This window comes from Vicia villosa, linkage group LG1 (assembly GCF_029867415.1).
Source record: "Vicia villosa cultivar HV-30 ecotype Madison, WI linkage group LG1, Vvil1.0, whole genome shotgun sequence".
NCBI classification, from domain to species: Eukaryota; Viridiplantae; Streptophyta; class Magnoliopsida; order Fabales; family Fabaceae; genus Vicia; species Vicia villosa.
The window spans coordinates 60427745-60499833 of NC_081180.1; the positions used below are offsets into that span (position 1 = coordinate 60427745).

Here is a 72089-nt window from a genome sequence, read left to right on the forward strand (position 1 = left end):
ATCGATTCTAGACTAATATGGAAGATCAAAGAACACCAATCTCTTTTTCCAAATATTTATCTCAAATGGCCCTTTTTTATTCTTTCTAAAGACAACAGTAATGTGTTTTTGTCGTTTATATACTTCATCTCCGATTAAAGGTTTAGGAGCGATATCAAACTTCTGCTCTCCGTCAAAAGCCTACCATAATCTACGATATGGATGATTGGGTTTTAGAGATGTCTGATGCCTAAGGTAAACGATCTTTTTTCCAAACTGAGGTTGGTGAAAAAAGGTATTAGATTCACATATATGACAAACTTTGTGTCCATTGACACTGTATCTACCCAAATTACCATATACAAGAAAGTCGTTGATTGTGCAAAATAATACGACACACATTTTAAATTTTTCACTTGAATACACATCATCAAAGTCAACACCTACCTCCTACAAAAGTCTCAAATCTTCAATTAATGGACTTAGATAAACATCTATGTCGTTTCTAGGTTGTTTTAGTCCCGAAATTATCATAGATAACAACACATATTTGCGCTTCATGCACAACCAATGAGATAGGTTGTAAATTGTGAGAACAACAAGCCACAAAGTATGTTTAGTACTCAGATTACCAAAGGACCGGTTAAAATCAAATGGATTGGTTTGGATTGGATTTCCAAATTTTTGCAATAAAGCCCAAACCAAACTGAGCCGTGAAACAACGGGTTCGCTTGGATTGGATTGATCGAGTAGATAAAAAATGCAAAAAAATTTGAAAAAAATAACTTATTTACGGAAATTAATTTTATATAATAATATAAAAATATATGGTATTAATAGTGCTCAATTGTAAATATTAGACTAGCAATTTTTCCCTAATAGATTCAAAAATATCTTACAAGAAAAATATCTAACATAAAGGCTTTCGAATCTATAACTAGTCACTTGAGTTAGTATAATGATGAATGTGTTTCATAGCTCTATTTTCAGTTATCACATTACACTAACAATTTTCTAATAATGAATTAAATTAGCATACCTTGTCCACATACGACATTTTACTTTTTTCTTCTTGAATTTGAATGTTTGGTAGTAATTTTCATGATAATTAATTATGGTGGTTTGGGTTGGGATTGCGGGTAGAAAATTGAAAATCTGATGTTCGAACCAATTGTCATTGGATTTCAGTAGTTTGGTTCGGTTCTTGCCCGAACTCAAAAAATGCTAACCCAAGTACTATGGTTTGGTTTAGATTCTAGTTTGGTTCAGATTTATCTGAACCAATGAACACCCCTAGTTCATTCCATCTATGCCAAGCCCAAGCCTAAGTTTTTTTTGCTCAAGACCAAAATCCAGAAATAACAAATCAATTTTCTTCCATTGCAAAGAATAAGCTACACGGCAAATTTTCCATCACATTTTCTTTCATTTGCATGCCATCTAACATTATTTGCGTCATTCGCATTAGCAAGCAGTCTCTTGAACCTTGATATTATCGGCAAGTACCATAACACTTTAGTAGGATGACGCTTCTTTCTAACATCGTCATAGTCATCACCATTGTTTTTTTTCACCTTGTAGCATGACTCACCATATTCTGGATATTGATCCAATTTTTCATACTCTTTCAAGTATAATATGCAATCATTATGACATGCATGTACTTTGATATACTCCAAACCCATTGGACACAATATCTTCTTGGCCTCACGACAATGATCTGACAAATTGTTATCTTCTTGTAGCATTTGTTTAAGCAACTCAAACAATTTTGTGAGACTTTTATCCATCCCCCACTTTTTACCTTCAGATTAAATAATTTTAACACCGCAGACAATCATGTAAAACTTGTGCACCCCTTATATAGCAACACATCCTTATAAAGTATCTTAAATATGGGCTTTCCTAAAAGAAGATTCTCCAACATCATGAATCATATCTTCTGGTCGATCATACATATCTTCATCAATTTCATTTCTTTGGGGCGTTGCAGTTTATTTTTTATTTAGTTCATCATGCTGCATCCTTATTGTATAATTTTGACAAATTTCATCACAATATAAGTGATATAATATTTCTTTCTTTGAAATATTTTTGATATTCTTGCATATAACACAAGGACAATAAAAGAGTCCATTATTGTCAAGAAGATTTTGTTTCGCGTATTCAAGGAATTCAAGAACTCATTTTTCATACACTGAACCTAATCTATCAACTTTCATCCAACTAAGATCCATAATACATTCTAAAATTTATATCAAAAGCTTGTAAAATCATTTAACAATACAACATTTAACAATCCAACAACAGAATAAGAATGAAACAATTACAATAATATATAACATTATAAACAACAGGAAAAACAATCTCAATATCACTCAATCACAACAACATATAACATTTTAAAACACTAAAACCTAAAACTCAACATGAATGGTGATGAAGTTGATGAAATATATAACACACTGTAACTATGAAGAAGAGAAAGAGGCCGAGAAATGATTTTAATGTACACTTCTTGAAGTTTTGACGTTCCACTCCTTGATTATAAGAAATGATGGAGTTTGCTATCGCTTTCACCTATTATTTCGCCATCTCTTTCGTCTGTTCATTCGCTAGGGCACTTGTGTTATGAAGGAAATAAACTAAAACCTGTTATGTTTTAATTTTAAAGAAACACATTTTATCATGGCTGAGAAGAACAACCATAGTGAAACCTATTAATTTTACAGTAACATATTACCACGATTGACAATTACAACCGTGGTGAAACCATTACAGATTTTACTGTAAAACTGAACAAGCGAGCCATTCACATTTTATTAAACCCAAGTCATTCCATTTTCAACCAGCATATTACATTCTAAGTTAATACTGTATATTGAAAAACTTGATTTAAAGATTAATTTTAAGATTCACTTTATCAAGTAAACAATAAGTTTGAATCTTAAGATTGTTCTATAATGCCAAAATTTTCAAGATATAAGATAAATGAATGAATATATTGCACACAAAGCTTATATAAGATTGTAAAAACTATGTCTTTCTTTAAAAACTTAACTCTATGAAAAATAAACTTTCTTTGAGTTTGTGAATGCCATTTTTTATTACATTTATTAGAAATGACCGTGGTGAAAAGTATTTTAATTTTAATATAACTATAGAAATTAAGGGACACACCCTTTTGTATCGAAAAAATGGAAAATATTGGTGATGGGATTTGAAGCCTGTAAGCCTTAAAATATCCCAGCGGTTAATAGTATGGACCTTAGTAAACATTCTTTTGTAAAATAATGCAGACGCCTAAATAAGAGATATTACTTCAGTTGATTCACTAGTTAAGGTAATAACATGTTAAGATTGATGTATTTTGTAGTAGTGAAGTAAGCGTCGTTGTCCATGTTTTCCTTTAGGGTGAAAGCTATTTTTAGTTAGGGATAAGCCTGTAAAATCTCAATATCATAGTGTATTAAGATTTGTGGGCATAACCTGTAAAAGCTTAAAGTTTATAGTCAAAATCTCAATAAGGTTTATTAGGGATAGGAGTAAGCCAACAGTCGGCCGAACCTGGATAAATACCGGGGTGTAATCTCTCTAACCCTTATTCTTTTTATTTTCTAGTATTTACTGTCTTTATTTCCACTTCTATTTACTCTTAAAAAATTACTAACACAATTTTAAGTATATTTGAGAAAACCACCAAAGTAATTGTGAATTTTAAATAGCACAATTCACCCTCTCTCTTGTGCTTGAAGTCACTTTTCTAACAGTTAATATGCTCATATATCTAGGGTAAATGCTACAAGTTTATAGTAATCATGCACGATAAACATAATATTACTTCATCTAGATAGACCTTTATCTTTAAGTGGTTGGTATAGTGATGTCGGTGATGATGAAACCCTTCTTGACGAATATCTTTTTATTGAATATGGAAGTGAGGGGTATAACTACGAATATTTGGATGATCAAGTTAGTACATAATTTGGGTGTGAGGTTTAGGGTTTAGAATTATGTGTACTTGGTTCGGACCCATAAGTTAGGATTTATAGTAGTAGGCTAGGACTTAAAGTCCGTAGAACATTCCTTAATGGCACCTATCTCAAAGGACAACTGACAGAGGATCTCACAGGTCTTTTCATCAAATGATCTTCTTCTTCTTTATCAGCCCTAAGAAGAGGTGTTTTAGGGCTTGATCATTTCCTACTTAAGTAGCACTACAACCTTCTAAAGTGATTCCCTTAGACATCGAATGATCTTACAAACTTCATTATCTAACGTTTCTCATGCGTTAGTTAACCCTAATCGAAAATATTATTAAGGTATGTGCACTTTTTGAATCTATTTGACTTTTGAGACTAACTGGTCAATTATCAAGTGTGACACTATTTTTAATGATTGTTCTTGTGTTTCTTCCTTTTGAGTTATGTAACCATTTCTTTTTTATATTATTTTTAAAATTGTTTTAAAATATATAACCCTTGATAAGTGAGTGTACTTGGAGTTAATACCTCAATTTTATATTAGTTATGCTTAAAAACCTAATATTACTTATTCCTTTTATAAATATATAGCTTCCTTTTAGAGGGTGACAACGAAACATGTTCGCTCCTTTTAGGACTCTAATATTTCTTTTGTGTAACTGTTTTTTCTTTCTATGTATAAAAATGTAATGTTTCCTTTTAAATGTTGTAGTTGTTGATATGTGTGCATATTCGAAAGCAATGTCACAATTTTATATAAATATGGCACAAGAATTTTAATACGACTTTTAGAACTACTTTTATAAATAGATTGTTTTGTTGTGTAATAGTATTTTTCTCTAAAATAAAAAATATATTATTTTCCTTTTAAATCATATAGAAGTCTATATGTAGGTGGATTAAAAATTAATACTATAATAACTCTAATATTAATTTTACCAATAACAGTTTGGGGTGTGCAAATATATTTTATCTTTAATTAAAATGATTGAAGCGGTATAATAGAAGACATATGTGCAAGAATAAAAAAATACATGTGTGAAAATTAACAAAATAAAAACTCCTTCATAAAAAAAAATTCCAACACAAAATAACGCTTAAATGACCTATGAAATATTGAATATTGAGTCATCTGATTTGATTGATTAATTAGTACGAGATTTGAAATCTAAAAAGCCTTAATCGATAAACTTTTAGGTTTAATCGATTAAGAGGCTAAAAATTCATCTCCTTGATCATTTTTAGGGTCTATATTGCTTTTGGGACCCCCCCCCCCTTTGGTTTATGACCCATTTTTTTCTTAAACCTTCATTTTTTTTAATAACCGATTAGTAGAAAAACAAATATAATGAAAATGAGATATTTTAGCACTTGTTAGAATAACATTAGGAGTTTTCTAAGATCACTCTCTACCTAATGACTTTTCTCTTACCAAGCAAAACATAAAATTGCAGAGCACTTTCTTCCCTTTTGTTCAATCAAGAATCAAACTCAATTTCTTTTTTTTTCATCTCTCTAAATCTTTTGATATGTGAGGCCAGTTTATAATCCATTTCTTCTTTGCCGAAATTCCTTTCAAAGAATCTTCCAAACACAAGATCATTTCTCCTTAAAAAATATTTGGACATATGCTTTGGACAACTTTTTTTGATTTGACAATTCGTGTTTGATACTGTAAAGTATCCTTGCAAAACAAAATTAAGTTTTTATTTTTGGTCCCTGGATCTTTTTGGATTCTTTAGTGTTAGTAGATTTAAGGCGAGTTTACTCATCAAAGTTGGATCTTTTTGACCATTCTATATCATGCATTTTGCTGAAACAAGATTCAAAGTGCCTAGCTTTATGACAATAATTACGTTTATAAATTGAGCGATTCTTTTTCTCTTTATCAAAAAATATACTCATAAAAGACTTGGCGTTACTATCTTGTTCACAACCTAGAACAACTTTTGTATATGAAGCTAATTGATTAGATAAGAACATATTAAGGTTATCTCTATCCTTATTGAACTTACTTAGCGTTTCATTGAGATCTTCAATTTGAGTTCTCAAATGATCACATGTTTTCAATTAAAAAAATTCATAGCAGATTTTTTAAGTTGAATTAATTCGTCTATAATTATTTCATTTTCATCTTCTAGAAATTTCACATGAATTATATAAGTCACAATGCATTTTTCTAATTTATAATTTTCTTTACACATTTTTACACTTAAATCATACGCTTGTTTGTAAGAAAGTATGGTTACCTCATCATCATCATCTTCAAAAGTAGTTTTAAAACGAACATTCACCTCTTCATCTGATTCTCTAGATGATGCTTCTAATTATTCTTCAAATGAAACTTTAGATGATGCTCAGGAAGATGCTTTAGATGATTCCTCAATTGGTTCTTCTGATGATACCTCATATGATTCTTTAGATAATTCTTCATCTGATTCTTCTGATGATACTTCAAATGATTCTTCAGAAAGTTATTTATTTGATTCTTCAGATGATACCTTAAATGATTCTTTGGATAACTCTTTATTTTATTTTTGGATGATATTTCAAATGATTCTTCATATTTTATTTACTTCAAATGATGCTTCAGAGTTCAGATACATTTGAATTTTCCTCTTTGATATTTTTCTCATCTTGAAGTAATTGTATTAACTCTTTAAGTTTCTTGACGATCTTTGGCTTATTCAACCTACCCTGTAAATCGTCAACAATATTTGTACCTCCAAATTCTAATACTGGATTAGGTTTTCAATACTAGTTCTTGAATTTTCGATACTCGTTAGAAACAAAATTTTTAAAATCACTTCCGAGACTTTTAATACCAGAGAACCATCTTTGAATACTTTCTTTATTTTTATTTGGTGTCTCAAATTTTTAGTCTAGTATGTTCATATATATTTTCAAGGATGTCCCACGCTTCTTTAGTAGTGCCTTTATTAGAAATATAATTGTACTCTCTAGTGCTAAACACACTTATCACCGAGTAATCTGCTTTACAATTTTGTTTCATTTTTTTCTTTTTCTTCAATGGTCCATAAATTTATGGGTTTATTTACTACTTCGTTATAAATAAAATGAGTAAGAACAAATAAATCGTTTTGAACATAATCCCACAAATCAAAATCAATAGCATCTAAAAGCATTTTCATTTTTGTTTTCCATATGGTTAACCATTCAACATCAAACGATAGGGGTTTGTTCATAAAAATCCTCTTGTTCAAAGAAGTATTTGTAGTCATCATACTACCTCTTGAGTCGATCAGTCTTATAAATAAAGTTAGGTTATAATGTCACTTGTTGACCAAGTGATTCCAAATACAAGAGGGGCGAATTGTAATATTCATATTTTCAAAACATTGATTTATAAAAATGCTTTGATTTAAATAGTTTATGTTAGAAGATAGAAATAAGTAATGGAGTAGAAGAATAAAATAGAAGAGAAGAAGCAAAGAAATAACCAATAAAAAAAGACAAATACCATAAATAAAAGAGAAAAAAGATAAAAGGATCGCACTAGATAATTATCTTGGTTTGAACTAAACCATTTAGCCAACTTTAGTCCTCAAGATTTTTCTTTTGAGATTTCCACTAAAATAATCTTGATCTTTTATAAAGGATCAACCCAACAACCTTATAAACAATTTGAGCTAAGGAAACTCTAATGAAAAAGATATTTATAAAAGAATAAGAGAAAGAAAGATAATAGAAAGTTTCTATTTAGCAAACTTGTGTATTTTGAAATGGGAAGAAGCCTTCTTTATATAGGAAAAAATCTGGCTAAAAAAGGAACAATCTATAGGCCTTTTCACATTGTGGATCAATTAAAAGCATAAGTTAATTGATTAACTTAACCAATAAATGAAACTTTGAATTTTAACGTCACTTAATCGATTAAAATCCCTCTTATTTAATTAGGAGGTGTTTCACTTTGTTTTAATTTATTTGAAGCAATGCTTAATCGATTAACTAGTGTAATTTGTCTTCCTAATTGATAAATCAAGCTTCTTAGTCTCTTAAGTACTTATCTAGATTGATTTTAATAATTTTTATAAAAAAAATATATGATTGGTATAAAAATATTTGTGTGTGTATGAGTGTTTTGCCTTAGTACCTCAAGTCTTACTCGTTTCGTTTATAATAAACTAACCAAAACTAGATAGAACACTAAGCATAAGACCAGTCGAGCTTTCACACTTTCACATCTTCAATTTCATAACTTCAATATCTCAACTTCATTTCTTCAAGTCTCTTTTCTTTATTAACCTTTGTCCAACACTTTCAACTTAAACTTGAAACACTTGTCTAATGATACTTGAGACATCTCTTTCTTTGATCATGTGTCATCATCACAAACTATTTGAAGAATTGTCATCATCAAAATTATTTGATGATATTACATGCACATCACATAAAACCACGATATGAATATTAACTAGTGTAGCTTGTGGAATGTATTTGTGGCCTCCTCAAGTCGTTTTTAGCTCGACTATGGTGACTTTGAAGTCCTAAGTATATTGTTTTCGTTGGTAAAGAATGACCATGTCTAAATTATAAATTTATTTTAATCAAAATAAATTGAATTTAAATATAAAGTGGATATGAAAGTTGATAAATAGACTACATACTAAAAGCCACAACTATAGAAGAAATCATACATATCACCTTTGATCAAACTAATCATATTTTGTAATAGAGACGCAAGTTTTTGTTTGTGTAGTTATTCTAAGAAGAAACTCTTAAAAAATTAAGACAAAAATGAAGAAGAACAAATTCAAAAAATGGACAAGCTCAAGATCATGATCTTGACGAATAACATTTGAAATATCTCAAAACGGAAAAACATCCTTAGAGTGCGTTTGATTTGCTAAAAAACGAGGTACTGAACAAGACAATTTTTTTGTACTCTGTTTGATGCAGAAACTAATCATGACACTAGACAAAAAATATGGCAAGGTACTCGACAAAACCATAATTTCTTGTCCCCCACTAAACTATGGGACAACTTTTTGTCCCAAACACTAATTATCAAAAAATATCAAAAAATTATTTTTTACTCTCTTTTTTATTATTTAATATTTTAATTCATAAATATAATATTAATATTTTGTAAATAAAAAATATTATAATAAAAATTATATTGTTTTTATTCGGTTCATTGACATATCAAATAAAATAGATAAAAAATCTCAATTTATTATTTTTCTTCTCTTCTCATTATTTAATATTTTGATTCAAAAATATTAAATAAGAAATTATATTATTTTGTCTCCTGCATAAATATATTAAACAAAGTAGAGTAAAAAATCTATTTCTTCATTTTTTTTCCTCCTTATTATTTAATATTTTGATTCATAAATATTATATTTTATATATCAATAAATAATATTATATTAAAAATTATATTATTTTGTCTGGTGCATAGACATGTCAAGCAAAATCGAGAAAACAGTTGTCCAATCCAGTAATCATCAAATACAATACAATACAAGAAGTTGTTTTGTACTATCTAGTACTATTCTGTCCAATACTTTATATTTTGCAAATCAAACGCACCCTTAAACATAACAATATATTGAAAAAATATGAAATGAAAAAAAAATTATACATCAATAATAATTCAACACCATACTTTTTTATTTTTTACACTCCACATCATCATCTCTTTCTTCCACATAATAATTCAACACTCATTTAATTTTTACTCACTACAATGATTTTGTTTAATAAAATTCAACACCCAATCCCACCATTTTAAACAATCACAACAACCAATAAAATTTTGCAAAGTAATATATGTGGGCCCACAATTTCTCATTCAACATGTTGAATGTTTTCAACACATATTAATCCACATCACTTTCAACTCTTTATTCAACACCTCGTTGCACCTATTCAACTATTGAATATTTTTTTCAACACCTCCGCTATAAATGGCCTTATAAGAAGTACTCCTATAGCGTGTCAATTTTTTATCAACTTTGAATCTTAAAACTAAATTGCTATTGTTTTTTTTCTTTTGATTTATGTAACCATTTTTTTATTTTAAAAAATTATTTAAAATATATAACACATGATAAATGTACTAGGAGTCATTACCTCAATTTTATATTAGTTGTGCATTAAAAATCTAACATTACTCATTACTTTTATAAATATATAATTTTTGTTAGGATCACAAAAAACATGTCCGTATAAACACATTTCTCTTTTATGTAATTATGTTTTCTTTCTATATATAAAAATCTCATAGTGTGAAAACATTTGCTAGAATAAAAAAAAGACATGTGTAAAAATTAAAAAACAAAAACTCCTTCATAAAAAAAAATCAAAAATTCCAACAGAAAAATAACTCTCAAAAACTGCCTATTAAATACTGAATATTGATTCTTCAATCTGTCCGAATAATCGCTGGTTTCTCGAACAGCGTGTCGTTTTCCGTTCCCGCCCACTTCACACTCTCTCTCTCTTTCCACCATGGGAAATTCCTCCAAGGACAATTCCACTAACTCCGGCGACGCTCCTCCTGCCGACGCTCCTCCCTCCGATTCAAGCACTTACTCCGAGGGCGAGAAAGTCCTCGCTTACCACGGTCCCCGCATCTACGAAGCAAAGGTACTTCTCATTTTCCCCTTGTACTCAATTTTTTCTCCAATTATCATTTTCAATACTTTCTCCTCTCAGTTTTTCTCTCATTGTTTATACTTGTTTCGAATTCGCCAATTCCGTGTTTGTAAAGAAATTTAACTTTGCAGTCACTAACTGTCAGGAACCGTTCCAAACTTTGCTTTTTCTGTGTTGGGGATTAGGGATTCGGTTCAGTGTTTTAGAGTTTACATTTTTATTTGTTTCATAAAATTGTTAAAATTATTTATTTCAGAAAATTGTTAAAATTTGTTGATTCTACTTGCTTTGACTGAAATTGTTAAAGTTTCTTAAAATTGTTACAAATTTTTTCTAATGTGTGATTGATTGAATGTTTGATCATAGGATTTGTATATTTACTAGAAAAGGGTGGATAATAGTAAGATGTTGAATTGAGAGTGTTTTTAAGGCTATTTTGATGAAGTTCTTATTCGATGTATGTAAACCTAATGTACATCAGAGACAAAGTGTATATCTTGTTCTGACCTTGTGATTTTATAAGTTATTGTATGGTTTATTCATCAGGTGCAAAAGGCGGAGATCAGAAAGAATGAATGGAGATACTTTGTTCACTACCTTGTAAGTTTAACCATAGTATTTCCTTCTTGGTAGATATTGTTTCACGGACTCAAGTTATTGTTCGGTTTTAGTTTGGAACATTTGAATCCAGTTTTTGCCTAAAAAGTCAATTTGAAATGGAAGTAAGGGGAGGATTTTTTGCAAGCAGAGTCTGTTTACTTTGTTTCCTATTTTCATTTTCACTCTCAAACTATCTTCACTTACAATTTTTGAGAACAGATCTAGAATTTTCAAAATATTTGAAAATGCCAAAATATTGCTTTCATTATTTTTGAAAATACCTTCGCAGTCTGCTTTCTATTTTCTCTCTATCACAAGTATTCACTACATGAGCCTTGCATCTCCTTGTTGGCAATCTAAAACGAACATAAAATTTAGATAATCAGTATTTAAAATGTTTTTAGAAAGTAAACGGGGTTGCAAAATGAAGTTTTTTTCAAACTTAAGTATGTAAACTTTAATTAGATATAAAGTCATTTTTACCGTTGCCTCTGTTTAATTTAATTTTTTAAACTACTAATATTTATCTTGCCAAATTTGACAAAGTGATTCACTTGATAAGTTAATCCGAAACTCTAAGTGTTCACAGGATATAGTATTGATTATGGGTTGCTTTACGCTTTTGTTTTGCAGGGCTGGAATAAAAAGTGAGTTTCTTGTCATTTCCATTAGTTTATTTCATCAAGTAATAAAGGTACAAATGACCAGTCTTAAATGATCATGCTCCAAACTATCAGTTTACAATTTTCTGAAAATACTTTAGTCGTTCTTGTGCATGCGACTCAAAATTGATGTAAGCTTTACCATTAAGTAAGCAGCAGAGTTAATACTTGACAAATTTCCAAAGTCAAATTCTAATGTTAAATGTCAATGGAAGTGGTACGCAAGGGTCTTATTGGAACTTGTTTGACAATTTGTTTACATGGCCTTTGTAATGCTGATCTATAACTTTCTAGAGAGAATTGCCTTTATTGTGGCTTATGTTGCCATAAATGTTTTGCATCAACTACATGTAAAAGGTTAAATTGTATTTCTTCCCGTTTTTATTAATGAATTCATGTTCCTTATCTCTAATTCAATGACCAATTAAATGTTTGCATGATCTTTTAATATTATCATTGGTCTGATATATTTCCAACAGTTGGGATGAATGGGTAGGTGAGAGCCGTTTAATGAAACATACTGAAGCGAATGTTGTGAAACAGCATGCCTTAGACAAAAAGCAAGGTGTAGACAAGAATGTTAAATCTGGGCGTTCAAATCAAGGAAAGGCCAAAAGTTCTACTGGTGAGAAATGTTCTCTTTCAAGTGGAGATATTGTATTATTACAGTTTGTTGTAGCTTTTGAATAACAAACTTCTATTCTGGCAAGGGGGTTCCAAAGACTCCTAGTATGTGTTTGTAAATGTAAAAGGTTTCTCTGTTAGTGCTTCTCTCCAGAATATTTGGGATGTGCATTGAATTATCAAACACCTCTATACTAAGTGTCTTTCTTGTATCTGATATGTATATGAGTCACAGATGTGGACATTTCTATTCCTTACCAGTCAATTGCACCTACACATTTTTAATCACTTAACAATATGTAGGTGCAATTGCCCGGGCACAAAATCCTTATTATGATATGTGTCCTTATTCTGCTTTGCTAGCTTCGTAATTTAACATTTTCTTATTTAACATTTTCTTTGGATTCTGTAGATGCCAAAGTGGATAAAGAAGACATCAAGAACACTGGTATTCAGTAAATTTCATCTTCCCAATTTCCTTTAAATTTCATCTTTTCAGTTTCCTTTAAATTTCATTAAATTATGTATTTTAATATTTAGTTTGACTATTTTCTTCACGCTCAATAGGACCAAATTTCTATCGCAAAATTTTGAACCATTTGATTAGAAGAGGCTTGAATTTTTTCTTTCTTTTTTCTTCTTCTTGGTTTTCCTTTTTTTGGATTTAATATCCCACTGAAAAAATTACCCACTTTGCTGGTTACCTGATTGCTGTGCCAAATAGTCTAATATACGACCCATAACAATTCTTACCCATATATCCCTGAAAAGGCCAATAACCTCCATCTAATAAGTGGGCTATGACACTATGTTAAGGAGACAAATCTAATTAGTCAAGAAAGCCTTTTTGTTTTGTTTAGCATTGTTTATAATTAATTTTTGTTGCCTTAAGCAAATTGTTGATGGCACATTTTATTCTTTTTAAGATGTCCCGTGATAACTTTCTTAAGCTTCAACTTTTGTGATTGCAAGTATTAGTTTTTTTTGGATTAGGTATTCAATCCTACATAATTGGATTTTAAGATGAAGATGCTCTTCTTTTTTGGCCAGGATGAAATAATCCATTCCAGCTAACCTGTTTATAATTAATCATTTTGATTTGTTGAATATAAATATTAATTATGAATTTTCCTTCTAAATAAATTAAGTTCATCTAGCTTCTAAACCGTATAAAATTTTCTTTCAGTTTTTTATACTTATGTTTAAGCCATGGGCTATTTCATCGATATTTATGCCTGACAATCATTTTTCATGATCCCTCCATTTAAACACACTAGTTATTAATCAATAAGGTGGACCTCAATTCTTCTGTTTGAATGCAATGTCTTCATTGATTTGTTGATGTGAAAATAACTGTGTTTATATCAGCTTGGCTTCACTAATAAGTTTAACATGTCAAACTGTGCAGTGTCAAAAGGAAAAAAACGAAAGAATGATTCAGGAATTGAGGTTTGGTTTATACGATGTTTTAATTGTATTGTCTGCATGTTCCTTATTTTAAGATCCAGAAGGTTTACAATTTTCATTGAATTTCTCTTCATATCATATAGTAATTGTACCTATTTTCATTTCACATTTCCTTAAAAATGCAAATACCTTCATTTTGCCACAATCCTTTTGACTGGAAACGTTCTACTAAGTGTGATTTTCTAATTATTAGAAGGGCAGCGGGAATGTTGAAAAGCTTTTTAAAATTCAAATCCCTGCATCGTTAAAGAAACAACTTGTTGATGACTGGGACTTTGTTAATCAGCAAGATAAGGTAAATGGAGATAATTAAGTTTACTCTATCCAGTTATTATTTTCTCGCATATTAGGGTTAGAGTTTGATGTATGTTTCTTGTATGAAGGTTACAGATGACCGTGAGTTAAGTTGTTTCTTTTGATGTATGTTTCATATATTATATAGTAGCTGAATTATTCGACAATGATCTTACAGACACCAGCGGCGCTGGTTCTTCTCTTTTGGATATCTAGAGAATTGTCTTCTCAAATTGCTTTCATCTCTTTAGGCTTCCTTGACCAAAATGCACAAATGCTCAATTTTTGGGTTGTAATTTATATTAAAATGAAAATACATGTTTTATTAGTTTTCTGTACAAATTGTAGACCTATTGCATACAATTTCCTTTGTTCTTTAACAATGTGTCATTGTTGCCTCTCAAATATCTGACTATTTAAACCTATCCTTTTTAGCTTACAAATATTTATGCGATGACATTATTTTCATTCTGATGCAATGCATGATTGTTTAACATTTTATCATTTGATTACTACTTTATAAAGTGATAACCTATTTTAGTGAGTTAATAATCTCATCACATGTTTATTTTTATTTTTTACGTTTCTCCCTGCAGCTTGTGAAACTTCCTCGTTCACCCACTGTTGATGAAATTCTGACAAAGTACCTTGAATACAAGTCAAAGAAAGACAGCGCGTAAGAAATTATTTCTAAATAAAAATTCTTATGCTTCATCCCATACATCTAGTTTTTGGACTAATGATGAAGGCATCTATCTACAATGTGTTTCTATAATACAGGGCGGCTGATTCAACAGGGGAAGTTTTGAAAGGAATAAGGTGTTATTTTGATAAAGCATTGCCTATGATGCTCTTATATAAAAAAGAACGCAAGCAATGTAATGAAGCAGTTGTGGACAGTGTGTCTCCATCAACCATATATGGGGCTGAACATTTATTACGCCTCTTTGGTATGTTCTGTACTTTTTTCTGCTTTTACGTGTGTGCTCTGAAGGAGGATACCCTATGCGGGCACATGTACTTTCATTTTGTCTTGGGAAATATTTTTTGTGATCCTTGTTTCTTGTGGATCTTGTTTCTGGCATCTCAAGTTTGAAAATTTCAAGAGTCATGGCTAGGAGTTTTGGTTTTGACCCTCCCTTTTTACTATTTGCTAAACCATCATAATTTTCTCCGGTGATTGCTGAATCTTCAATGATTTTTGGCTAGTTGCTAGAATTTTTAGTGATTCTCTGCAGTGTTATTTTTATTTCAGCCATTGAAACAATGGAGTATTCTTAGAGACAATATATTTCTATTAAGGGTGTAGCATTTGAACATACCTGAAAGAAGTTTCTTAAATGTATCCGTAAAACAATCAGATTTTTTCCTGTGCTTGCAGTTAAGTTACCTGAGCTTTTGGCATATGTGAACATTGAAGAGGAAACATTAAACCGCTTGCAGCTGAAACTGCTTGACTTTCTCAAGTAAACGTTTATACTCATCTCATTATATTTGATATTAGATTCTATTGTACTGGATCCTTACTGAAATGTGATAACTTTTTAAGAGTCCTGATAAATACTGCACTATGCTCCTAGCTGAATTAATGTCAAAAGCTGTCAAATAAATATTGATGTACTTGCTTTAATAGCCAATAAAATTTTGGCTTCATAAGCTTGTGTACAAATTGATAATTGCAATAAATTCCAAGGAGTTGGACTATTAGATTTGTCGGCGAAATGGTAATAACCACTGTAAACTCACAACTGTGAGAGCTCGCGTTTGAACCCTGTTGTTGGCTTCAATCTAGTAATATCGATTTTTGTCAGTTGAGCTAGGATTTGCAACTATTATGATAGATATTAATATTACAAAAAAAATGCATGTTACTTTCTCTAGAATTTTGTTGCTATTGGTTTGATGAAAAAAACTGATTGCAGGTTCTTGCAGAAAAATCAAAGCACTTATTTTCTCTCAGCATATGATGGGACAAAAGGAAAAGGGAAGGGAAGGGATGAATGAGAGTCACTCTTGATTCCTAGTCTTCCTCATCTGTTGTATTCTTAATGATTGCCATATATATCTCTCCCTTGGAAATCTGTTGTTGTAATAATAATATTGCCTAATTCATTCTTTAATTTTTAAAGTTTACAGAATACTTGTGAATCAAAACATCTGATGACTCCATATAGATATTTTCCCACCACTACATTTTCAAAAGAACTACTGCATATAGCTAGACAGTGTTCTTTTGGATTACACGACTTGAAGTGTACATTTGAATAGTACAAAAATTGTGTTTATTTTAAATTTATACATCCAAAGTTAATTTAGGAGCTGTTGGTGAAATATAGTTAGGCTGGGCCCTGTTTGGGGTCTCTAAATCACTATTTTTAGAGCATTAATTTCCACTCTGCCCCCTCTTTTGAGAAACTTCATCTTTATAGCAGTGTATACATTCAGACTGCACAAATCATCTGAAGCTTTGCATCTGTATGTGCAAAATTTGATGGCTTATTTGGAGCATTATTTGGATGCGTACTAGTGTTGAAAGGGGTAAAATAGCCTTCTATTTTTCACTAGGTTGCACTCAAGCTAAATTTATACCTGACCAAAGCACATAGTAAAAAAACTTTAAAAACTGTTTTACACTTCTAAAATTCTAGTAAACACAAACTATAACTTGGAAACAACATATTTTGAGATTCTAACACATTTCATGGCTTTTAAGATTTTTTCTTTTACTAAAAATGACATTCATTTGATCAAATTCAAATTTATTCGATCAAATTCGAATTAATAGAATGCATTGAATAATATAAGTTTAAAAGTGCTATAAACTTAAAAGGATAGCTCTGCAAACAAACTCACAACATCCACGTTAATAACATATAATGGTAAAATGTCTGCAAATGTGACCGCCTACAAATATGACGAAATTGAAATGTCTCTGAGTCTGGAGTGTTGATGACGTCAAAGTCATTGATTAAATATGCACTGAGTTGAAAAACAAACACTGCATCAAAATAGAAAAACAAAATAACGTCACAATAAGATGACAACTAACACAACGTCACACTAAAACGATGAAATCACGAAGAAAAAATAAAAATATATGTGAAATCACTTAGTTGAATGAAAAATAAAATAAAATTTATAAGTGATTTTGTATCAAAAATTGATCCTAAAACCATCTTTTTTTCAGTCGATAAAAAAAAAAGAATACAGACAAAAAATTGAAACGTTATTAAGCTTTTAAGAATTATTTACAACAAAAAAATATTTTTCTCATAAATATATTAATTTAAAGCTATTTAATGATGATGTTATAAGTATTCATTTAATTCAAAAAACATTTAATTGATCAAGAGGACCTAGATGAGAACGCGGAAATATCTTTTTATATCAATAGAGTTTAATAAATTTTATTTATATTTTACTTTTTGACTTTTTTTTAATTAATATGAAATTCATTATTTTATTTATATTACTCCCTCGGTTCCTTTTTAAAATGTTGTTTTAGAAGAATTTTTTTTTCCTATTTCAGTGTCGTTTTATAATTTAATGTTATAATTTGTCATTTATACCCTTATTTTCTAAATAACTCCACCTCAAATTTTTCAATTAGTTATTGGAAAAAGAGAATGTATGATTGAATTTATTTGGAAAGAGAAAAATAAATAAGAGTATAAAAAAAAAATCTATGGTCTTAAATATAAGCAAAAAAAATCAATATTTATTACATTTAATGTCACTATTCCAAATATACCCCTACAATGTTTTACATTTTAAATGTTTGCAATAATTTCCAAAGCAAAAAATAGGGGTAGAATTAGAAAGAGAGTAAGAATTAAATGCATTGAGACGAGTGAGCTTTTTTGCAAATTTGCTTATATTTGGGACAGGAGGGAGTAGTAATTAGAGGAAATATTATTTATGACATTGTAAAAATCTTAAATACTATAGTTAGTATATGAATTAAATCATTTGTCTATATGTGAGCAACAGCCAACATGTTGATGTGCGAGTGCATATATAATCTATTACACCATTAAATACATTTAAAGGTTGCATTACTATTAATCCCCTAATAATAGTTTGGATAGTAATAATAGACTTCATGAATATTTTAACCATTCTCTATTTTAGAGTGAGTAATGTTTTAATAAATGAAATTGTTTTGAAGCAAATATTTTAATTGAAATAATTGTTATATTTTTAATTGTATTATTTAATTATTATTATTATATACATTATTTTTAACTATAAATAAAATTATTTTTTATATTTTTTTTGGTAAAAAAAGTCTAAATTCAAAAGAAACAACTATAACAAAAATAAATCTAGGAAAAGAGTTTCCCTTTACATCAGTCTCAAGTAAACTCTTAATGGAATTTGGCACATCATAAAAAATAAAAAACACTATCTACATCACTATATATTTCAGCATTAGGTAGCGCATTCACGCACTTGTTTGCTTCTATGTAAGAATGGACCACTTGCATCTCATCATGTTTCTCGATTAAATTATGAATTTTCTTAATCAAAGAAGAACCATCTATGTTAGATGGTGTTCCATGTTCTAGCATTTTAACAATAACCATGGAATCTCCATTTAACTACACCCTTCTCAATCCTCCCGATCTCTTAGTAAGTTTTAACCCTTCATAAACTCCACATGATTATGCTTTGAGAGCAATACAGATTCCAAAATATTTGAAGAAACAACCCTTGCATTGCCCTCGATAATCTTTTATAATACCACCACAATCCTCTATGTTATTAATCTTACACACCCCGTTTGTATTTTATTTAAACCAATTTTCTTTAGGAGGATTCCACCCTATCGTGTGAGTTGTTTGATCCCTTTCCATCACCACTCTATTCTTGATTGTGGTCTCTTCATACTCCTTTAAATTTTGAAACTCATATATCTTCGGGTTTGGCGGTCTCTGATAATTCTCATCATGATTCTCTTTGTTTTGACACATCCAGATACAATGGCCCCCCCAACGCCCAACATTACTCCAATTATGTCTCTTCCTTCCATGCGTATATATATTCAAAATAAGCCAATCTTCAAGCTTTATGGTAAAGAAATCAATGTCTATAGTATTAAGGACCATGTTCTTCCACATTTCCATGGCTTTAGGGACAATCTCTCATAACCTGTATGGTGGATTCACACACATTACCACAAAGATTACAACTTGGGCACCCAGGCCTCTTACTTTTGAGAAGATTGGTTAGCAACCTTTCATGCACAAGCAGCCACACCAAATGTTTAACTCTTTCATGCATCTTAAGCTTTCAAACGTTCCTCCATACATTTTCCTTTTCATCTTTTTATGGCTATCCAGACTTTTGTACATCTCATTGATAGAAAAACCATTTAGACTAGTGCCTGCTATTATGAATTCATCTTTCTTGTATTATATCCTAGAAGGTAAGAAAGTTTTAATTTTTTGGATCATTGAATCAGGCATCCAAGGCATAAGCGTCGTCCAATTCCAGTATCCGCTTTGGCTAACCCGGTTGCAAAGCTTAGCTTCCATTAATTCTTTTGGAGTCAGCAAGTTTAAATATTTAATTTTTAAATCTGTTAGTACCATCTCTTATGCTCCAGCTTTATGTCTCCAAAACTTAAGGCATGGTATTAAAAATCGTTTTCCAAAGGTTTTAGTCTGGACTTCAATGTGAGCACTAAAGCAAATTCGTGCACTTATACTTATTCCTTATAACTTCACACCACAAGTCTTTAGATCGCTTATAAAGCTTCCAAACTAACTTCATGATGCAAGTGTTATTCATAGAGCCAAGCTTCATCAACTCTAATCCTTCATCCATTTTATGTTTGGTTACGGTACCCTAGTTTATTGCATGATACTTCCTATTCTCTTTTGTGTCTCCCCGTATGAATGTTATTTGCATTTCATGGATCTCCTCAATACAAGATTTAGGCATCATATTCGTCATCGTCAGATAAATCGGGAATGCTTTCATTACGCTTTTCGCCAACTTCACTCGACCTACAAAAGAAAGATGGTTAAATTTTCAGCTGGCCAGCTTTGAAGAAAACTGCTCCGTCACATACTAGTAGTAAAATCTTCTAAAACTTCTTCCACTAAGAGGGACTCCAAGGTAATTTCCAAACTGATTAGTTTCTAGAAAGTTGGAAATTTGACACAGTTTCACCTTAATGCTTTTAGTTACATTTTTGGATAACATTACACTTATTATGTTTGTATCAACTTCTTCTCCTGATATTTCATAAAAATTATGAAGAACTTATCTAATGCACGCCATTGGGCTCTCCTTCACTTCACCGAACAATAAGAAGTCATCCGCAAACATTAAGTGAGAGATCCAAGAGCCATGTTTCTCCATCTGTATATTTTTCCAATTATTGTCATTATGCATCTGCAATATTAGATGTGAAAGCTTCTCAATGCATAACACAAACTGGTAAAGAGAGATATGATCTCTTGTCTAATTCCATAATGTTGGCTAAAGAATTCCTTCCTTAATTCCCCTTCTCAGGTGTCATGCAAGTGGTCCTGATTCAACGTCCTGCTTGGGTTGAAACCTTCTCCATTATCCATTAGTTCTCTTCCCGTGATAGATGTCTCCCCCAATCAAATATGATTTCTTTAACTTCAAAAGTGTTTTGTCCCATTTTAGCAGTCTTCTCTCCCTTATCCCAACTACTTTGTTTTGATTGGTGGATTTCTAAAGTATTTCTATTTTTCACTTTTCCCACTAAATATTCCTTTCCCTTTTTCCTGTCCCAATTACTTTTCTTGTGAATAGCATAATGTTGCCACGTGTTGCTAGCATGCTACACTTATTTCCTTTGTCTTGTATGCTCACTTATTTTAACTTCCCATTAATACCTTTTAACTACTTTAATGTGGTTACCCTAGCTTTACGTTCTACATGAATGCTCCTTAATCCTAAAATCTCTTCTTTTGTGTGAGTTTTTGTCCCATAATTATTCCTTTTAACGTTCATCTGATCATCGTTATCTGTTGTTTTGGTTTTCGTTATAACCTTAATGCGCTTATCATTCTCATTGATTATGTCATTTATTGGACTTCTTCATATCGAACCCTTCAATGATTGCTCACCATTAATGGTTATCGGAGTTTGGTTTCTCCAACCATCCACCACCTTCTTACCTCTCTTCTGCTTATTAACTATTCTCTATGGACCCTCTTCTGCCTCCATATTCCTAGCCCTGTCATTTTACATTCTTACTTAAGTCTGTCTCTTATCATTCACCCATGTTCTATTACTCTCCATGTTCTTCATATTACTTACCAGACATCCCTCTTTAAAGTGTCCAAATCTCCCACACTTGAGACATAACAGATGAAAACCTTCATATTCCACTTTAAACGTTCTCCCCTTAATAGTAAACATGGAAAACAATGGTTTGGCCAAATTGATTTCCACAAATAGTCTTGCATATTTTCCTTGTTCAACTTGTATCACGTTCTTGTCCACTTTCGCTATTTTGCCAATCTAGTCACTGATAAAGGATAGGATCTAGGTGTTTTAATACTAAATTGGAAGCCCTTTTATTCGAATCCAAACTACCACGTCTTCAATAGTATCACTTTCGGGTTGAAAGTTTGGACTCCATTTTTTACTATTAAATAATGATCATATATATGAACCAAGGTCCATCCAAAAATGTTGCATTCTTATCACCTTCACGGAAAAAGGTCACTAGATAGTAGTCATTTCTCAGATTAATAATGTTAATTATGCCATCATGACCTATATTTGTTTCAATCTCGTCTCCAATGCCTTATATCTTATTCTTCTTCCTAACAACTTAACTATCACCCTCTCCTCCAAGGACGATGTGTATGTTTCTCCTTGTAATAATAAATTAATTTAGTATAAATCTACTTTAATAATTTATTACATTTTTTATTCCCTGTGCAGAAAATCTCATACAACATTTATTTTGGAATATATGAGGTTGGATGGAGAATTAAATTTTATATCTTTTCAATTATTTGTACTTAATTTGTGTGAGATTCTTTTATATCATATATAAATTCATAGTTTTTTTTATTATCAATTTTTCAAAATGGAAAATATAATATTAATAAATAGGTTGAAACCACACAGTATAAAAGAGGAGAGAGTCATTTAATACAAGAAGTACTAAAATAATCCAATAAAAAAATATATAACAAGAAAACCAAACAAATAGAAGGTACACTAAAAGAGCTAAACACCCAGATGAATCTAAAAAAACAACCAAGCAGTTAAAATATTACCCATAGAGTTCAGGCTAGATCTTAGATTGTCATAACCACCATAAACAAAATAAAGGTCACCAAGAGAGAATCAATAAACCATACCACTACCAACCTCTGAAGTTAGTCAGACACTCGATACACTATAGGTTAAGACAGAGGATATGATTATGAAGGTAGTAGGAGAAAGTAAATGAAAAAAAATACTCTTCTCCTCCACTTCTTCATAATAGTTTGAACACCGCTAAAAATGTCATCATTAAAAAGCCTCCAAATAGACGAGACAATAACATGCCAAATCATAGTAAAATCACCCTTAGACTTATCCCTACCACCTAAAGAGAGGAAAAGTTCAAACAAAAATCTATGACCACAAGGAATAATCACCTATAATCCCAACCACTAGAATATCCAATACTAAAATGACAAAGCTAAGTCACAAGTAATAGAAAAATGGGAAACCGACTCTAACCCCCCCCCCCCACCCCCCCCCACACACAGGACATGAGATCCCATTAGCATCAATAATCAACTCCCTTTTGAACAAGTTCTCCCTAGAAGGGAGTCTATCTTGTAAAAGCTGTCAAGAAAAGACCACCAATTTTGAAGGGCCATAGTTGATCCAAATTAGGGGAGGATTGGGTTCTCAATCAAATAAGAGATAAGAAGATTCATCTGGACATGATAAGTACATGCAATAGAGAAAATACCATCTTTTGTGTATTTCCAACTCCACTTATCTCTATCTTGAGAAAGAGAGGGAGAGAGAGTAGAACCATGACGCACATAAAGAAAATTATCAACTATAAGTAACACGTAAAGAAAGTGAAAAAAGGTTATCCTCTACTAAGGTCCCAAACTAGGTTCTCATTTTTCATCCAGACAATCTCTCTCACCAACTTGATTGGAGAAAATTTGTAAATAGATTAGAAAACTTAATCTTAAGAGGAATAACTCCTATCCAAGGATCTTCCCAAAAAAAGTCTAGAGGCCTGATCCCATTTTCTTAAGAATTTCATTAGCAAACCAATAAGAAGACTTATCCTCTTTAGACTCAAAAGGAGACACATCTTTCCACCAAGAAGAAGTAGACCATAACCTCAAGTTTCTCCCCGGCAATTAGAGAAAACAACTGAGATATCATATCTATCTACAAGGATATCATACCAAAGACCTGGAGCATCTGTAACCAATCTCCATCTCCTTTTCCATTAAGCCAAAATGGCTAAATTAACCAACTGAAGATCTATAACTCCTAACCTCCTTTATATTTGGATTTGTAGACAATATCACACTTGACCTAAGATATCTTAGATTACGCTTTTCCAATTATACTCCTCCGCAAAAGAATCTTCTTTGCATCTTAACAAGTTTCTTTTAAATTGTTACAAACATCTTGAAAAACGACTCGATGACCTATATTTTATAAAATTTGGAAACTTTCCTTGGTGTGTCTGATGGACAAAGTGTATGTGAATTAAATGTTAGTATATTTAATTAATTCTACTAGATATCTTGAATTTCACTTCAATAATTTACCAGGTGCCCCCACGTACGGTAGCCAAACTATACGAATGAGCACACTATGTGGTGCGATGTCGTAACAACAAACTGAACGGTTCATTTTCACTCCCTCACTAGTGACCCAGAACAAGAAAAAAACAAACAACTACGCCACACCAATCGATCCCATGTCCTAATAACACTCTGAATCTCCAAGTCTTCCATTTTCCATTCTCCTCATCATGGAAGCAGTTTCATATCCCATCCCCTCTCTCAATCTCCACACCCACACCAAAACCACCAAAATTCAATCCCCTAATTTCACTTTCCCTCTTCCTCCATCCCCAATTTCAATCAAACCTCTCTATTCTTCCAAACTCCTCATCCTCCATCACCATAAACTCCGTTGCTCCGCCCAATCCACACACAACCACCACCACCATAATCACAATCACACCGATCACAACCATGACCATAACCACAACCATAACCATAACCATAACCATCACCATCATCATCACCATCATAATCATTCACATGACATCGATGACGCTAATCTCACCGGACCTCAAAGAGCGGTTATCACTTTCGCCAAAGCCACCAAATGGATCGACCTAGCAAATATTCTGAGAGAGCATTTGCATCTATGCTGTTTCTCAACCGCTTTATTTGTAGCCGCTGCTATTTGCCCCCACACTTTACCAAAATCACTCATCAAACCCTTCCAAAACTCTCTCATTCTCGTAGCCTTCCCTTTGGTTGGAGTAAGAAACAATCTCTCACTCAATTCAATTCAGTTTCAATTTCAATTCAGTTACTTACTAATATCTGTGTATCAGGTTTCTGCATCACTTGATGCTTTAATTGAAATAAGTAGTGGAAAAGTGAGCATCCATGTGTTAATGGCAATGGCTGCTTTTGCATCAGTATTCATGGGAAACTCTTTGGAAGGAGGGTTACTACTTGCAATGTTTAATCTTGCACATATAGGTAAGTTTCTGTTATTGTTATTCGGGCGAACACTTTATTAGTTTAATAAATTTGGAGATATGCAATGAGTTTGATTGGCTTAATTTGAATGGTGTTTATATGCAGCTGAAGAGTATTTCACTAGTCGTTCAATGGTTGATGTTAGAGAGTTGAAGGATAATAATCCAGAGTTTGCACTTGTTCTTGATACAAAAGATGATAAACTTCCTAATACATCTGATTTGGCGTACAAGAGGGTTCCCGTGCATGATATAATTGTAGGATCATATGTGCTTGTAGGTGCTGGAGAGGTAAGAAGTTTTGAAATTTTAATTGCTTGGGTATAGTTTATTTGCTTCAAATTCTAGAAAGTAAAAACATGATTGCTGGCTTTTTTAAGGCTTTCAAATGGCTAAGCAATATTCTTTTACTGCAATCATTAGCTGGAAATTGTTTCAATTTTTGTTGGCTTGGATATAGTGAACCAGTGGCTTATGTGGTTTGCAACTTTGCTGGTAAAATCAATAATTACAATCCAAAATCTTTTATACAGCAAAATTGTGTCCAAAGATTTTCTCTTAAATTAGAAATATCATTAGAAGAGATTATAATTCAAACACTTTATGGAGATAAGCTTAAAACAACCCAAAACAGGTTCACAAGTGTTTATGTCAGGAGGTTATCTCTCAAATACCAGTCCATACTGGCCATCAATCTTAGGACATTAGGATCTAAATACAAATAGGCATCTATGAAGGATATTCTTTTGGGATATTAATTCTCTGCAACAGCTTTATGACCCAGCCTGCTATAGAGCCATTAGATTAAGAGAGACAATCCATAAAGCCACTGCAGATGATCTATTTTGTTCTTTTTGGCATCTTATATAGTTAGATTATATTTATCTTATCACTGGATCTGAAAACATTGAAGACCAAAAATTAGAAATTTATTTCAGAAAGATTGCTTTCAAGTCTTCTCAAAGTTCAGTGTTATTTCAGAGACTCAAATGTTTTTATTTTTCTATTGTTACTTTAAAAGCATTATTCCATCTCTTTTTTCTCTCCTGAATCTTTTATTGAATATTCTTTTACAATTTCACGCCTTCCCTCTTAAAGAGCAAAAGAAATTAGAATTTCAAGTTTTCTATAGCAGACTATTGAAGTATAATGGGATGGTGTTGTGATTAGTCTGTGCCTGTAGATTGCAAAGTTTTTCAAGGCGGTGCCACCATTACCATTGAGCACTTGACAGGAGAAGTCAAACCTCTGGAGGCCAAAGTTGGAGATAGAGTTCCTGGCGGTGCAAGGAATTTAGATGGGAGAATAATTGTGAAGGTATATCTGAATGTATATTGATGTTTGGCTATTCCAGTCCTTTATGTACTATATTAAATTTCATAGCTATAGCTTTATTTTTACAGTGGAAAAATGTAATAATGTTAGTGGTATGAAGAAGAGGAACCGAAATATTAATGGCGATAATAGTATTTGCGGCTTGTGTCATGTGGTGACTGGTTATGGTGGTAATGGATGATACAGTTGGGAGGAGAAGGTCTAACTGGTGGTGGTGTTAATAGGTGGGAATATAATCAAACAATATCAATGATGTGTCAATGGCTGACTGCATTAAGATGATTAATCTTTGTTACACTTCTGAATCTTAGTTTTTCAATATATTTTATTTTAGGAGGATTACTGTAATGCTTTTGCGTAAACCCTTAGTTCTGAGGTTGATGGTAGTGGTAGGGATGAGTGGACTTGGTGATAGAGTTATTGGTAAGAATGTTTTGACTGGAAATAAATATCTTCATAACATTTTTTTGGTTATTTATTGCCAAGTTTCACATGACATTGGCTGTACCTAAGTTTGAAAGTTTTGTTTTCATTGATGAAGATTGAAAACTAAGGTGATGAGTGAAGTTCTAAATGTGTGTAAGGATAAGTTGCTAGAGACTGTGACACTAGGTTGCCAGTTCTAGATTGTCAGTGATGGTGCTTTCTTGTTCAACATTTCAACATGTTTCTGATAGGTGCTTATCTTGTTTACAGTGCGATTTTGTTGGGAACTTACTGCAAAGTACAAAATTATTTCATCACAGGTAACAAAGACATGGAAGGAATCAACTCTAAGCAGAATTGTGCAGTTGACTGAAGAAGCTCAGTTGAATAAACCTAAACTTCAAAGGTGGCTGGATGAATTTGGTGAACGTTACAGCAAAGTTGTTGTGGTCTTATCAATTGCTATTGCTGTTCTTGGACCACTTGTATTTAAGTGGCCATTCATCAGTACACCAGGTACTTAAATTCTTTTAACCTAGCAGTGTTGTATAATATGATTTATTAATTTTGAAAATTTTAAACTAATCATTTATGGGATCATATATGTCAATCAATTCCTTCTGTTAATAATCATTTACCGGAAATGTGGAATTAAATTAGAAAAAAATGTATACCGAGCTTTTTACTGGCAGAGATTTCCCTCTGCTAAGATTGTAATCACAAAGGAAATGCAGGAGAAAAAAAAAGAATTACATAGGAAATTCTGTAGAGTGCAGAATATCTCATTGCTACCCAAAACCTCACCATTTCTCAATTCTTTACCATACCTTTCTAACCATTCTCCCCGACAATATCGTCCCACTTTCTTGTGTCCCTGAATCGCTCTACTTATTCCTCCCCCCATTCATATTGCACCAGCTGTTGAGGCTGTCAACAACCCCTCTTGTCCTTTACTTTGCTCGTCTGCTCTGAGGACTGAGGACAGACCCTGCAATTCTCCCCTTATGCCTCCTTGCATGCATGAATGCATACAGTCGTTTCTGCTCCTTCAGGACATTTGGGCATAGCTCTTGTTTCTTCATCCTTGTACTTGGGCAAGGGTTGTTTACGTATGGAGTTCATTAATAATATACTAAAGTCATTATCACTTCCAGTCTTTCATTACCTCCCAGCTGAACTCTGGATTACCACAATTTTTTTCCGGGGAAACTGGAGGGTTAAGACCACGCACAGAAAGTCACTATCACCAACTTTATAAAGTGCTCACTGCCTCTGTCGTATATCTATATATGACTTAAACATTCATATTCCTGCTTATTTAGTCTCCGTTGGTGCAGCTTGCAGAGGTTCAATTTACAGAGCTTTAGGGCTCATGGTTGCAGCATCACCATGTGCCTTGGCTGTGGCTCCGCTGGCATATGCCATAGCAATCAGCTCCTGTGCAAAAAAGGTATTAGTTACCTACTCGGGAGTATCTAAATACACACTAACTGAATATATTTACATTTTTAACATTATATACTAATTGTCTCTTCAAATATTTTTGTGGCCCTTTAGCTAGAAGGAAGTGGTATCCTAGTGTTTCAGTTTTGAAGTATTTTCCCCATAAATACAATTGTGTTCTTCATTTTGTATTCCGCATTATATTTTCAACAATCATAATCCTGCATCTTTTTAAAGTCCTGCTTATATTTAATGGACGCTTCATGGTTTGTTTGAGGAAAGGAAATGAAGAGGAAATAAACAGAACTTGCTCAAAAAGTTTCCCCTTCAAATGTAGGAAGAGAAAAGATAGGGAGGAAGAAAAATATTGCTTTGGGCAAATTCGCCCACACAATCTGCACAAGAGTTTATTTTTATTGAAAAAATAATTAATAATCCTGACAAGATAATCGGCTATTCTTGATCATTTAGTTATATTTGGAGAAAAGACAAAAAATTATGCATTTGTATCTGTGGGGAAGAAACATCAATTAACATGAATAGATTCGTTCTTTTCTCTTACCAGCATCCAAGCATATATTTTCTTCTTCTTTTTCTCTTTCCATTTTATTTTCCTTTCATTTCCATTGCCTCGTTTTCTTTCTGCATCCAAACAAAGTATAAGTAACAGTTTTAACCAAGTGTAAATTTGGAAATTGATCAGGTTTGTGAATGAAGAAAAACCAAGTCATACTATAGATACTAGTATTACAGTATTACACATGCTTGATGCTTCGAATGGGAAAACCAGAATCATCATAAATATGGTGAAACTAATTTTTTACTGATTTACTAAAGATTCCTGATTGGTTCAATCAATAAGCTGAACTGAAGGCTATGATTTGATTATCTTTTTTTTTTTTTACTTCATTCAAGTCTTTCTGAACTTTGTGTTTGTTGGTCTAAAGTGAAGTAGAATTATATTCAAAATTTTCCAATTTTTTAGCATGAATATACCTTTATTTATGGGTGTGACAGTTACCTCAGTTTGCAGGGCATATTACTCAAAGGTGGACATGTTCTGGACGCGCTAGCTTCATGCCATACCATTGCATTTGATAAAACAGGGACATTAACTACTGGTGGACTTATATTCAAGGCAGTTGAGCCCATTTATGGTCATCAAATTAGAAGAAAGGAATCGAACATTTCTTCCTGCTGCATTCCCACCTGTGAAAAGGAAGCTCTTGCTGTTGCTGCAGCTATGGAAAAGGGCACTACTCACCCCATTGGAAGGTATCATTTTGAACAGAATATTTTTGTTGCCTTTGAACCCGCGTTGAACAAGTAACAACTGCAGTTGTCATTGGTTCTTTGCATCATTCATTTATTTCTTGAAGAAGAGTAGAAGTGTATTTATTTTCTTTCATTTGTGTGTTTCTCAATTTGGTTTTGGACTATATTGGGTTAACAATTCATTGTGAGAGTGGCTTGCAAGTATATATATTATGAACTATTCAGTTCAGTCTTGAATGTTCAGTTATGCCATTTCAAATGTATAAATATAGCATGATCTGGAACATAATGATCTCTTCTCAGTCTTTACAGTTTTTTTTTTTTCTGTTAAATGATTTGCAGGGCTGTTGTTGACCATAGTGAAGGGAAAGACCTCCCTTCTGTTTGTGTTGAAAATTTTGAATACTTTCCTGGTAGAGGCCTTACTGCCACTGTTAACAGCATTGAGGTTGGTACCTGGCTATTGCATGCATTGCTCAACCCGTTACTCAAAAATTCATTTTGCTCGACAAATCCGAGCATTATAGTAGGACTACCATGCATTGTCAGTATCTCTAGCTGCTACTATTGCATATATTTCGTTTATGGTGTGTTTGCAAGTTGGTTTTTAGAGGATTTTGGAGGGTCAAGTTTATATTTTGAAAGATATTTGATATTCAGAAAAAGTAAAAGAACAACATGATATTATATGCTCAGATATCATTATCTTTCAAAAAATAATTAAATATCAAATATATATATATTAAAATATAGACTTAGCCATCCAAAGTTTCCACCCCTACAAAATCCAACTCGCTAACACACTCTTGAGATTCCCATTTTTTCATTGTACGCTTTTAAAAACGTGTCATCGTTATTTTGCATTGTTTTGTTTTCTTTATATACTTAAACAAATGCCAGTGCTACCTATATATGTTATGATGGGGCCTGTGAAGTATTCAGCAGTAAGCTTGACTTATATTGTATGCATATTTTATTATCATATAGTTTATTTGGGAATTACAAATAAAATGACTCAAATTGGTTTTTATTTTGTTATAGTCAGCAACTGGAGGTGCTAATCTATTGAAAGCATCCCTTGGGTCTATAGATTTCATCACTTCATTTTGTCAATCTGAAGATGAATCAAAAAAGATCAAGGAAGCTATTAATTCATCTCCTTATGGCAGTGAATTTGTTCATGCTGCCCTTTCAATTAATAAAAAGGTAGTGTACTGTTAGATACTCTTTGGTTTTGTTTGGGAGTTTAGGAGGAAGGGGAAGGGAAGAATTTGAGAAAATGAAAGGCTGAAGTGGAAAGAATTGAGGGTTTTGGGAAGGGAGGGTTTTGAGGGCCATAATATGGGGGAACTCAAAAATTGTATTGGAGAAGGATTTGGAGGGTTTTGGAAAGCTTTGATAAATTATCCAAATTCAATTTATGCTGTTATGATTATCAAAATATTTAAAATATATTAATCACAAGCAAAGCAATGTTTTTCAATTTACTTTGGTCCTTTTTCTCCTCCTCTTCCCAAACAAAACACATTAAATCTCACTAAACATGATTTGCTACCATTTTTTTGTTGTTGTTAATTAACAGTTTCCGCATAGACCTTACTGGACTAACCACTTGATGCAGGTCACTTTGATTCACCTGGAGGATAGGCCTCGTCCAGGGGTTTTTGATGTTATTCAAGAATTGCAAGATGAAGCAAAGCTCCGCGTGATGATGTTAACTGGTGATCATGAATATAGCGCAAGGAGAGTTGCAAGTGCTGTGGGTATCAATGAGTTTCACTGCAACCTAAAGCCTGAAGATAAGCTGAGCCATGTAAAGGATATCTCAAGAGAAATGGGTGAGTTCCTTGATATAAATTAAAGGTTTTTGAAAGCCTGGAGTATTTAATTTACATTAACTTACCCGGACTATAGGTTTTTGAAAATCTCATATTTCATTACTTGTAATAAATACACTATTCGTAGTGACACACTATTGGTTCGTTTCAGTATAGGTTTCATGCAGTGATGCGTACTCACTCCTCCAAAATAGAATTTAGATTGTTCTTCTAACTTGGTTGGCTATGTTGTCTTATTTTTGCGATGAGACTGTTTTCTTAACCAGGCTCCTAAATAATAATGTCTAAATTGAATTATGTCTTTGATAGAAACTTGTATCTATGGTGAATGAATTAAAGAAAAGAAAACAGAAATATAGAACAATTCTCTGCAGAGTTTGTCTAGAACAGCAGTTTATATTATTAATAAAGAATTAATACAGTAGTGCATTAGAGAATGTTTAGAGAGACAATGATAGAATAGATATAAAGCAATTCCTATCCAAGGAATTCGAGAGTCTTGGTCTCTCCCTCCCAAACCATTCAAAAACCACCCATGATCAGTTTCTCCTATCTTTTCCCTATTTATTCCTAAAATTAAATAATATCAGTCATAATAACTTCTCATAAGGGGGAGGCTTAGTCTCTCCCTGCCATTAGAAGAAATCTAACAGTATTTATACAGTTTTGTGCTTGATGCTGTTGTTTTTACTTCTGTGACAGGGGGAGGCTTAATTATGGTTGGTGAAGGCATTAATGATGCCCCAGCACTTGCTGCTGCAACTGTTGGGATTGTGCTTGCTCATCGTGCTAGTGCAACTGCTATAGCTGTTGCAGATGTGCTGTTGCTTCGAGAAAATATTTCTGCAGTACCATTTTGTATTGCCAAATCCCGCCAAACAACTTCACTGGTACAGTAATATCATTTGTTAGGATACATAATTTCTTCACCAATTAGTTGTTGTTTCCTCACATGTCATTGAACATGCAGATTAAGCAAAACGTGGCTCTGGCATTGTCTAGCATATTTGTGGCTTCCCTTCCGTCAGTTTTGGGATTTCTGCCATTGTGGATAACGGTATGAAATTCTATCTGATTTAATGCTCAATCCTGTTGCAATTTGTCAGGCATGTTTTATTGACCTTGTAAACAGAATGAATGTGATATGCTGCAAAACATTTGTTTTCTTTAGAAATTATGGCACCATGTAAGTGAATGGTAAGACACGTTTTCTGGTGATCATTTTAGAAATTGATTCAAGGTTGTCTTTTCCCCCTCTCCTTTTTTCTATTTTCACTCCAAATGAAATTTGAAGATTTTTACATGCCAATTTTCCATAACACGGTAGAAAAATATACAAATTATTTAACTTCTGCCCCTAGTTAAGTATTTTTTTCTTTAGCTTCCTCAATAAAAATCATCAACCTCTGGCTGGTTGCTTCTGTAGGCCTTCTAATTAATATTTAACATGCATGCAGGTTCTCTTACATGAAGGTGGAACCCTGCTTGTTTGTCTAAATTCCATACGTGCTTTAAATGAACCATCCTGGTCCTGGAAGCATGATATTTTACAGCTGATTGGCGAGGTTAAATCTAGACTACTGTCGGCTTAGGACAAATATAACAGGCTCAAGCAGTATTACAACTGCAAATTTGTGATATAGTGTTGTTTGAAAGTAGAAAAAATAGTGTATTGCTGTTGCAATTAATATTGTTTATCGAGAAGAAAATGTCAATACCCCTGTATAGACTCCAGTCTTCTTTTCCTGATGTATAATAGCATGGTATATCTGTAGGCATCTTTTTAGTTCCAAAGAATTGAAGTTTGCCTATTAGTTTAGGCTTGCTTCCCCTTATTTAACCCCTATTTTGCCTTTGAAATGGGATAATGATCGGGGGCCATATATTTTAATATCTATTGTTCACCATTGAGTAAAATATTTAATTTTTATTTTAAATATTCAATTAATAAATAACTTAATTATAGAGTGAATCATTTTTTCTTTATCCATATATTTTCATCCATTCCATGTAGCCATTGGTACATTACAGGTACGGGGCAAAACGAGTTCGGTCCATGCAATTTTTTACTGTGTGGGGCTAAGATTTTAGGTTTGTTACTTTCAATAAATCTGCCTTGTTCTGTTTTTTTTTTCTAAACTTTTGTGAATATGGACATTTACATAAAATTTTACTTTTTTAGACTTAAAAGGTGCAAATTCCGTGGATATTTTCCGCCCACCCTCATTTTTTTGGAAGGCAAACCAAAGTTTTAAGCCTGCGTCCTTAATTATGCCTGTCTCACCCCTCCTCTCTTCCGTTCTTTTTTGGATTTTTGCAGATGGACATGCTTGTTTGTCAACCCTAATTACAAGGAAAGCACATAGCTATTCATATAAGAAGTAAAGGTATTAATGGAACTTATTCATAAAGAAATTTCTCTTCTCACTTTCTTCGTTCAATTATGGAACTCATTCATAAAGAAACTTCTCTTCTCACTTTCATCGCTCAATTGGAGAGAAAAAAGAAAGTGGTAGGGTTCACCATTATTTAATCTCGCTTCCCTATTTCATTGATGTCCCAAACAGAAAAAAAAAAAAAAAAGGAGTATATCTCTTTAAAATTTGAAATATATTTTCAGACGTATTAAAATGTACACACCTCAGAATTTTGTGAAAGAGTCATCATCAATTTGCTAAAAAATTGTTTGAAAGTATATTTCTAGACTATTTTTTATTTTGGACTAAATTTAGAAGTTTACTTCCGACAAAGAGGATGGATGCAAAAGGCAAGTAGAGAGTTTGTTGGCTGAAATGTTTGTTGGAAGACCAATTATGCCTTAAATGTTTATTGGAAGACCAATTTGTCTTTGTTTATTGCTTTTCATTATATAAGTGCAAAAGGTTTGAAAAGAGGGCAACTATCTTAAAGAAGTGCAAGCAATTTTAGCACATCAATGAACCAAAGTGTACTTCTGGAAGTATACATACTTTCAGATTTAGTATGAAAATTTACTTTCAGATTATTATCCCTTTTTTTTTCTTAAATGGAATGATGACTCACTTACAAATTGTTATGGTGTATTTTGAAAGCGTAGGCTTTTGAAAAGATACTCGTGAATTTTTTAAATAGATAACTCTTCGCCATTGAAAATAGGGTCTTGGCGTCTTGATAACGAGTGTCCTCAGAGCATTCTTTAAGCATACTAAATAAAAAAAAAAAAATTTTATAAAAGTTATGATTTCAATTTCCAATGCATTTTCAATGTATTGATTACACACATTTTTAAAAAAACTTGCCACTTTAATCATTTAAAAAGTGCCCCAAAGACACTGCTTAGCATTTCTCTTTAAAATAATACACTCTAAAAAAAAAATACTCTTTCCATTGGATCCAAATTCTTCATTAGTAGTATTTTTATCATAATACTCTTAAATTTTAATGTTTTGACGAATAATACCAAATTTAATATTGCATTTTTTTAAAAATCGGTGTAAAATCTAAGTTTTATATTGGATTTTAAAAAAATTAATAAAAAAACTTTGATACTATTACAATTTTTTTCTTAAATTGGTATAAAAGCATTTTTTATATTGGATTTTTTATACATGATTTATAAAAAAATTAGATAATATTAACTTCGTTTTTTATTGGCATATACTATCATTTTTTTAAAAAAAAAAAATCTAAAAATTTACATAGTTTTATCGGATTTTTTGTATCTTAATAATTTTTTAAAAAAAAATAAAATTAAAAAATTAACATTATTTTACAGAATTTTTTTATTGACATACCAGATTTTTTGCGAGAAAAAAATTTCGACAATTTATTAATAAAAGAAATGAGAGATACATTTTTGGTATTACAAACAATTGAGAGAGTATCCAGCATAACTCAAGGGATAGAAATTAAAATTCTCATAGAGCTCTTCATTATGTAACCCAACTTGTTTGCAAAGAGCACAGCAAAATTTGGTAGAATAATTTGCCTAATGTAATAATCAATCGGGTGGAAAAATACTTAATTAATATATACAATAGAATTTTTGTCATAATAAAAAGGGATTTAATTATTGAAATAAGCAATCATAAAGGTGTGTAAGAGGATTAAAAAATCGATTAAATCAAAAATTTAAATCAAACTAAATTGAAAAAAGCTAATTTTTTCTAATTTAATTTAGAATTGAATCGAATCGATAAAATTAGAGATAATTTGATATTATAGTTTTAAGAAATTGTCAAATTGGTGAACTGATACGATGAGTCGATGACCCCGTAATTATTCAATTTCTGTTCTAATATTTATAAGTGTATGTTTGATATCAAGTGAGTTTGACAAAGTCAGTGTGATTTTATTGAAGATCCAAAAGGTAACTTTTGTTGAAAATTCAGTGACTTGTTATGATTCTGTTAAACTCATTATTAATTAAAACATGAATGTTTACTATTACTTCTTTGCTTTTCCTACCCTGTATTTTATCTTGTGTTCATGTATAATGAAAAGCACATCCTTCTCTAGAAATTGTTTATTTAAATCTCTGTAAGGATGGATGGATTTAACTTGCAAACTTAATTAAGGTGACATCAATAAGAATTAGTTTAGCTACAAAGAAAATTCTCTTTTAAGCCAATAATGATTATTGCATGATTTTTATCTCACTCTCAATGATCTATTACTTCAGCAAATTTCCATTATAAATAAGTTTTGTGAATTGTAAATACAAGTGAAAGTTCAACATGGATTCGTTAAATTTTCTCTGCATTTGGATTCAAGTGCTAAAGCTATATAATAAACTGATGAAAGCTTATGCCAGAAGTGCTCTAGATAGAATAAATGCAGATTCAAGATTCAAGTGTTTAGTTGTTTATATTTTTGGACTAATTATTTTTATTTTGTGTCTATGTTGTCAAATCTTCATTTGTTTGCTCTTGATAAAGTTTTATTTTATGCTTTAAAAAACTACTTGTTTTAGTGCTTTGTTAAAGTTTATTTGTTTCACACGTTCTTACCAAATACTTTTGTTATAGGTAATGGAAAAATTGAGTCAAATGATAAGTGAAAGTGTCATAGGAAGCAACACACAACAAGCTGATTCTTCTACAATAAGTGTCAACTTTTGTATGTGATATTAAAATTATTTCATGATAAAATGGAAATCATGTCAATACTTTGTATAGATTAAGTATAATTCGTAAGTTGTTTGAAAAGTCGAACATAAAATAGATGATATAAAATGTATTATTTGTAAAAAGAAAATACACTAAAACACTCGATAGGGAGAATACACATGTGCATATAATGTTTGGGGAAAAATGTTGTAAACCAATCAATTGAGCCCAATTGAATCAAACTGGTTAGTATGGTTCGGTCCTGTTGTAAATGTGCCTTAAAATCTTTGTTGATGAAGAGAAAGAAAACATATTTTGGAGATTGCATTTACCGCGAAAATCGGACGAAAAGTCAAAAAATAGAAATCGGGGAAAAAACGGTCAGTGAATAGCGTCGTTCGTATGGATGAATAGTATCATTCGTGCGATGAATAGTGATTTTGGGTTTTCGGGCTTTTTCGACAGTTTCTCGTTTTGCATGTTTTCGGCTCTTTCGGTTCAGTCCATGAATCCATGTATAATTGGATTGTGATCTTGGGCTTTGTTTGTTGGGTATATATATATATATATATATATATATATATATATATATATATATATATATATATATATATATATATATATATATATATTATATGCTTGTAGGTGTGACAATCTTAGAGCTTACAACAACAAGGGAGAGCAAAGGTTTAAATGCATAAAATAGGGTTTTGGTTATTCTTAAGGGAAACCTTAGAAAGGCAAGGGGTTTTGAGAAATCTTTGGAGTTATCTGGGGAATTGGGAAACACTTGTTTACACCTTGGGTTTAGGTTATTCATATATTGAAGGTTGAAGAGGTTGGGAAACACTTTGGTAGAAAATAAGGTTAATTTTTAGGCGCCTTCAGGTTGTTCTTGGGAACGTGAAGGCAAAAGATATTTTCTTGTAACTCATCTGTAATATCTTGAAACAAATTTCTGAGTATAGTGAATTGGAGAGTTGCTCTCTCCCTAGAGTAGATCGTTTGATCAAACTGGGTAGACAAACCTTCGTATTTTTTTCGCCTTATTCTGTTATATTATCTGTGTACAAATTATTATTGTTGTAGACCATTTATTTTGGTTGCTACTGTTCTTTTCCTCCCAAATTGATATTGAATTTTTTCGTAATTTCAATAAGATTCACAACAGGTTCTATTTTTAAAAAAGACTAAAAATATAACTAAACCAAACCGATAGAGATATCATTGGTTCATACATTTTTTAATCAAAATTCGGTCTAAATCGAATAGATCACACCCCTAATCATTCAATAAGAAACCATCAACTTATTTTATAACTGTTTTTTATAATACCTTATCACACACTACATTCTTTTTTTATATTCACGAGGGCCTAAACCCGAAACCAAAGTTTTAAATCCAGAACGTTTTAGTCGGTCGGACCGGTTAAACCGTGAATTGGAGGATAGAGCGGTCCGGTAAAATCATCGGACCATTGTTGCAAACGACCCGATGAAAATCAGTGTGATCCGGCGGATTCACAGGATAGACCAGTGATCCGGTAGATTTCTTGATCTGGTGGTTTGATCCCCTATTTTTACTTTCTTAAGTTTTGGTGTCTCTGCTTTAGAATCTAATTTTGTTTATATTTATAATTATGTTAATTATTTATAATAACTAAATAATATTAAAATTATAAAAATGAAATTTTGTCAAATTTTAAGAATCAGACTTGGTAACATTTCAAAATTATTAGGATTATAGTTTTAACAACTGCTCTGAATCTCTTTAATGTTTAATTTGATTAAAGAGAAAAAAAAATTATATATTATATAATTACAATATTACAATTCTCATTATATTTATTTACTATTTATTATTTATTAGTACAATATAATAATATAATAAATTTAAAATGTTAAAAAATTAATTATAAGATATAATAATACTTTAAACTAATAAAAGGTTTGAAAAAAAGTCATGTTATATTAGAAAAATAAAAATATATTTTCACATTATTAGAATTCATGCGCTCCGACCGGCGACTCACTAGTCTGATCATTAACTTTGTGACCCAATAGCTTGACCGAGTCGATGATCAATATGGATTTTAAAACATTGCCCAAAACAAAGAGAATTACAACGAAATTGCACGAGGGATAGTATTACCCAATAAACCAAAAAGCAACAAGTTACTTATGCTACTAAGACAAACATGAAAATAAATAATCCTAGTATCCACTCAGCAACCATACTTGGCTAAAACATCCACACATTAATTTGCTTCACGGTAGGAGTGATGAATAATAACTTCCCGATTTAAAGCTAGAAAACGATGAATCTTCTCAACAAGAGACCTTTATTTCCAAATCCTATTTCCAGGTGACTTAATATCTTGCACAATAACAAGATAATTAACATGCAACTCTATGTATCGAAATTGAAATCTTTTAGCATACATGAGCCCTTCCAACACTCCCCATAGTTCCATAAAATAATCACTTCATATACCAATATTCTTAATGAAGCCTCCTAACCCACTTGCCATCACTTCCTCTTGCGATTCCACCACAACCAATATGACCACCATCTCTATAAGATCCATTTGTATTTAATTTTGCCCAGTCCACTAGAGGAGCTAGCCTTCCAACTCACTAACACCACCTATTGATGTCCTATTTGTTGGTGTTATCAAATATTAAAGATCAAAATGATACAGGTGAAGAAGAGAGAGTGCAAAGAGAATAAAGTAAAAAGATTATTGGAAAGTTTTTTTTTAACCTTTTATTGATTGATTGATTAATGAATATGTAACACCCCAAATCTACCCCGCAATTAACAGGAAATATCTGAGTACAAAATTTCAAAGCAAATAGAACATAACGATTAGGAGCGTCACATTTTAAACAAAAAAAAATCACATACGTATATCATGCTCATTTACTTAGATACATAACACACCTATGGGAGAACAATATCGAAATCGTTAATCATTGTCAGCCAATAAGTACTCGCATCGCAGCGGAAAATCACATGTCAGCAACAATACAACTCATAATATCATGGCCAAACACGGCATAATACATCTAACAAGTCTCATCACAGTATAAGGATAAAGTTTAACAAGGATAAACAACAAGAAACAAAACATAAACAAGTAATCCAACGTCCCACGAGTGCTATGTATCAGAGCATCGACACACACCGACTCGAGCTATAGGTACACGACTACTCCGCGTCATTACCTGCACGTTACCAACGAAGGGTAACATTCAAACATAAGGGATGAGATATCATTCATTATAAAGGAGCGTATGATAATATTCAAAGCAGAAAAATAATCATACATTTGGTCACCACTTCCCATCACATAACATGTATCATAATTAACAACATTCATTGAGTCACCAACAATATTCACATCAAGTTCAATGAGACATACATAGTCAATTATCACATATAATCAATGGAATAATTAGCACTCCATCACCAATTAGCATTCACATTATGCACACACAAATATCCAATTATGACTCTTATGCGACTCTACTTATGCAACTCGAACAATGCAAATGCATGTGGTACCATTGGAGTAAACTCCCGTCTCAAACATTGCCATTGGGCCATCGTCGTTGCCATCTTGCAGGCTAATAGTCGTTGACATCTTTCAGGCTAATAGTTGTTGCCATTCTCAGGCTAAAAGACATTTATGCAATGGATACGCCACATGACATACATCTACAAATCACATTCACATCATGCAACAACATCATCCAAACATCGTCTAAACATCATTACTTTTGTAGTAATTCATCACCTCACAACCACGTCGTTATGTTGTACCATCATACAACAATGATTCATCTCACAACAACATATACATCATATAACAATCCAATTCGAGAAAGATTCAAAAGAGTTTCCAAAGTTAATCAAAGCATATACCACTGAAATACAACCATTAAAGCTTCACATAGGTTCAAACGGTACTTAGAAAGGACTCACGGTTCAAAAGATACGTTATTTTAAAGTTGGAACAAAATTTGTGAAACAGGGTCCGCTTAGCGAAGGGGTCCAGAAGCGAACTACAAACAAGGTCCGCTTAGCGGAGCACTAGAGACCCGAGATATAAGTGAAACGTAAAGCAAGTTCCGCTTAGCGGAGGCGCGATTTTGCAAAAATTCAGTAACAGTATCAGACCTGCATAGTCCCCCTCCCTTCACCCACAACTCATTCTAAACATCAATTAACCAGACATAAGCACGAAATCTATCATCATCCATCACTACATATTAATTAAAACAGATTTCAAATCATAAATTCATGCATTGTGTTCATAAACCTTAACATCTCTACACACAACTTCCATGGATACAAACATATAATCAAATCCCACCCAAAACATCATCATACATCCCTTTAGCATGAAAGAATCCCACCCTTACCTTAGGTTTTGGATTGAAGACAACTCTAACTTCAATATTGAGATTCCCCTCTTTCTCTTCACTCTTCTCTTCTCTTCTTTCACAACTTTGTCAAAATGAGCTTCTAAGTCTAAAACCCCTAAAACCCTTGTTTTGTTTAACTTACTATCTTTCTCATTACTAATGGGCCTTAAATCGCACCCTACGCTTACTAATGCTACCTTAAGCCCAATAACTCTCCTAATTTATTAACTTATACTACCTCTGTTCCTTTTTATAAGAGACAAGTCATTTTTTAGGTTCATTGAATAATTAATGTATTTGGTCTCTTTATAGACTAGATACATTGATTATTCAATGAATCTAAAAAGTGAATTTTCTCTTATAAAAAGGAACGGAGGTAGTATTATTTACTATAAAACCCCATAAATAACACCAATATCGCATAAACACTTAATTAACACATAATTAGTAAAACAAAACACATATCATAACACGACATAATTAAATAAAACACGTAAACTAAAAACGGGCGTTACAGAATACACAATTTATTACAATATTTATAGCTAATTAACCACCTCTAAAATAATTTGTAGCTAACTTTTTCCTCTATTCTATCTCAATTTGAATTAATACAGAATAGTCTCCCTTAATTAAAACTCTCAAACAAGTTCTATAACTTTAAGGCATAATACTGCATATCTTAATCAAATGCTACCGCTCCTAATTTTGTGTTCTGTTCATAGAATTGTTCTCCCTTTACAGATTTTATAAAAAATGTCAACAATTTTATCCTTAGTTAGACAATATCTCATAGATAACTTCCCTTTGTTCACTTGTTCCATTATATAGAGGAATCTTGTTTTAATATGCTCGGACCTACCATGAGAGACATGATTCTTTGCAAGGTTTATAAAAAATTTATTCTCAATAAGAAGCTTTATTGGTTCTTGACACACTGCAAGTGTACGACAATATTAAAGTATTAAAAATATCGTTTAGAGAGACCAAAAATCAAATTACTGAGTTATATTGTTTTGGTGTTTAGCTAAGACGATTGTTTAGGTTGGTTTGTTTTGAGAATAATTAAAATTGATTTTTTACAGTTTATAAATTGGGATCCGAGACTAAGATTCCGGTCCTAGATATACTGGTGCAAATTCTGATTCTAGTTTATCACGAGAAAATTACTTGTAGAAATAAATAGAAATTATTGCTAATGCCTACTTTCGTCAGCGCATTACTGTGTTCTACACTAACAAGTTATCTGTTTTTGCAGTGTACCTCATTCGTTTAGAAACCTTTTAAAACACGACTATTAAAATCGGCAGATCTTTTCTCAGTTGACTTTGAGACACTCTCGTCGGCTCGGATTCAACTGTCCTAAATTTCTATGTTGGGCATTAACGATACCCTTTTAGCATATAGTTGATGCCTAAATCATTCCTACTTTTATAGTGAACTTAATCTTTCAAAACAAAAAATTAGAACAAATGGAAGTTTCTCGTTATTAAACATTCATAAAGGAACTTACATCTCATGCAAATTCTTAACTTTATTTATTATGAAAAAAAGTAATTTGTAGAAAATAGGAAGTGAATAACACTTACTTTCGTCAGCGTGTTATTGTGTTCTAAACCAACACACTACCTAATTTTGTCAACATAGTTTGTTTGTTTAGGATCTGTTTCTAACCACAACTATTTGAACATGAAACTTTCCCAATTGAGTTTGAGACACTTTTGTCGTCCTCAAGCTCATCTGTTTGGTAATTCTAGTTTAGATACCAATTCACTCCCTTTTAGTATGTGATCGATATCTAAGGCATTCCTACTTTCTTAGAGAAATTGTGCGTTTAAAGCAAAAATCTAAAATAAGTGATATATTTTTTTCGTAACAAATATTGTTAAGAATCTACACGAGTTCTATCATTGGACACTCTTCATGATCCTAAATCCTAAAAAGATCTACTCAGACATTATTGTGATTAAATTTTATACAACAACATGCAACACAAGCATATTCATAAAGTAAAATTGGAATTAAAAACCCAAAATGCAGTGTATTATGATACAAAAGATGCTCCAAGGATACTTCAACAATGGTACAACAACAACACTTGCAAAATGTAAAAACACAGAAAAATAACAAAGTACAAAAGTAGGTTAATATTTAGAAAATGACTGTGTTTTTCTCAATGTTTTATAACTTTATAGAGGCCTTAATTCATAAAGAATGACTTAAATTCGTGTAAATGAGGCATTGGTGATGAAGAGAAATTTCTGAAACACTCAAAAATTGAAGGGGCATAAAAACAACAGATGTAAAAATGGAAAGTTCAGGTCGGCTTCTGGTGCACTACTACTAGTAACGACCATTAATGGCAGGTGGTAATGCCTGTTACTGCCAATAATAGCCATTACAGGAAGGTGGTAATGCTGTTTATTTTTATGTATTAAGGTTCCATTACGGCTAGTAACGGTCATTATGGTCTGACCTAGGCTCTGATTTTTGTACTAGAGACCATTATCTTAAGCAATCTTTACACATTTGGCTCAGTTTTGGCTCCATTTTGACATGGTTCGTTCTTTTTACCTGAAATCTAGAGAAAACACAATTTCGAAAGTAAAAACTCACTAAAATCAAGGTCCAACTACTTTAAAACTTTGAATAAGACACACTAAAAAAAGGTAAAGAATACCATTGATCATTTTTTAAATATTTACTCCAAGTTCATATAACACTGATTCAATCCAAGCAGCTTGACAAGCAGTTAAACATCCAACTATGTATTCCTCTGCATAGATAGAAAGAGCTACAACAGGTTGCTTCTTAGAGATCCATAAGATTGGAGCTCCTTGAAACTTATAAATATAAATTGTGGTACTCCTCTTATCCAATCTATCACCACGCATATCTAAATCAGAAAATCCTATCACTTTATCCTTGCTTCCATATGGAAAGTATACATCATTATTCAAAGTACCTTTGATTTATTTCAACCCTATTTTACCCGCTAGCAGATGGGACTTCTTCGGATCATTCATGAATCAACTTAGAACTCCCACAACAAAGTTGATATCTAGTTTACTATTACATATATATATGTATATATATATATATATATATATATATATATATATATATATATATATATATATATATATATATATTAGTGATCCAATCATTTGTTTATACATAATGACATCTACCTTTTATTCATTGTCCAGCCCTTCCAATTTCAGACTTGTTTCATCAGGAGTCACAACAATATTGCATTCCAACATGTTGAATCTTTTCAGCTAGTAGCATATTTGGCTTGATGCAAAATTAATCCATCTTCATTGTACATAAATTCCATCCCAATGAAGTAGGATAAACTCCCTAGATCTACCATTTCAATGTTTGATTTCATGGCACTTTTAAGCTCTTCTATCTGACTTTGAGACTCTTTAGTTATTAGTAAATCATCAACATACAAATATACCAAAAAATTTACTTTTTCTTTCATGTATTTGACATACAGAAAATGTTTAACTGAGCATCTTTTAAAACCATGATTAATGAAGAAGGCATCAATCCTCTTGTTCCAGGATCTTGGTGCCTACTTCAAACCATATAAAAGCATTGTATAGATTATGCACCATATGCTCTATTCATTTAATTTCAAAACCTAGAGGTTGTGACACACATAACACATCTTCAGGAGGGCCATTCAGAAACACAAATTTTACATCAATAAATGATAATGTCCATCTTCTATTACATGTTAAGGCCATTACCATTCTTATAGTCCCGTGTATTGCTACAGGTACAAATACTTCAAAATAATCCAAGCCTTGTCTGTAAAGAAAACTCGTTTCCACAAGTCTTGTAGTATGCTTCACCATAGCTCCTTTTGGATTCAGTTTTACCTTAAAAATCCAGTACACACATATTAGTTTCGTATCTCCTGGAAAATGAGTCAATTTTCGTGTGTCACACTTCTCAATTGAGTTAAGTTCATCCATAATTGCATCTTTCAAAACCTTTTCTTTAATGGCATCCTGATACTCCAATGGTTTTGCACCGACTAACATGGCAAAATGAATTATTTCTCCCTCCTCATCCACTACATTATCATATATAATTTCACAATTATTAAATCTTGCAAAGACCTGTATGCTTCTAGTTGGTCTTTGAATTTGATTTGGCACCACTGTTTCAAGTTAAGCTTCATTTATGACTATATTCTCATCACTAAAGGCAAATTGCATTGAAATAACTCTTGTTCTTTCTTCACTTTGGCTCTAATCCTATGATTTTGCTTCTTTTATAATTAAATCCCTGCCAATTACCAATATATTAGTGGTTGGATTGTATAACCTTTATGCTCCAGTTGGGTGGTAACCAACTAAGATCATAGGTTTGTTGGAGCAGTAGAGGGCAAGCAACAAAAGATTTGGAAATATTTATCCGGGAATTATCGTGTCCACAGAGATTAGTGCTACTGAACTGCCGTTCGACGGATTCTTAGTTATGAGTTTGGTTTTGAATGAATTTAAATATGAAATGGAAAAGTAAATATCAACACAAAAAGAATACATTCTTCAAATAGAAGAAACTATCAAGTATTGCATATAATCTACTCTTCACAAACTTAAACTTATCGACCAGTTGCACTCAGTCTACTATACTCCTTAAACCATTCACGTGTTGCCCGTTGTCGGCATTCGTGTCCAAACACCTCCACGAGTTCTATTGTATGCTTAGTTGACGATTTCTCCACCAATCAAACATACGGTAGCTTACCGTGTTAAATTAAAATATTGCTCGATCGACGATCTCTCCACCAATCAAACAACCCGGTAGCATTACGAACCAACACAAAGTGAACATTAACTCTTCATCTATCTCTACAATCAAGAAGCTAATGATTATCTCTCCTAATCAAGATTTGTGAGGTCTATCTCTACAAAAACACAAACCCCTAACATCAAGATGCAAAACAACCCACCAAACATAACCCAAACATCAAGATGTAAAAAATCAGGAAAAACAACAAGTTTATATTGTAAAGCAACTTTATACAACGCCATGGGCGACAGATATACATGAGATCAAAGTATATATAGACAAAACCCACAAATGAAACCACAAAGAGAAGAAAAGAAGAAAAACCCAAAAATCTCACGGTTTGTCGGCTCCGATTGATGAAGGATTCAACCCCGGATCATCCATTTGACAGCTCCAATGTTGTTTTCAAGCTCTCCCTACTCAAAAATGGTTGTGATGACTTTGGGAACAAATACCCCAAAGCATAACCCTAAAAAATGTGATTTTTCCCTATTTAATGACTTTCCAAACCACCCAGACCGCGCTTAGCGCGGTCAAGCCCGCTTAGCCCGCTCAACAGAAAATCGAAATCTTGTTTTGGCCATATCTTGAGAACCGTAACTCCGATTTGCGCCCGGTTCGAAGCGTTGGAAAGCTTATTTCATGCTCTATCTAACAATGACAACATATCAACCAAATTGGTGATTTATTATTATTTGGTTTTGAGATTTATTCGCCGAATGAATTGATTCCGCCGCTCAAAATCGCGCGTTTGAAGCCGTGTCTTCGCCACGTTATTGCTCATGCTCCAAATACGCCTCAATACCTACAAAATGAATAGAAAACTATCAAAAAGTATAAAAGTATATGAAGATACATCTATTCACAAAGTATACGTATTTATACACAAAACGGGGTATTATTCGAACGGTATTAACAAAAAGTATCGATAAGTGCCACTATTTACAAACACAAAATAACTACATTTTGACACTTAACAACTCTCCCCAACTTGAATTTGTTTGTCCTCAAACAAGGCCAAACACTCAAATCGCAAAAGTAAAAATCAAAGAATCAAGAATCAACAAGATTTAGAAAAACGAAACAATTGTACGGTTCAAACAAAAATGTACCAACAAAGTAAATACTTACCACAATCCTACAACGACAACATGAAAATGAAACAGATCCTAAGTACAAAATTCATACAAAACATTCTAAAACAAAACAAGCTCAATCACGAATCACGCCTAGCAAAAATTCACCGGTAGATGAAAAACACCAAAAGGTGAGGACTTTGACACACACCCGACAAACTTGCAAACAATAGGCAAAATTATGCGTTCATCCAAAAATAGTATCGAAAATGCAACGACACGAATCACAAGGGCTTTAAAGGTTGTAATGTGGCTCGGTTAACAAACAAGTGATAATTCCTAAAGCTAATCGAAACAAAAACTTGCCTAAACCTAAGGGAGTAATTACTTCCACAAAGTTTCAAATAAAGGAATTTCAATCAAACTTCTTCCTTAACCACATTTTTCACACCAAACACAATACTTATTAACACAATCTTATTCTACTCTTTTTGTTCTTTTCTTTTTCAAACTTTTTTCTCTTTTTTTTCTTTTTCTTTTCTTTCTTTTTCACATGTTTTTTTTTCTTTTTTTTTTCACAACCTCACACCAACCACAATATAAGTAAGCAAACATCCTCTCCCCAACTTGAATACAACTATCATCATAATAAGAATACTCCCTACTTTCTAAGGCAAGGTAAAAATTCAAACTATAAATCATAGTTGAGGGTTCAAGAAAACAAAGAATCAACATCCATACACAAATGAAAATCAAACGCTCATAGACAAGAATTTAGCAAAAACAATATGGATATTGACAAAAAGGCTCAAAGGGGGTCACTAATGGTCACACACTCACAAGGTGAATTGATATTTGGCTATGGTAGTTGCGCTCAAAATCAAACAAGTGCCTTGATCACTTTCGTGCATTCACAAAATCAATACAAACGACAAATTAAACATAATGATATCCAGTTAAAACAAGAAATGTCGGTCACTCGCATATGTATACAATGGAAAGCCACCTCACATTTATGGTAAAAAGGGGAAACTAATGTGATTCAATTCATGAGCAAGTTATGCAAAAAGAATGAATAATATGAAAATCGTACAAATGAAAAGTCTCATAAACATGCTATGCTATAGAAAGCGATAAACGAGTACCTTGCTATGTACAAATTCGAACAATCATTACCGCACAATTGGCATGTTGAATCAATCAAAATTGGAGAATTACCAAATGCGATTCCAAGTAATCGGGCCAAAATTTGAGTCTAAACAACAACAAAAGAATTAAAACATATTACTAATAATTACTACTCTATAAGGCCTTGGTGGAAGTGGAAAAAGGCGAGCCGAGTGAACCATTAAAAAGAGTTCACTGGACAAAACTCCCAGGCCGCGCTAAGCGCGGTGAGCACGCTAAGCGCGCTATACCAGAAAAACCAGAAAACCAGAATTTCCAATGCAGCCTCCACTTACCACCTACACTACTCATTTACAGAAAAACAGAAAAATAAAAGCGTTGGGGTGCCTCCCAACAAGCGCTTGTTTTACGTCGTTAGCTCGACGCCTTTTATTGTCTCGCGAATGGTAAGAAACTTCCTCGCAACACGTCAATGCTTTCGCCTCAAACGCAACATAAAGAAAGCGACCTGACCAAACACTTAACAAACGAATCAAAAGCAAAAGTATATACAAGTATGTGCAAAAACACAAATATACATAAAACACAATATTTACAAAATCCTTAATTGGCCAAACAAATTGAAAAGTGAAGATTTAGATTTTACGAACTATCCGAGTTCAATATGTTTAGCCAACTTCACCTTGCTAAATAGCAAAAGTATAGAGGAACAAAATCAAACACACAAACATGTATAAGTATGAAAATATAAACATGTATCAATATAAGAAAATATATAAGTATGAGAATATGCACAAAATATACGATATTCACAAAACTCAAAAACAAAGAAACTATCGCAATGCGAATTCAATAAAAACACCAATCCCCGGCAACGGCGCCATTTTGTTGAAGCGGTATAGCGGCAAGCAACAAAAGATTTGGAAATATTTATCCGGGAATTATCGTGTCCACAGAGATTAGTGCTACTGAACTGCCGTTCGACGGATTCTTAGTTATGAGTTTGGTTTTGAATGAATTTAAATATGAAATGGAAAAGTAAATATCAACACAAAAAGAATACATTCTTCAAATAGAAGAAACTATCAAGTATTGCATATAATCTACTCTTCACAAACTTAAACTTATCGACCAGTTGCACTCAGTCTACTATACTCCTTAAACCATTCACGTGTTGCCCGTTGTCGGCATTCGTGTCCAAACACCTCCACGAGTTCTATTGTATGCTTAGTTGACGATTTCTCCACCAATCAAACATACGGTAGCTTACCGTGTTAAATTAAAATATTGCTCGATCGACGATCTCTCCACCAATCAAACAACCCGGTAGCATTACGAACCAACACAAAGTGAACATTAACTCTTCATCTATCTCTACAATCAAGAAGCTAATGATTATCTCTCCTAATCAAGATTTGTGAGGTCTATCTCTACAAAAACACAAACCCCTAACATCAAGATGCAAAACAACCCACCAAACATAACCCAAACATCAAGATGTAAAAAATCAGGAAAAACAACAAGTTTATATTGTAAAGCAACTTTATACAACGCCATGGGCGACAGATATACATGAGATCAAAGTATATATAGACAAAACCCACAAATGAAACCACAAAGAGAAGAAAAGAAGAAAAACCCAAAAATCTCACGGTTTGTCGGCTCCGATTGATGAAGGATTCAACCCCGGATCATCCATTTGACAGCTCCAATGTTGTTTTCAAGCTCTCCCTACTCAAAAATGGTTGTGATGACTTTGGGAACAAATACCCCAAAGCATAACCCTAAAAAATGTGATTTTTCCCTATTTAATGACTTTCCAAACCGCCCAGACCGCGCTTAGCGCGGTCAAGCCCGCTTAGCCCGCTCAACAGAAAATCGAAATCTTGTTTTGGCCATATCTTGAGAACCGTAACTCCGATTTGCGCCCGGTTCGAAGCGTTGGAAAGCTTATTTCATGCTCTATCTAACAATGACAACATATCAACCAAATTGGTGATTTATTATTATTTGGTTTTGAGCTTTATTCGCCGAATGAATTGATTCCGCCGCTCAAAATCGCGCGTTTGAAGCCGTGTCTTCGCCACGTTATTGCTCATGCTCCAAATACGCCTCAATACCTACAAAATGAATAGAAAACTATCAAAAAGTATAAAAGTATATGAAGATACATCTATTCACAAAGTATACGTATTTATACACAAAACGGGGTATTATTCGAACGGTATTAACAAAAAGTATCGATAAGTGCCACTATTTACAAACACAAAATAACTACATTTTGACACTTAACAAGGTTCACTCTTGTCTTCAAGTTTGCTTCTTCTTTCATCTAGCACATGTCTATAGCTTAGTGATGCAAATACCTTGAGATGAGTGATGCTAGGATTTTTTCTGGAACCTGATTCCTTAGAATCTTGGTGGGATATCTATTTAGAACATAAGTAGTAATAGACACTGCTTCACCCAAAAATTTATGAGGGAGTGACTTTTGTTTCAGCATGCTCCTAGCCATTTCAACCAAGCTTCTATTACTTATTTCAACCACACCATTATGTTGATCTGTATATGGAGGAGTTACTTCAAGCAAGATGCCATTTCACCACACCATTTTTGTTTCTCAGCTATAACTTTAACCCTCTTGAACATGTTTAAAGCTTCACTTTATTCTTTATCAGATGCACCATCAACATCCTACTAAATTCATCTACAAATGATATGAAGTACTTACTTCCTCCACAAGAAAGGGTTTCAAATGGACAACCAATGTCAGATAAAACTACATTATATACATGCTTGGCCCTTAAAGATAAATAATTCACAAAAGGCAATCTTGTTTTCTTCCCAAACATGCAAATATGATATGCTTTATCTGGTGTCACTATCTTAATCAATCCTTATACTAACTTCATAGTATTCAATTTTCCTTGACTTCTAAAATTTAGATGCCCATACCTTTGGTGCCAAAGCCATCTTTCTTCAATAGAAGTTGATGTATGGAGACAATGTAGGTTTGTGGTATTAAAGCTATCCTTCTAAATTGTATTCCTTTCCAAGGATGGTTTCAGCACCATCCTTGCCTTCCATGGTTGCTGAGAATCCTTTCTCAACAAGGTGACCAATGCGTATGAGATTGTATTGCATACCAAGAACAAATAATACATCTCCGATCAATGCTGTTTTGCCTCCCTTTCTTTGTATGACAATCTTGTCCATGCCTTCTGGTATCAAACTTCTACTATCTTCACGTCTCAATTTTGTCTTTCTGCTTGAATCAAAATTACTTAGATAGTTCTTGTGTTTAGTCATGTGATTAAAACACCCTGAATCCAAGTATCACACATAAGATTATTGAGCTCCTTCACAAGTTGTTACCATAATCATAATAGGATCTGAATCAGAGTCATCTTGGGTCATGTTAGCTTCTTCTACACTAGTTTTGGTTTGCTTTCGCTTGCCAAACCAACAGTCAAATGCAAAATGACCATACTTCTCACAGTTCAAACATCGGATCTTTCTCTTGTCTTGAAACCTTTTCTTGCCTTGATTTCTATTAAACCCTCATGATCCTTTGGGAGATTCAAGTTTATCTTCAATCTTCTTCTTCTCTCTGCTAAATGGATAAGCTTCTTTATGATATTGTCCTTTACCCTACTTCCATTTCTTCCTCATATCTTCAAAAGGTCTTTTCTTTAAATGAACGATCAAAGCTTGCTCAAAATATTTATCAGTCTCTCTTTGATTTAGTCTCAATTGGCTTCAAGTGAACCTTGCAAGTCCTCCATTTTCATAATGATCATGTCCTCGTTTTTCTTAATTGCTATTACTATCATATCATATTGAGGGGTGAGACTACGAAGTATCTTTTTAACTTTCATTTGCTCTGTCAAAGTTTCTCTAAAATTCTTCATTTTATTGGTTAATTCTTACACCCTTATGAAGAAGTTTGACACTGATTCGACTTCTTTCATCTCAAGCATTTCGTATTGCTTTCTCAGAAATTGAAGGCCCACCTTCTTGACCTTTGAATTTCCACCATAATATTTCTCAAGCATGTCCAATGCTCTTTTCGATGTTATAGCATGAAATTTTTTATCAAACACCTTTGCTTCAACACATTGGTGTATCTAAAAGAGTGCATTTTAATCTTGTTTCCTTGCTTCGTTGAATGCCAATTTCTAAATTTCTTTAGCATTCTCCACTAATAGTTGAAATCCATGAGTTACATACTCAAATACATCTTGAACATTGAAGATTACTCGCATTTGAATACACTATTTCTCCCCATCAGGAATAGGAATCGTTTGATCAATATCTCTCCATATATCTCTGATGCATTCTTTGAAGGTGTTCCCCATATATACACTCCATTCTAATTCAAGGTACTCTACTTCATTTTAATTGATGTGCGTATGTTCTCTCTTAAAACACACACGTTGAATTGATCAAAATGTTTTAAAAGCGGAGACCAAAATCATCAAATACATTGGGACCAAAAATAAATTTTAACATTAATGATATTATACTCTTCTTAGACTAACTTATAAACCAAACTCTCCATCTTCACATTATTTAGAACTGATATTTAAGTCTATATTTTTTTATTTACTATAAAAATAAAGATGATTGTATTTACTTTTTTTAAAAGGAATGATTATATTTACATATTAATAACTAATGTAACACTAGTTAAATGTACATAATAACAAAACTTAGTCCTTTTTCCCAATAGTAGTAAAACATCAACCTACTTAACTCCCAAAACGTAAAATGTATTGTTTTTTCCTCCAAAAATATATCAATAAAACTACTTTAGCATACAAATAAACACATTAATTTCATCAATCAATTAATTTAAATTAAATATTTACACATAAAGACAAAGTCACAGAAAATTTAAATTAACACATGTATCAATATTTTTTTTATTTTTACTTAAAATTAAATGCAGCAAGTTTTAATTCGTTTATTAAAAATATTCTTAACTGTGTAACCGAAAAAAATAAAGTGTAACCAAAAATATATATTATTAATTGTGTGATCAGCTATTGTAAAAAAATAACTGCAGTTAAATTGGTTTGAAAAAAAACCATAAAAAACGGTCTCAACTCTCAACTATCCAGTGGTTATGCGGAAAATTTCTCGATTCTAAAAATTCAAAATATGACCATATTGTAACTGATCTGTAACTGATCAACTAATTTTCAGGTTCATAAATGTATAACTGACAAAAACCACTCCCCATTCCAAACAACGCACCAATTTCCTTTTTCATGACTCACTTAATTTCAATTTCCTTTTTCTGACTTATTTTTGGATTTGAACCATAATAACGATTATTTACATTATACTTGTACCATTCTGCAGATAATAGTAGAAAATTAATAAAACTCAAATAAGAAATTTTTTGAGGATATTCCATTTTCTTTCCCAACTAAACCCTCTTTTTCTTTTCCAACCAAACCGAACAAGAGAGAAATTACAGATTTGCCATTGCCAAGTAAATGAACTTCCATTTCTCAACTAACTCTCTCCTCTGTACATTGGCCAAAATTATTTGCTTAAAAAAAGAAAGAAAAAAATAAAGCTTCCTCTTTTCTTCTTTTTTTCAAACCCATTTTTTTGTTAACATTAACATTAATTAAAATACTCTAATTAAATTCTAATCACCCAAATTAGGAATCAACCCTGTTAATCCCAATTGGTTTAGCAGAAACGTTTCTGAGCCTATCCACACCCTGAAAACACATTCCATTAAGCTCTTCCATGTAACTCCTCACTTCATTCTTTATCATCTCCTGCATAACCGCCATGAATTCACCACTCAAATTCATCGCTCCGATTCCAACTTCTTGCGAAACCTTCGCCGCCACAGAAGCCGTTACAGCACTTAACGGAGAAGGAGATGGACTAGTCGGAACCACCGCCGCAGGACGGTGATTGTTCACCGCATCTGATGTATCCAAGCCTGGGAGAGAGAGCGAGAGCGAAAGCGAAGTAAATGGACCGTCGTCTTCCTCTGGTTCTGGTTCAGATGTTGATTCGACAGGTAATCGAACCGGAATCGGAACGGGAACAGGACGGAAGATATGATTTCCGGAATCGCTTAAATCAGAACCGGACGGACTCCCCGGCGCGCCGACGCTGGCGGAGCGTTTGAGCGGTTGAGGATTGAAGGATGGATCGTCGGAAGCCATGAAGGACGAGCACTTTCGCTTGAGAGTTGAGTTCCAGTGGTTTTTGATAGCGTTATCGGTTCTACCAGAGAGTAACCGTGCTATCGTGGCCCATTTGTTACCGACCTGGGCGTGTGCTCTGATGATGAGACTATCTTCTTCAGGTGTAAAAGCGCGATGCTCAACTTGAGGAGAAAGCTGATTACACCAGCGGAGGCGGCAGGATTTACCGGAGCGGCCGGGGATAGCGCGGCTGATGAGGGACCAGTTACGGGGGCCATGGCGCTCGACGAGGTTCTTTAGGGCGTCGTCTTCTTCGGGGCTCCATGGGCCTTTGATCCGATCCATTATTGGGAGAAGGTTTTGGGGTTTGAGATTTTGTTGTTGTGAGAGAGAAGTTGGAATTGCGTTGGTTTATATGTGTGAGGGTTATGGGTGGGTGAGGGGAAACGGTTTGGGAGGTTAGGTTTTTGGGGATTTTCGTATCGGTCATGGGACTGTGGATACCGCTTGTTCCTGGGAAGCGGTTGATTTGGGATTTTGCGATACAGCTGTATTTCAACACGCGTCGATTCTTTGCTGCTCTTCTTTACACAACTCATCACTTTTTTTTTTTTAATTTTATTTCTTTAGCTAACCCACATATTAACTGTAAGATATTTATACATTAAATTAAGGTCTAATAATAATAATAATAATAATAATAATAATAATAATAATAATATACTAAATTTGATTGAAATATGTTAGTGTTCATCAATTAGAACCATGGGTAAACTTGCCAATAATGCGCCATAATCCGGTGTATTGGAAATATTTTATTTTTAGATTAAATATATGTTATTTTAATAAAATTATGAATTTTAAAGTTGAGAATCTCAACAACTAAAAATATTTTCAATATTTATTAATATTTTATAAAGATTATTTCTTATGAATATATATATATATATATATATATATATATATATATATATATATATATATATATATATATAAAGTTTTAAATATATATGTTTTTATATAAAAAAATAATTAAAATATGAACCATTCTTCTAAAATGCAAAATTATAGGCTTCAAATTTTATTAAAATATCAATTAAAATTTAATAAAGGTTAAATTTGAGCAGATGACTAACGATCATATGTGATCATATGTGTTCGCTGAATTAAATAAAAATAATATTTATTTATATTATATAAAGAAGTTTGTTCGTATTTATAATCAATAAATTTTAAAATAAATAAAGATTAAATTCGAAGGGATAAATGTTAGTATTATTGTTTTATTATTTGGCGGTCCTCTTTCACTTTCTCATCGGTTATTTTTAGGAGGGGACAAATTATATCCTCTCAATTTAAATCGATCGATCCGTTAGTTATTCTTTACCATCGGATCGGGTCGGATTGGATGTCGGATTGCTTTAGTTGTTTAATTTGGATATTATAGCGTTGGTTCGATCGGGCTCGAATAATTATTTTGAATCTGTTAAAAACTGAATCCTCCGAACTCAATTAATATTTATTTTATTTATTTTTATTATTATAAGACTAACTTATTATAAAAATAAAATTCACATGTTAGATTATTATATTTTTTTTAGTTTAACGATACACTAAAATATTTTGAATGTTGTTTAGTTTATAGTGTGATAATAACCAAAATAATGTAAATAATATTAGAAAAATTATTACATAAAAATAATTATTCTTTAATTATTTAAAACTTTATTTTATTTTTTTACAATTAAAAATTGAATATGTGAAATTTTATAATAAAAAAAAAATTAGTCATTTTAATGAGTTTTTTCCAATAAATATTAAAAACCGATAAAGCCCACCCGACTTAATCGTTTAACCGATTTAACCGGATCTGACGAAAATTAAAATTTTTCGGTCGAAATTGGGTCATTAACATGAAATTGCAGTTTACGTCGGATTTAAATTTTAGGCCTGATACCAATCGAAACCGACAATTGTCCATCCCTAGTTGTTTCCTTAGGCCAAAATTTTATGTATTTTTCAAGGTACCGTAATCATTTTTCCGTGAGATTATTCTTCATGTCAATCAATCTTTTAGTATGTATCTAATGGCCCCTAATGTTAGAGATCTAATAAAGTATTTAAAATGTTATATTTGTTGAATGAGAATATGATGTAAGAAAACAGTATAAAATAGAGAGGTGAGGTGGATAGACTTTTTAATACAAATCAACCTATTATTTGAAAACTAAATATCAAAAGATTTTCAGAGTATGTGCATGGAAGTATTTTAAAGTGAAATAGAGTGAGTTATAATTGAATAGAAATTAACCCACACAAACACTTAATAAATGTACAAATATCACAAATTAAATTAATGATGATACGAAAGGTATTCAATCGATACCACTAGTATAATTCACGAAAGATGATTATACTATGATTCAATTTGCGAATTCTAAACTTAACTAGTTTTTCAGATTTTAATCACCACAACAACTCAATTAGGTCCTGTAGCGGGGAAAATCTGAGATCGAAGCCATTATATTGACTCGACTCGATATTTCAGTGAAAGTCGCCACCGCGCTTTATTATTTCCAAAGGAAAGGGGAAAAGAACGAAGAAAACCCAAAGTTTGTTTTTAAAACAAAAAGAAGAGATCTTAGGTACGGGTGTTGATTATACAAGGGGAAGGTTTTAAGCACCCCTCATATCTGTGGTATTCCACAGGAACCTTTTTGAAAATTTGTGTCGTGCGTGCTAAAAAGAGTTTGTTTTATTTTTAAGATAAGCTCGGCAAAGCGTTAAGCTTTGTGCCTACATACCTCCTCGGTGCAATGGAGAAGTCAGAGCTAATGTAGTTCCGCTTAAAGGGAAAACGTTTTTTAAAAAACGAATAAACACTTTATCATCGTCGGAGAGAAATACTCAGCCATTGATCTTGAGCATGAGAACAAACGAGTTCTTTGCATCGCAAATGAAAGAAGGGCTTCAACTCGGATAGAAATCAACGAGTATGCCACTAGCTCTCTCACGCGGAAAAGATCTCATTATATCAATCAATTTCAAAATCGTGGGGTATCGCCACTCGTTTCAACAATTAGTCGTGTCTAAACTTTTTTGAAGAAAAAGGCCACTAAGGGCAAAAGATATTTTTAAAGAAAAGGTTTTGAAAAGGTTGCAAACATAAGAAGGTTTTGTAAAAAGAGAGAAGATTTTGAAAATTAAAGAAGGGGAGGAGATGAAGAGGCTATCCTATTGCGTAAAATAAAAGCTAAGGAAAAGAACGGTCTAACCGAAATAAGAAGCCAACACTTGACATTATGAGTCAAGGTAGATTTCTCATCCTTTGGACTATCAATACTAAACCAACATTATCACTTGGGGATCCAGATGAACTTATTATCTTTAGCACCACTTTGCATTAAGCACATTAAAATTCTGACGGAAATCGGGCAGAGTAACGGCTGTTTTCGGGTAAAATCCTTATGTCAATGCCTTGGAATTAACCATCAAGGGCTTTCAAGGAAATACCTGCACACATAAACAGACAACAATCCAATGCCAGACAGACAGAATAACAACAGAGTAATCACGGAATAAGAGTCCAGAGGTACTAAGTCCATAAGTCCGAATCTCCAAAATGCTCAGGATAGTAACCAATAGTCCGAAAAAGAGCCTTAAGCGTTTTTTAGATTTTTGTTGTTTATTAGTGTTTTAGCATAAAAGTAAAGTATGGTCCAAGTGGACAAAAATAAAATAGCGGAAACATAAACATAGTGTCCAAATGGACAAAGAGAAAATAGCGGAATATAAACGTGATGAAATGATAAAGTAAAGCATAAAGCAAAAAATAAAGAGCGGTATAATAAATTGCGGAAATTAAAGTCAATTGTTAGATGTTAAAGATAACCATCTTGAAACTTGTCAAGTATGTTATCAAAGTTAGTAAGAAAGATCGATGGTGAGTGAAGGATGTTCTCGGATTTAAATTCAATGGACATTTATCAGAAACTTGATAAAATCATAGCGACTACACGATAAACCTCCATAAGTCCTAAATCAACCGCATACAATTCTCTTCCATATTTGATCTTTTTATGATTCAGGACACGAAATATTGCGCTATGTTAAGCAGATCGCCAAGTGATTTATGTAGAAATCACCCTACAACGAGGTCGGTCAAAACTTTATGTGCTAATGCATGCGAGAGAAGCGATATGTAGATCACTCTCCGAAAGCAATACAGCACGAAAAGAAAAATAAGGAGCGATCTAGTCTTTACCAAGAATCCATAGAATTCTCAAGGTGTTAAGACTTTCATCGATCAAAAGAAAAAAAGAAGGAGAAGAAGAATAAAATGCATAAAAGATAATCAACTCACACTATCATTAATATCATTCATCTAATATTATGGATTTGGTCATTTCAAACTTATCAACATCCTAGATCCAATGATATTAATGAAGTGGAGGAAGAAGGAAGCCAAAACAAGCATAAAAAAGGCAAAAAACACATTTTGTCCCAGGGGAAATCGATTTGCCTAAGGAGGAAATCGATTTCCTTAGTGCAAGTTTTCAAATCTGGCGTAGAAACGGAATGGAAATCGATTTCCCTAAGGAGGAAATCGATTTCCTCAGTGCAGTTTTCAAAAAAATCAGTATTAAGAAGCATAAAACTTGACTTAAGCAAACATACAAACACCTTATGATCACATATCAATTGGAGCACGAATTTTCCACCAAATCACCATCAAATAGGACCAATATAGCATCAAAGATGCATTGAACACAAGCAACAAAGATCTACATCTTAGAGTTTAGGAATTTACCAATTCTTGAACCAAATTGTTGGAGTAACTTCAAGAACAAGCATAAAGTGTGTAGATCTTTCACAATTGGAGATGAACAAGCAAAGAAAAGAGTGAAATGTATGAGACTTAGTTCAAAACTAGTAAGATTCAATGTGAATCTCACTAATTCTATGAGAATGAACTTTGGGTGAGGGTTTTGGAAAGGGTGAGAAATGAATTTGCAAGCAATTTTTTGGCTCTCCAAGCTTGAGAAATGAATTTGCAAGAACTTTTTTGGCTATCAAAAGCTTGAGAAATGAGGGAGTAGAGACCTCTATTTATAGGATGGGAGCAAGAGTAGTGGTAGTTTGGTCTTTTTGCATTTGGTAATTAACTTGTGTTTAATTGGTGTTTAAATGGTATTTAAATGGTAAAATGGGGTTAAAAAAGGTTTAATGAAGGGAATTAATTTTGATGAGGTGGAAAATTGGTAAAATGACAAAAATGATCAAAGAAAATTGGTGCCAAAATGATGTCATGCTTCCCTCCTTATATTTTTTGAATTTCGCCCCAGGGAAATCGATTTCCCTCATGGGTAAATCGATTTCCATAGTGAAATCTTCAAAAAAAATCTGTTTTCTTGCACTGTTTTGATTTCTGCCCGATCTTTTACCTGTAAAATATAAACAAAAGAGACAAAATACATATTTTTGGATTTTGGTTAGTATAAAACAAATAAAAAGCTAAAAGTGCTTGATGATTCCCCTCAAAGGAAAAATGATACCTCAAGATTGTGATCTTGATTGATGATTGAAATGCAAATGATGTATGATCTTAGGGTCAAAATTTGGGGTATGACAGGTCCTAATTCCAACAAAACATAATCTTAAGCAATAAATCACTATCAATGCAATAAATGATAAACTACTCTATGAAATGAAAAACTGAGACATGCAATATACTACAAAATGTAAATACAAGAGTAAAAGGGTAGAGAGATGACACTAGGATTTATAGTGCTTCGACTCTGTCGTCCTCGCGTGAGTCTACGTGCACTCTTCAATGTTTTCCCATCAAAACCTGCATAATTTCATTATTTTGACAAATATTCCAAGAGTTTATACAATCACTAAGGTCGCTATTGCGAAAAAACACACAGAGTCGCCATCGAACTTTATTTATCCCAAAGGGGAAAGGAACACATCAAGAAAACCTCAGAAGGGAAATAACAAGGTCTCGCAACCAAATACGGGTTCAGGAGTCGATTACACAAGGATAATGTATTAGCATCCCTCACGTCTGTTGTACTCAACGGGATCCACCCAGGTTGTTCAAATAAAGAGTGTGTATTTTTAAATACTTACTTGCTAAGGGAATACATGAATGAATTGATTAGGAAAAAGAAAAGGATTTTATTATTGAGCTCGCCAGGATTTCCTAAACTCCGTGCCTACGTATCCTCATAGTGTAATAAAGAAGTCAAAGCTCCGTAGTTCGTCCCGAAAATGGTTGTTTGTTTGTATTTTTATGGACAATGTTAACGTTCGCGTTCTAGCATTAGACATAGTCTGTGTTGCGGTAGAACGAAAATAACATGCCCTTTTATAAAAAGGTTGAAGAGAAAAGTCAAGAAGCAATAGGATTTGGATTTGTTGAAGTGTTTTGTTAGGAGGTACCTCAAATGGTCGCTCAAAGGCTGGGGGTATTTGAGTATTTATCTCTTACTATTGGAAGTGTTTGGGATACGTATAATACTAAAGTCTATGACATGGGAGCGAGTATTTCGTACGAATGAGCCAAGCGTCTCAGGTATAAAATACCCTAAAAAGAGGTAAGGAATAACTCTTGCTCATCTTTTCCCATGTACTTAAGGCTCATGACGTATTTATATGTATCGTATTTATTACATATTTTTGTGTTTGATAAAGAAAGATATTTTTGTGTTTAAAATAAAAAAGGGATGTTATGCAAAAGAAGAGGAACAAGGGGAAAGATCTACCCTAATGTTATCAAGCGTCATGCTCTTAAGGTTGGGGTCAAGGAAATTTAACCCTAATTATTGGCATGTATCGATCAAATCCTAAGGTCTATATTAATTCAATTTTAATCAAGGATTAAAATTAAATCAATAAATCCTAAGAGAACATGTTATCACACAAATATTTAATCAAATAACATCAAACAAGCATCAAACAATTAACAAAATCCATTAGAATAAACAATCAAGCTCATGGAGATTTTTTTATAAAAAATCAATACAAAAAGGAAGAGAAAATAATAGCAAAAACCAATTAAATGCTAAAATAAATAAAACTCCTAAAAATAATATACAATTCTAAAATATTTTTAAACATTTTTTCAATTATTAAAATCAATAAAAGAAAATAAAATCAAAACAAAATATTAAATAAAAGACAATTAAAATAAAAATGACCAAGGGAGTGCAAGGCCTGAAATAGGGGTTTGGAAAGCAATCAGCGTAAAAGCCCAGCCCAAACAAGCTACTGTGATGAATAGGTGTGTCTATAGAGTGGTATCATGTCACCAGGAAAGTACGAAAATGCGGGGGGAATAATAGTAAATTACGCGTTCGTGCAAAAAGCGTCAGCGTCGGTAAATGCTAGCTATGGCAGAGCATGGGGATCCGACTACAAGATCCTTTCCACATCGACATGACTCGATAACAAGAGCGGGACAAGTTCAAAAGCAACAGCGTGTGACACGCGCTAACTGATTGACTCGATGAACTGGCAGGGGTTGATTATGAACCCTCTCCGCTTGCCTCCTCAGGACTTAACGATGGAGCATCTTCGAGGAATTACCGCACCATGACATCTGCAAGCACGAAAAGTAAACACAAAAATAGAGCATCCTTTGAGGACTTCCAGCAAAATTCTCGCCAAAAAAGAAACGGTCGGGACTCCAATCCTACTTCTCATGGAATTTGAAAGTAGTAAAATGAATGTCTACCCTAGTTCTCATGGAAATAGATGATGCGGGAAAGAGAATAAAAGGGAACAAGAATCGGTACCAAATGGATAGTAATATGTAGTAAAAGCAAGCAGCAATAAAAAACTGGAAAACTTCGCGCAAGCTGTCATCAATAACAGAGCAAGTCAGAAAGTCTAATCATCTGACATAAGCACGAAAGCATTGGTGTGAAAGCGAATCACAAATCAAAATGTGCATCGAGCACATTTGAATAAAACACCTGCAAGAAAATCACAATCCAGACAAAACAATAAACAGTGTATAATTGCAAGCGGAAGTAATGTCGTGTCCTGCAAATAAAGAGGAGCACGAAGCCAATGCATCCGCCGAAAATCGCCTTCAAGATCCTAAGGTAGCAAATTCGTTAGAAATAACAAGTAATCGCAACCAAAGTTTCACAATCGCATCGCAAGATAAAATAAGAGCGAATCTGGAAGAAATGAGAATGAAACATGCATCGGAAACACAACAACAAATACGGGGCAACAATGACATGTTCAAAGAAAACATCGTGAAAATGACCACAAACTACATGTATGTCATCCAAGTTGTAAAACAATGGTAACGCAAGCATACCGCACAATTAAATCATCTTTTAACATGCATTTGAAATACGGGGCAGCAACGAATCACATGAAGAAACATACACAAAATCGCACCGAAATCGAAAACTAGCAACACGATTCATGATTAGCGCATAAACTAGCATAAAAATGCAACAAGCGGATTTCCAAACATGATTTACGGCCTACTTATTTTTCCGGGCAGCAACGACACAAAGCATGAAAAGCTACCAAAATCGACATCAAACATCACATTTTAGCGCACAAGAGCAAGCATCAGTTCACATTAATATGGCATAAGATCGTAAACATGTCGCAATGCAAAATCTCTTCAAGAAAAGCAACATTTTAAGCACAAAACGCATAATTCCGGAAATTTCACATATTCAACAAAAGCATAATTGGGATCACAAACAACAACGGAAAAGCAACACGACAAATTGCAACAATTAGTGTTCATGTCAACACTTTACTATCACCACAAAAATTAGCAACAAGTATACAATAATTAATATTCATGTCAACAATTTTCATTCAAGATTCAACAAGTATGCAACAATTAGATTCAACATTAATCATCATCAATTTAACAACAACAAGTATCATTTAGAAATAAACGACAAGTGGTAACATCAAGCATGTTCAATCAAATCCAATTGCAAATTAATTATCATCATCAACACATAATCAACAACAACAATTATCAAGGATCGGTAACAACAAGCATGTTCATGGTTCAACTTGCAAAATTAATCATCATCATCAACACATAATCAACAACAACAATTAATATTCTCAAATTCAAATCAACAATTAATCAACATCAATCAATTTGAATTCAATTTTATCGAAATCAACTATGAACATCATCATCAACGATTGTAAGTTCAAGAGAAAAGAAGAGATCGGCGCAAAAAATCGTGCGAATCAGAGAAGGTGGTGGACGGCGCGGACTCGCGGTGGTCGGCCGGAGGTTCGTCGAAGCTATGCGATGGCAGAGGCTTGGTGGTGGTGGTTGTAACACCCCATTTCTACCCGGTAATTATAATAAAAATCAGAGTATAAAAATTTCAACACACACGGGATATCGTATTTGACACTTAATAACAACGACATAAACGTATTCAATACATATACGTAACACTTTTAAACGGATAAAATCGTACTCAACCTGTTTAGTCTCTTTAAAATAAATCAACTTTAATTAACCACGCAGCGGATTCACAATTTTAAACCTCAAATAAACATAGCTTCTTATTTCAACATAAAACAACTTCAAAACAACAAGTCTTAAAGGAAAACAACTCAAAAATTCAGCAACGGAAACAAAACAACAATAAGGAAAAACATGTGTTCGTCCCCCCATGTGCTACGTATCAGAGCGACAACACCGACTCGAACAAATGAAGGTGACAGCTATCCTTCTTGATTACCTGCACGTTACCAACATAGGGGTAACATTCAAACAGAAGGGGTGAGATATCGATATTCAACATCACAATAATAACTTAATCACGCGACTCGTAAAATGCACGTGCACGTGGTACCATTGGAGCAGAACTCCCAACTTAAAAACTGCCAGTTAATAGAGGCGTCCAATAAGGCATAAGCCTTCAACTTAATAATTTCCAATCTAGGTCAACTTACCGAGCATTACTCTAACTTGAATATGCTATGTATGCGACAATAATGAATGCAACAACAACAACATAGCACCAACATCAACATTGGCCATAAGCCTACAACTTGGATTTGCCAATTAATAGAGGCAATGCAACAACTTACTCACCACCTGCAATTTACATCAACAATATTCACTTTACAACAACTTGTTCAAGTCTCAGTTTTATCGCAAACAATACAATTTAATCGGACAGTTCAACTTTATTCCGCTAACTAATTTTTTCTGCTAAAATTGCTACTGACATTTTCTGTTACTTACTGCTATTAGATCCTCCAGCATAATACTACTATTAGAGTTCCCAGTATTATTGCTATTGTTATTGACTCTCACTGTTTTTCTGGCATAGATACCTTTGATATCTACAACTAATTTTACTCTGCTATATATAACTTCTGGTTACTATTGCTAATGTCCTAAAGTCCTGTTTTCCTTTAATTATCATACATTAATTAATTGATATATACTACTAAGTGGTACCTAGGACTTAATTTAGTGTTAATTAGGTAAGAAAATGAAATTCATGGTGGCCCCATCCACTAGGGGTGTCCGCCCCCCACCAATTACCAGGGAGAAAGCGCCCTTTTACTTCATCCCTCCTGGGGGTGACCGCCCCCTCCCTCTTATACATAGGGGTGGGCGCCCCTGATCCTTTTTTTTCGTCTCTGTACTTCTTCGAATCCCTTTCTTCCTTCAAATACTACCTCTCAACTAACTTTCAGCAACAGAGCAACTACTATATACTAAAATTCATGACAATCAATACTAATTATTTCCAAAACGACAACATGACAGCATAATACATTTCTGTGGAAAACAAGCAGAAGATCGATACAAACCGGAACAGAAATTCAACACATACAGCAACATCAATTCCAGGAATACAATATTACAACATCATACAATTTAGACACAACAGCAACGATAATCGATACCAGGCGGGGACAGCAAAAATTGAAACACTATCAGCACAAACAACAGAGATAATTCTACAAACCCAATCCCTCATACGATTCATCATATACCCTATTATAGAGTCAGAACCCCACCCTTACCTTGGAGTGAAGGTTGCTCTATAATTTTCTCCGATCGAATTCCTAGATTTTGCCCCTTTTTGTTCTCTTCTTCTCGGCACTCTTACGTCCAATTCTTGTTCTGATTGAAAATCCAGAACCTCTCTACTGGTACTTCTAACTTCTTTATAACATATTCAACTAACTGATAATACTAATACTACTATTATTTTATTATTCTACTGGGCTTCATTTTTACACCTCCCCGCGATTACTACTTCTAACCATAAAAGTCCATATAATTAACATAGTATTACTTTAATACAACTTCTACAACTTAATCCACTAATTAATCGACTAATTAATTTAACCGATTAATTCAACTAACAACCACGCAACTTAAATTGACCTTTTACAATAATACACAACTTTAAAAAATAATACGATAATAATTTAATTAAATTAACGGACGTTACAGTGGTGATGGTCGTGCGAGTGAGAGGGAGAGAAGAGGAAGATTGATTGAGTTTTTGAAGAAATTTCGGAAAATTATTCTTGAGATTGTTGGTGTTCTTGAGATTGTTGTGAAAATGAGAGAAAAAAGATAGTTTGATCTTGGAGAAAAAGTGGAGTTATGGCAAAAAAATGAGGGAAAATGATATATATATATATATATATATATATATATATATATATATATATATATATATATATATATATATATATATATATATATATATATATATATATATATATATATATATATATATATATAGGGTTTGAAATTTGAATTTCAAAAAGTGCGCCAAAACGGCTTTTTGGGCTCTATTTTTTAGGAAACGTGTTTCGGTGCGAAATTTGGAGCCGAGACCACTGGCAAATCGAAGATGACGAAATTGTGAATTGTTGCCGCCAGAAGAGACCACCGATAAATGGTAAAGAAGTTATGCGCGTTTGAACGGCGAGAAATTTATCTGGTCAGCTGAGACGGAAAGTTTAACTGTGCAAAATATTTGTACGTACCGCTCAAAGAATGCGACGAAACTCGATCTTCCGATCAAAAATCCAAACTCGAGGTATGAATAGAAATCCTAGATGACAAAATTTGTGAAAGAATTCCGCTAGGATGCACCTGACCTGATAAAAATTGAAGAAGTTACGACATTTTGAATCTTGTCGAACAGTGTCGGAAACTCGGTTTCGGCCATCAATTCTCATTGCTGTTGCAATATTCTGGAATTTCGGGTGCAGAATTGGCCTTCGGTCCCAACATACAAAATGTCAGGGACATCGAGACAGAATTTATGTTAAAATTTCAGCCAAATTCGATAAATGGTGTAGGAGTTATGAATTTTTGATAGTCCGAAAGACAGCGGTTCAGCACACTTTTTCATTGTATATTTTCAGGTAAATTGTATATACGGAAATCTTCTTCATAGAAATAATTCCCGACCCGAACACGTGAAATATTGCACACCCCAATAATGTTCTTTTGACATAAAGATCTCTTCAAACGGACTTAGCGGACAGAAGTTATGAATTTTTGAACATTCGAAAGACAGTTGAACAGTAAAACTGAAAATTCAGGAACAATTAATTCCCACCACTTTCCTTGATGAATTGACCTTCATGCCGAACACGGAAGTTATTGAGACTTCCAAAACGGTCTCAATCCATGCAAGAATCGAGCCAAGACGCCCTTCCGCTCAGAAGTTACGAATTTTGCACTTGCACCATAAGAACGGTCTTTTGATCTGAACTGACTTGAAATAGACGAAAACTCTTGATTTCTTTTATGATTCAAAGCACACTGTAGTGCGGGAACACTTTCTATAATAGGGATTTGATTGGTCCATAATGTGAGCTTGAGAAATACCGTGGACCCTATCCAAACTTCAAGAAACCTGAATTCTTGCTTCACTGTATCGACTGAAAGAACAGTCACTTCTGCTGTAGCTTTTGAGAGATGGAACCTTGATCTCGTGATCATAGAACCAGTGACATGTATGCATGCATATGATCTAATGAAAAGCCTAATCCAGTTAGAAAAAGATAGGAGGGAAAATTTTGGGGTACAACACAAAGGTACACTGTTGCGCCGCCTGCTCCTGCTGTGTCAGCCTGCACATTTCACCGTGTCTCCTATTACTGTCTGCTGGTACGAAGATAACCTTTTTCTATGATGAAGAATTGGTGGGTGTGTGGGCTTTAGGGAAATTCTTTAACCTATGCCCATGATCTAGTGGCCTATAAATAGAGTTGGAAGCAACATTGAAAAGGGTTCAGAAAATATTTCAAGTTTATATTACACTAGTCCCAGAATGTGTTTGTAGAAGTGTGAAAGAGTCTTCTCGCCTCATCCTAGTCTGTGCTTGTTGATGACCATTAGCGTGACTGGAGTTTCCTCTTAGGTTGATATCTTTTGTTCATTTGCTTGTCTTAAGATGTTTCCTTTGAGAACCATGTTCATTGTTTCTACTCAGCTCAATATGAGCTAAACTTCTTTTAGTTGAGCAATGTGATATTAATATTAAAAGCGTGTTTATGTTATATGATTGTGTGGTTAGTGTTTGCTTTATCATGTGTTTACATTTCCAACACTTATTTATTTGATTGATCACCTTAGAGATAGGTAACAACTTGTTATTGCGAGAGATCCAATCACAAGCGTATTTCATGAATAAAAATGGTTGGAAGAGTAGGATAGAAATATTCACTTGACCTAGTTTGCTTAGACATAAGAAATTGCAACCATTAAGGAAATAAGAACTTTTAGTAGAAGTATATTAGGGTAATACGTGAACTTAGAGATTTGCCTTCCTTGCCGTTTTATGCATGCTTCTGAATGATGTAGAAATACACCACTAGATTCTTCTGACATTGCTTGTCATGACACCATATGTCATTAACACATGAACACACCAAAACATATTAATGGATTAAAGCTCAACTATATTTCTCTTAATACTATCACACCACATTTTTCTACAGTCTACTTTATTTTTACATGAAAGCTGGATTCAAATCATCACCTATTATTATCTCTCTACTTATGCTTAAAGTGAAAGAATATATCTAATACAAAAGTCATATCTAAGCAGTAACACTCCTTGTGGGTACGATACTCTTTCTTTTATCACTTGCTATGATCAAAAACATGTATACTTGCATGTGACACCTTTGAGAATTACGAACATCGATCAAGGCAAGGGTAAAAACCTCTAACTAATTAGAAAATTTGTTAATCGATTAAGTCATTTTTTTTTTGGTTTCCTTTTCTCTGCTAGATTTTCCTCCTTTTCAAGTGAGTTAATAGATGAACACATGATTTAATTGATTAAATCATTTATCAGCCCATGGAACATTTTCCTTTTGAGCCAAATTTTTTTTCTATATAAAGGAGGCTAATCTTCACTCCATTTTACACCATATTTTTTAATAGAAACCTCTTTATTTCTCTTCTACTCTCCTTGCTTTTGAAATTACTTTTTCACGAGAATTATTGTAGTGCTTAAATACTGAAAAGCCTTTGTGAGAGTTGGATTTTAACTAGTGTTGTGCTTAATCTTTTATATTCAAGAGTGTGATTCTCTTGTGAATTATTTTTGTAAAGAATTTAAAGGATGCAAGATAAACTTGATAAAAGCTTGGTCGTAGGTTCTTAATCTTAGCCAGTGTAAATGCTCGATTTGTTTGTTGTTTGAAGTTTTTTGAGCTAAGGGTATGGAAAAGATTTGTCGGTTGGTTCTTGAGCTTAGAAAATGTAAAAGCTCTATTTGTTATTTGTTGAAGGTTCGTGTTCAAATCTTGAAAAACGCTTAAGTGTGTTTAAGTGGAACTCTCAAGAGAAAACTCTTAAGGATAAGAGTAAGCCAAATGGTTATACCAAACTAGTATAAACCTCTAGTGTCATTCTCTATATCCTTTCTCTCTTTATTTGTTTATGTTATTTATGTGGAGTATCTCTCTTCATCTCTATCTTCTTTTTATATGTTCACTAACGTATCTCTGGTTGTTTATAAAATTAAATAAAATTGTTTTAAAGACCAAACTTTTTTGAAATTGTTTTCGATTTTCAAACAGCAGAAGACACCCCCCCTCTCTTTTGTGTTTGGAGTCACTTGGTCAATAAGTGACATCAAATCCTAACTCTTGTTATAAGACTAATGTTATTAGGAGTTAGTATGATGACTTCAAATATTTGTTCTTTTAAAAAGTACTTTCCGTGAATACACCTCCACCATATGATGGTGAAAGGTTATATATATATATATATATATATAGCGAGAGAGAGAGAGAGAGAGAGAGAGAGAGAGAGAAAGAGAGAGAGAGAATAAAACTATTTTTTATGTTCTATTGGTTGAGGTCTGTGGAGTTATGTTGTAAATGTCCCTTTTGGTTCTACTCATTCTTTTGATAATGAAGTAGTAAACAAACGTAAATATGTGGACCACATAAGATAATATAAAAGTGCAACAATGGTATCAAGCTTAGTACTCAATGACAAGTGGTTTAAGCACTAGAGAGTAACATTGTGTTTTTAACTGTAGTTTGGCCAAAGAATTATGGAACACCCTTAATTATGAAGTTTCTACTAAGATGGAAAAGTAAATTACACGTGTTTAATAAATTGAGTCACCAAGTCAAAATGAAAATAATCTTTAAGGATGGTTCTCAAATTTTAAAACTCTTGAATTTAATCTAAAAAATTGTGTTTCTGGAAATATCTAAGATTCAGGAACTGGTACCAAAAACTTGATCTAGCACTTGAATCCAAAGATACAAAAATTATTAGTAATTTTCAAGATAGATAAAACAAGAATAAATCATTGAAAAATTAGAACAATTGATCCAGTTGATTAAAGATGATGAAAATATTAGAAAATCAAACTTATATGCATCATCAAGATCATCATCAGAATCATATGATGAAGTATTTGAAACATCATCACATGAAACTTAATATGAAATTATTGTAACAATATATGAAGGATCTTTTGAAGAATCAACATCAGAAAAATCATGTGATAAGTTTGTTCCTTCATACAAGAAATTTAGAACGACATGTGAATAATATATCTGAGAAATAACTGAGTTGTCAACCAAAAAATCATTTGAGGAATCTCATTTAGAACATTCCAAAGAATCATAAGAAGAGGTAAACATTTTTTAAAGCTACTTATGATAAAGACGACGAGCTAACTACTTTATCCTATAAAAAATTGTTTGATTTAAGTGTTGAGCTCAGTAAAAGAAATGATCAACTCAAAAAATTAAAGAATTTAATAAACGTGTTAAAGAAATTGAAAATGAAAATTATAGGATTAGAGATAAGAATAATGCACTTAGAAGAAAAACTTTAAAATCAAATAAATGTGAAAAATGTGATGCATTGAGAAATGAAGTGGATAGTAGGGGTGGGAATAGGCTAGGCTAGGCTTTATAAGGCCTGAGCCTGGCCTATGATAAACTTAACAGGCATGAGCCTGTCCTATGGCCTACTATAGGCTCTTTTTTCAGCCTGACCTGGCTTTTTTAAAAGTCTGGCCTGACCTGAAAGTCTATTTAAAAGTCTCTTTCTCATTAAGGTTTTTAATTATTTCGTATGACTTAAGAAGCTTTATAAGTCGGCCTATATATGAATATTTAGGTCGGTCTATTTAACATCTTTCTCATATATATATATATATATATATATATATATATATATATATATATATATATATATATATATATATATATATATATATATATATATACACACACATACACACACACCAAACTATTTAGCATTTTTTTCTAATATATATATGTATATATAGGCCAACCTATTTAGACTATTTTTAATATATATTAAAATATAGGACGACCTATAAGGCTTCATAGGCTATATATATATATATATATATATATATATATATATATATATATATATATATATATATATATATATATATATATATATATATATATATACACATATACACACACACCAAACTATTTAGCATTTTTTTCTAATATATATATGCATATATAGGCCAACCTATTTAGACTATTTTTAATATATATATTAAAATATAGGACGACCTATAAGGCTTCAAAGGCTTTTTTAATAGCCTAAGCCCGACCTGTATAATTAAATAGGCTTTTAAAAAAAGTCTAAGTCTGACCTTTTTATCAAATAGGTCTGGCCTGACCTGACCTTAAATAAGTGATAAGTGCCGAAATGTAGTTATTTTGTGTATGTAAATAGTGACACTTATCGATACTTTTTGTTAGTACCGTTTGAATAATTCCCCGTTTTTATGTAAATTCGTATACTTTGAGTTGTATTACGTTTTCGTTTAAATATGTACCGTTTGATAGTTTTGTTGTATTTTTGTAGGTTTTTCTGCGTTGTCGAAGCCTCGAGGAATAAAGTGTCGATGCCACGGCTACGGACGCATTTTTGAAGAAATAAAGCTGATGTTCTTGTGTAGCTCGCGTCGCGCGCTAGAGGTCGCGTCGCGCGCTGTAGGAGCAAAAGAATAAATTTTGGGCAGAACTAAGGGCATGTCGCGCCAAATTAGGGCGCGTCGCGCGCTTGGGCGGTTTGGTACATAAGTGAGAGGGCGCGTCGCGCGCTCTGCGATATCAGTTTTGTATAAATAGTTTTGAACAGATTTTTTTTAGGGTTTTATCACTCATTTCCCCCTTGGAGTGGCTCTGATCCATTTTTGATAGTTTAGAGGCTTAGGAAACACCATTGGATGCTACATCACGTGGATTGACTATGGATTTATCTCGATTTCATTGTGACGGTGAGAGTTTCCGGTCCATCTTCTTTCTTCCCTATGTTTCATTCCAATGGTGGGTGTTATATGTATATTTCAACTCTTATTCTATGTACATTTGTCGATCTTGGGATCGTTTATATATTCGCTTTTCAAATCATCATTGTTTTTATTCTTGATCTTTTTGCTTAAATGCTCTGGATTTGTGTTGTTGCAGAAATGGACACCGTAGATCTTGATTAGGAATGATAACTGTTAGTTTCTAGATTTCAGAAATGGATTTAG

The 72089-nt window shown here is 32.8% G+C and overlaps 3 protein-coding genes across 3 annotated transcripts; 2 read left to right on the forward strand and 1 right to left on the reverse strand.

Annotated features, from left to right (window-relative positions):
* Positions 1-10323: 10323 nt before the first annotated feature.
* On the forward strand, positions 10324-16525 carry LOC131639151 (protein MRG1-like). Its single transcript, XM_058909659.1, has 11 exons — positions 10324-10577; positions 11133-11186; positions 11820-11833; positions 12328-12473; positions 12885-12920; positions 13881-13921; positions 14133-14234; positions 14830-14909; positions 15014-15183; positions 15615-15699; positions 16156-16525. The coding sequence occupies exons 1-11, from the start codon at positions 10440-10442 to the stop codon at positions 16235-16237; spliced, it is 948 nt and encodes a 315-aa protein (XP_058765642.1). The 5' UTR covers positions 10324-10439; the 3' UTR covers positions 16238-16525.
* Positions 16526-24068: 7543 nt separating this feature from the next.
* LOC131639159 (probable cadmium/zinc-transporting ATPase HMA1, chloroplastic) lies at positions 24069-33234 on the forward strand. Its single transcript, XM_058909668.1, has 13 exons — positions 24069-24755; positions 24831-24981; positions 25087-25271; positions 26151-26297; positions 27062-27257; positions 28079-28191; positions 29218-29459; positions 29802-29907; positions 30501-30665; positions 31081-31297; positions 32000-32187; positions 32268-32354; positions 32755-33234. The coding sequence occupies exons 1-13, from the start codon at positions 24234-24236 to the stop codon at positions 32887-32889; spliced, it is 2454 nt and encodes an 817-aa protein (XP_058765651.1). The 5' UTR covers positions 24069-24233; the 3' UTR covers positions 32890-33234.
* A 19995-nt stretch (positions 33235-53229) lies between these two features.
* LOC131639169 (transcription factor MYB44-like) lies at positions 53230-54510 on the reverse strand. The gene has a single exon (XM_058909678.1). The coding sequence runs from the start codon at positions 54355-54357 to the stop codon at positions 53509-53511; it is 849 nt and encodes a 282-aa protein (XP_058765661.1). The 5' UTR covers positions 54358-54510; the 3' UTR covers positions 53230-53508.
* Positions 54511-72089: the final 17579 nt, after the last annotated feature.

What these genes read in the sequence shown, in the direction of transcription:
- LOC131639159 (XM_058909668.1), top strand. Translation starts at nt 24,234, where the DNA reads ATGGAAGCAGTTTCATATCCCATCCCCTCTCTCAATCTCCACACCCAC. An exon ending in GCCATTCATCAGTACACCAG is followed by an intron (nt 27,258 to 28,078) that starts GTACTTAAATTC and finishes CCGTTGGTGCAG; the next exon opens with CTTGCAGAGGTTCAATTTAC. An exon ending in TTCTGCCATTGTGGATAACG is followed by an intron (nt 32,355 to 32,754) that starts GTATGAAATTCT and finishes ACATGCATGCAG; the next exon opens with GTTCTCTTACATGAAGGTGG.
- LOC131639169 (XM_058909678.1), bottom strand. Translation starts at nt 54,357, where the DNA reads ATGGATCGGATCAAAGGCCCATGGAGCCCCGAAGAAGACGACGCCCTA.
- LOC131639151 (XM_058909659.1), top strand. Translation starts at nt 10,440, where the DNA reads ATGGGAAATTCCTCCAAGGACAATTCCACTAACTCCGGCGACGCTCCT. An exon ending in AAAGGCCAAAAGTTCTACTG is followed by an intron (nt 12,474 to 12,884) that starts GTGAGAAATGTT and finishes TGGATTCTGTAG; the next exon opens with ATGCCAAAGTGGATAAAGAA. An exon ending in AAACTGCTTGACTTTCTCAA is followed by an intron (nt 15,700 to 16,155) that starts GTAAACGTTTAT and finishes AACTGATTGCAG; the next exon opens with GTTCTTGCAGAAAAATCAAA.